The sequence below is a fragment of the Mus caroli genome, unplaced genomic scaffold, assembly GCF_978045245.1.
Source record: "Mus caroli unplaced genomic scaffold, Mus_caroli_1 scaffold_8, whole genome shotgun sequence".
NCBI classification, from domain to species: domain Eukaryota; kingdom Metazoa; phylum Chordata; class Mammalia; order Rodentia; family Muridae; genus Mus; species Mus caroli.
In genome coordinates this window covers 126,198,659-126,270,747 of record NW_028227263.1, presented here as the reverse complement: position 1 = coordinate 126,270,747, position 72,089 = coordinate 126,198,659, and the positions used below count along the sequence as shown (strand labels likewise).

Sequence of the window (72,089 nt, the reverse complement as noted above, 5' to 3'; positions counted from 1 at the left end):
GAAGCATTTGACAAGATCCAACACCCATTCATGATAAAAGTCTTGGAAAGATCAGGAATTCAAGGCCCATACCTAAACATGATAAAAGCAATCTACAGCAAACCAGTAGCCAACATCAAAGTAAATGGTGAGAAGCTTGAAGCAATCCCTCTAAAATCAGGGACTAGACAAGGCTGTCCACTTTCTCCATACCTATTCAACATTGTACTTGAAGTCCTAGCCAGAGCAATTCGACAACAAAAGGAGATCAAAGGGATACAAATTGGAAAAGATGAAGTCAAAATATCACTTTTTGCAGATGATATGATAGTATATATAAGTGACCCTAAAAATTCCACCAGAGAACTCCTAAGCCTGATAAACAGCTTCGGTGAAGTAGCTGGATATAAAATTAACTCAAACAAATCAATGGCCTTTCTCTACACAAAGAATAAACAGGCTGAGAAAGAAATTAGGGAAACAACACCCTTCTCAATAGTCACAAATAATATAAAATATCTTGGCGTGACTCTAACTAAGGAAGTGAAAGATCTGTATAATAAAAACTTAAAGTCTCTGAAGAAAGAAATTATAGAAGATCTCAGAAGATGGAAAGATCTCCCATGCTCATGGATTGGCAGGATCAACATTGTAAAAATGGCTATCTTGCCAAAAGCAATCTACAGATTCAATGCAATCCCCATCAAAATTCCAAATCAATTCTTCAACGAATTAGAAAGTGCAATCTGCAAATTCATCTGGAATAACAAAAAACCTAGGATAGCAAAAACTCTTCTCAAGGATAAAAGAACCTCTGGTGGAATCACCATGCCGGACCTAAAGCTTTACTATAGAGCAATTGTGATAAAAACTGCATGGTACTGGTATAGTGACAGACAAATAGACCAATGGAATAGAATTGAAGACCCAGAAATGAACCCACACACCTATGGTCACTTGATCTTCGATAAGGGAGCTAAAAACATCCAGTGGAAGAAAGACAGCATTTTCAACAAATGGTGCTGGCACAACTGGTTGTTAACATGTAGAAGAATGCGAATCGATCCATTCCTATCTCCTTGTACTAAGGTCAAGTCTAAGTGGATCAAGGAACTACACATAAAACCAGAGACACTGAAACTTATAGAGGAGAAAGTGGGGAAAAGCCTTGAAGATATGGGCACAGGGGAAAAATTCCTGAATAGAACAGTAATGGCTTGTGCTGTAAGATCGAGAATTGACAAGTGGGACCTCATGAAACTGCAAAGCTTCTGCAAGGCTAAAGACACCATCAATAAGACAAAAAAACCACCAACAGATTGGGAAAGGATCTTCACCTATCCTAAATCAGATAAGGGACTAATATCCAATATATATAAAGAACTCAAGAAGGTGGACTCCAGAAAGTCAAATAACCCCATTAAAAAATGGGGCTCAGAACTGAACAAAGAATTTTCACCTGAGGAATACCGAATGGCAGAGAAGCACCTGAAAAAATGTTCAACATCCTTAATCATCAGGGAAATGCAACTCAAAACAACCCTGAGATTCCACCTCACACCAGTCAGAATGGCTAAGATCAAAAATTCAGGTGACAGCAGATGCTGGCGGGGATGTGGAGAAAGAGGAACACTCCTCCATTGTTGGTGGGATTGCAAGCTTGTACAACCACTCTGGAAATCATTTTGGCGGTTCCTCAGAAAATTGGACATAGTACTACTGGAGGACCAGCAATATCTCTCCTGGGCATATATCCAGAAGATGTCCCAACCGGTAAAAAGGACACATGCTCCACTATGTTCATAGCAGCCCTATTTATAATAGCCAGAAGCTGGAAAGAACCCAGATGTCCCTCAACAGAGGAATGGATACAGAAATTATGGTACATTTACACAATGGAGTACTACTCAGCTATTAAAAAGAATGAATTTATGAAATTCCTAGCCAAATGGATGGACCTGGAGGGCATCATCTTGAGTGAAGTAACACAATCACAAAAGAACTCACACAATATGTATTCACTGATAAGTGGATATTAGCCCAAAACTTAGGATACCCAAGATATGAGATACAATTTGCTAAACGCATGAAACTCAAGAAGAATGAAGACCAAAGTGTGGACACTATGCCCCTTCTTAGAATTGGGAACAAAACACCCAGGGAAGGAGTTATAAAGACAAAGTTCGTAGCTGTGATGAAAGGATGGGCCATCTAGAGACTGCCGTATTCAGGGATCCATCCCATAAGCAGCTTCTAAACGCTGACACCATTGCATACACTCGCAAGATTTTGCTGAAAGGACTCAAACATAGCTGTCTCTTGTGAGACGATGCCGGGGCCTAGCAAACACAGGAGTGGATGTTCACAGTCAGCTATTGGATGTATCACAGGGCTCCCAATGGAGAAGCTAGAGAAAGTACCCAAGGAGCTAAAGGGATCAGCAACCCTATTTTTGGAACAACATGATGTACTAACCAGAACCCCGGAGCTCTTGTCTCTACCTGCATATGTATCGAAAGATGGTCTTGTTGGCCATCAATGGAAAGAGAGGCCCATTGGACTTGCAAACTTTATATGCCCCAATATAGGGGAATGCCAGGGCCAAAAAAATGGGAATGGGTGGGTAGGGAAGTGGGGGGCGCTATGGGGGACTTTTGGGATAACATTGGAAATGTAATTGAGGAAAATATGTAATAAAAATATTAAAAATTAAAAAAAAAATAAAAGTCATTACTTAAAAAAAAAAAGAAATGTGACATATCAGACTCAGCATCAGTTAACACATTTAAATATAGTTGAGGCTTCTCCTATGTATAATGTTCTGGTGTTACAATCTGGGCTGTTGTGATCGGCACTAAAGTACCCTCCTACTTCATCCCCCCATGCATGTGTGTGTATTAGATATATAAAATATATATATATATATATATATATATATATATATATATATATATATATATATATATATATAATGGCTCTCAGAGCTACAGTCGTCTTTCAAAATCAGAAAATTCTCATTCCATTCATTCTGTTATGTCACATCTGAATTTGTCCTGTTTATTACTCTAGAAAACTATCCCCATCTCACCCAGGCATGTATTAGTTCTTTTTATATTGCTGCAATAAGACACCATGAGCAAGGCATTTTATAGAGAAGATAACTTATTCTTGTTTGTAGTCATTATAGCAAGGAATAGAAACAGAAATATATTGTGGCAGGAGTATGAAGGTTAACATCTTGAACTACAAGCACAAAGCAGAGAGGTTGAACTGGAAATGTTGCAGGGCTTTTTAGTCTCAGAGCTTGCCAAAATGACAATCTTCCTGCAGTGGTCATGCCCTAATCCTCAGCAAACAGTAGTACCAACTGGAACCATGTGTTTATACATCTCAGGCTACAGGAGCATTTCTCACTGAAACCACCACAATGTAGAAATTTCAGCCTCTTCCTATGCAGCATCTAGCTGATCTGCCCAATTATCTTGCCTTATCAAAGGAGAGCCTCAGCATTTAGACTGCCAAAACTCTTTATCCTCAATATCTTGTATAACAATACAATATCTTGTATAACAATACATACTCATCTCAGAAGGACCGTTGCCAAAAACAAAAACAAAAACAAAAAACAAAACACAGTCCTTTGTAGCACCAATTGTCAGTGCCAATCTATGGAGTGAAATATTCTGACATTCTGAAAAGATACGGAAGTTAGTTCCTAGCCATTTTCCCTGGGCACCAGCAAATGATAATCTTCCAAACTTGAAGTTTATATATATATATATACACACACACACACATGCACACGTGTGTGTATGTATACACACACACACACAGACATATATATGTATATACATATATATGTATATACATATATATGTACACATATACATACATATATAAACACACACACACACACACACACACATATATATATATATATATATATATATATATATGCTTTTTTTATTAGATAGTTTCTTTATTTACATTTCAAATGTTATCCACATTCCTGGTTTCCACTCTGAAAATGCCCTATCCCATCCCCCCTCTTCTGTTTCTATGATGGTGTTCCCACACCCACCGACTCATTTCTACTTCCTTGTTCTGGCATTCCCCTACACTGGGTCATCCAGCCTTCACAGAACCAAGGCCCTTTCCTACCACTAATGTCTAACAAGGTCATTGTCTGCTACATAAGCAGCTAGAGCCATGGGTCACTCCATGTGTACTCTTTGGTTGGTGGTTTAGTCCCTGGGATGCAGGGGCATCTGCTTGGTTGATATTGTTGCTCCTCCTATGGGGTTGTAAACCCCTTCAGCTCCTTCAGTCCTTTCTCTAATTGCTCCACTGGAGACCTCGTCCTCAGTCCAATGGTTGCCTACAAGCTTCTGCCTCTGAATTTGTCAGGCTCTGGCAGGATCCTGTCAGCAAGCACTTCTTGGCATCCACAGTAGTGTCTGGGTTTTGTGTTGTATGCCAGCCCATGGACCGGCTTATAAGGACCCTGCCACCTGGGAGGCAGGCTGGGGCTGAAAGAGATGAGAAAAATAATGGAGCCAAGACAAAGGTCTTGATCAAGGCCGGTGAGTTTATTAAGAGACCGTACTTATAAGGGGGAAGGCCCATTTCCCCCCTCCCCTGCCATGCCAGGCTTCTTGATGCATTGTTGCCAAGTTGTTAGCACTAGTCTGCCAGTTCCACACTTGTTGCCTGGAGCCATTTCATCAGCACTCGGTCACCAGGCTGGCCCCTTATTCAGGAATCTGTTAGGAAAACAGGTTCAGCCTCTCGGCAGGTGGCAAAATCTCAGGGTAGTTGTCACTTCAAAAGAAGCCAGTCAGAAGAAGCCAGCCAAGTCGGAAATGCACTGAAGGTGGCCTCACCTCAGTGGTGACATGGTCTGTACCAGCCCACTTCAGGCTGGAGAAGGCTACAATTCCTCCCTGATTAAATAATAAAAATAGCTGGACCAAGGCCTAAAATTTACTTATGCTCCATAGTCCTGCCTGGGAGTTATGGTGGCTGGTGGCTGTGCCTGTCTTAGGAAATCTCAGATTTTCCCAAGCCATTCTTATCAGTCAAGGAGATTATATGCAGCTTGTTTGTGTTTATTTTGCACAAACATGGCTTTGTGGTGTATAATTAATAAACCATGGCCTCTTGGCATATACCTCTGTCTTAGATTGATATGGCTCTGAAATCTGGTTGCCCATCATTGACTAACCAGCCCTCATAGCACACCTTATTCCCAAATCAGACCAAAGCCACAATATATATTGAATATGCTTCTTCATATTGATTAATTTCTGCCACCTGTGCTTTCTCTTTCTGGAGGCGAGGCTGCACGCTTGCTGAAATCAGACTGTGAGGCGTTGACTGACCTGCTTGAAAAACAAAGCCAGTGAAAAGCAACAGGAAGCCGGTCGGTCGTGGTGGCTCACGCCTTTAATCCCAGCACTCGGGAGGCAGAGGCAGGCGGATTTCTGAGTTCAAGGCCAGCCTGGTCTACAGAGTGAGTTCCAGGACAGCCAGGGCTACACAGAGAAACCCTGTCTCGAAAAACCGAAAAAAAAAAAAAAAAAAAAAAAAGAAAAGCAACAGGATAAAAGCTTCTTTGTGGAAGCCCAGGTACTTTATTCAGTTGCAAATCAGCAATGTTCAAGCTCAGACTCTGACCTCCTGTTGTGGGGGAGCTGGCTTTGAGAATTAGCAAAACGGCCAGAGATTCTCTGAAAGTGGAGGCTGTGCTCCAAATTAACTTTTTCAGCTAAAAAGAAATTTTAGACATCAAGGAGGTTAAAATCATACTTACTAGAAGATTCAGGATCTGTGTCCACTTGACCAACCATTCTTTCAGGCAGCCATCGTGCTCCATCTTCTTTTTGTGAAAAAACACAGACAGAACCTCTTCCCCAAATTAAAATGGGGTCTGAATCATTCCACGTATTAGTTAATGGGTCTTGCCATTTAACCATTGCATAAAAAGAGGAAGTAACTGAAAGCCAGTGGTGAACTGCTGCAGACTGACATTTAACATCAGTTTGCAAGAAATATAAAATGTACAAGATAAAAGCAAGATGTGCTTTTGGTGACTTTGGGGGGGGGTGTAAAGCTGCCCCTGTTTCATTTTAAAAAGCTAGTTTTTTAGAGTGAGATGAGCACATTCGATAATTCCTTGTCCCATGGGGTTATAAGGAATTCCAGTTTTATGTTTGATACCAAATTTCTTACAAAATGAAGTAAAATTGTTGCCTCTATAGGATGGCCCATTATCTGTCTTAATGAGTTTAGGCAATCCCATAGCATTAAAGGCTTAATGAGTTTAGGCAATTCCATAGCATTAAAGAATTACAATTCTAGAGCCCTCTCCTGTATGTAGAGAAGCAAAAAGAAATCCTGAACAAGTGTCAATACAAACATGTATGTATTTTAATTTTCCAAATTCCACATAATGAGTTACATCTATTTCCCAAATATGATTAGGCATAAGACCTTGTGGATTAACTCCTAAATGTGGCACTGGAGAAAATGTAATACATTTAGAACATTGTTTTACAATTGTTAGATCTAGTGGGGAAACCCCCACCCAATTCCCAATTCGGCGTGCACCCAAAAAATCATGAAGGACCATCTCTTGATGTAATTACATGAGGACGTTTAATTACAGAGCTCCGGACCGACATGCATCCCACACAGGAGATAAGGGATGTTGGCCACGAGGCTTGAAAGCTAGGGGTTTTTATGGGGTAAGGGGCTTAGGAGTATGGAATTCAGCATAGCGACACACTATTGGCTTATTCAAACATTAACAGAAAGATTACAAAGATCAGGACTTTGTTCCTGTGGGCTAGGATCTTATCTTTGTTCACATAGCAACCAGTTGATGTATGACTTTACCCTGCATCAAGGGGCAGTAGACAGAGAGGAGGTTCCGGCCAGGCGGTGTTGACTCAGATAATATAGCCCTGCTGGTCCTTGCATACCTTTTCATCTTTACAGTCAAGATGTTCTTAGGAATTCCTTAACAACAGCCCTGCCCTGGCATGCCTGGGGGCTGTTCTGCTTTGTTCTCAGTCCCAGGCCGGGGCAGTGGGCTCCTAAAAAACTCACAAGTTACAATATTTCATCTTCCTTCACAATCATTCTTGCCTGTTCTTTAGTGATCTTGTGTCTGAGCCTTAAGGTATGGCTAGAGAGATGAAATTTATCATGATCACGACTAGCCAAAGCGACAGGATCTGAAATTAAGGCCTCTGCTACCAGAGCCCTGTCGATGTAATCATTGCCTGCAGCTAAAGGTCCAGGAAGACCAGAATGAGCTCGTTTATGACGAAAATATAGTCGATGTTTTGCAATTGTGCAGAGATCCTGCTGGCGTATTAAAGTTAAATGTACCACAAGTCTCCAATAAGGGAATTGATTGTGCAACATATAAACTCTCAGTAAAAATATTAAAAGTGAAAGACCCACAACGTGAGGTCCCCATGTTCTGACTCAGGAGAGGTGACACCCCAAAAACACCCACAAGAAACGGTCTTGCTGCAAACTGCAAGAGGATTTTTATTCAAGAGCGCTCTCGGGCCCACGGTCATACACCACACAGGGGTAGAGGACAGTGGCGCCCCGAGTAGCTGAGTAAGGGGTTATTTAAAGGAAGAAACCACAACTCAAGGAAGTGGGGAGGGCGTTGTTGGAAAATACCAAAGGTACCAGTTAAGAGTCACAAGGAAGTGCAAACTCACAAGTGTCACAAGGAATACCTGGTAATTGTTCAGGTTATCTCTCAAGACAGTTTCTAAGAGCCCCTAACAATAGCACATTCTTTGAATGAACACTCTTTGAACCCAGGAAGTGGGTGGGTGGAGGAATGTCGCTATCTGTTTTATGATTAGCATACCTTGGAGCATTGAGTCACAAAGGCCACATTCCCAAGCCTGGGCCTAAAGGCCTAGAATTTTGTTTTTACATTTTACTTTTTCAAAAGCATCACTTACAGACTCAAAGACATTTCAGTACTGCCGTCAATTCTGCTAACTGAGCTGAGAGGCCAGGAGTCTGTATGACTATTTGTTGATTATTCATAAGATATCCAGCTTACCCTTTAGAGGAGCCCTCAGTAAAAATCAATAGAGCATTATATAAAGGTTGTAAGGAAGTCATTTTAGGAAATATCACCTCATGTACATTTAAAAATTTTATCAACCTATCTTGAGGATAATGATTATCTATAGTTCCTATAAACCCTATTTGAGCAAGCAACCAATCCGTACTGTTCTGCTTCAGCCAAGTATCTTGTTCTGCACTGTAAGGCTGAATAATGATATCTGGCTCTTTGCCAAAATAAGTTAGTGCCTGCTTCCTTCCAAGTATGATCATCTGAGCTACTGCTTCATAATATGGCAGGATATTACGTTTAGGAGAAATCCTCAAATGTATCCACATTAGAGGAGCCTTTTGCCACAATAATTCTGTAGGCATATGGATCGTATTAAAAATTAACAGATGTAAAGTCAAAGAGTAATCTATATAAGTGACAAATTATTTTTCAATGGCTCTTTCCACTAGTTGTAAGGCTAGCAATCCTTCTGAGGTTAAAGATCTAGGGGAGGTAGGATCAGAACTCCTTTTAAGAATACCAAATAAAGGTTTTAATTCCCCTGTAGTAAGCTTTAAATAGGGGCGAAGCCAATTAATATCACCTAACAATTTTTGAAAATCATTTAAAGTTTTTAAGTTGTCCCTGCAAATAACTATCTTCTGGGGAAAAACAGCTTGATTTTTAAGTCTAAAACCCAAATAATTATAAGGATCCTGAGTTTGTATTTTCTCAGGAGCTATCTGTAGTCCTTTATCAGCTAAGGTCTTTTGTAAGTCTGTATAACAGAAAAGTATATCCTGGGGATCTTTTTATGCCACCAAAACATCATCTGTGCAATGTATGATGTAAATCATAGGCCATTGTTGTCTCACAGGCTGAATGGCTTGTGCCACAATCTTTTGACATAAGGTAGGACTATTAGCCATGCCCAGTGGGAGAACTGTCCATTGATATCTCTTCAAAGGTTCCTTAAAATTTATAGAAGGAACACCAAAAGCAAATCTTTCACAATCCTCAGATGCAAAGGAATATAAAGAAACAATCCTTCAGATCTACCACAATTTTATAATATCCTTTAGGGATGGCTACCGGAGATGGAAGTCCAGGTTGTAAAGTTCCCATAGATTTCATGGTCGCATTAACCTTTCTTAGATCTTGTAACAATCTCCATTTACCAGATTTCTTCTTAATAACAAAACTAGGGGTATTCCAAGGAGACTGAGATTCTACTAAATTTCCTGTTTCTAATTGCTCCTGCACTAGTGAAGAGGTGGCTTCTATTTTCTCTTTATGTAAAGACCACTGATCAACCCACACTGGAATTTCATTAAACCATTGAATTTTATCTGCATGGGATGCAGGCAAGATAGTGGCCATTACTGAAAATACCCCAAACCTCTTGTGTTAGAGTGAGGTCTAGGACCTTCAAACATCTTAATATCTCATCCTTTCTTTCCTAGCCCAAGTCCAGGCAAAAATTCTTGTCTGAGCATCTGCTTGGTCACCACCTCATTAGGACTGCACATTATAAAGGCCATCTGTGGCAAGACCTCTTCCCCATAGGGTAACAGGCAAGTTTGACATAACATATGGATGAATTTGTCCTGAATTGCCTTCCTCATCTTTCCAGGTTAGCAATTTGGAGCTTTGTTTTGGGTTATTGGCATAACCATTTCCTTGAAGGTGAGTAAGCTTATCAGTCAAAGGCCAAGCTGAAGGCCAATCTTGTCCTCTAATAATTGTTACATCAGCTCCAATATCTATTAATCCTTCAAAGCTTTTCCCATCAAATATCAATTTAAGGTTAGGTCTCTGATTAGTAATAGATTGAACCCAATGCACACCAGAGGAGTCAAAGCCACCCTGTCCTCTCTCATTCTTAACAAATCTGGACAGTAGCAGATGTAAAGGAGTTAAAACAAGTTGAGCAATTCTCTGGTGGGCAGGTACAATTGTAACACCATGAGGGGAAGCAGCCATGATTTTAATTTCTCCCTCATAGATATTATCTATAACACCTGGATAAATCTGCAGACCTTTTACAATAGAACCACTTTGTCCTAAAAGAAATCCACAAGTTTCTGCAGGTAGAGGACCAAAAACTACTGTAGACAGAGTTTGAATTCCCATTTCTGGGTTTAATACTGTTTGGGTGATGGAACAGAGGTCCAATCCTGCACTTTCTGGGGTTCCCCTGACAAGTTTAAAAACAGATTTCTTTGTCTGGGCAACTGTTTCATGACCCCATAAACTGTTTGCCGTGGGTATTTCGGGGACTGGGGCTGGCCCCTCCTCTTGTTTCCCGCAATGGACGGCCAATAAGGTCGGACTTGGACTTACACACTCTAGCCCAATGGTTGCCATTTCTGCACTGAGGACAAACTCCTGGAACACGGCCGGCTTGCCCACTCTCAGCACCTTTATTCTTAGGACAATCTTTTTAAAAATGACCCAAACTTCCACACTTAAAACATTAATTATTCCTGCGTTTCTGTGAAAGCATTGGTTGTATGGTGGTTCCTTGCAAAGTGGGGGCGAAAGCCAAACCCTGATTGCCTGAAGGCCCAATCTCTGCACAAAGATGGACATACCCCACTAGATCCATCTATCCTTTGTGTGGTCGGATAATGGTGTTAGCGTTCTCATAAGCCAATTGCAAAATGAAAGGACTTCTCGTGTCAGAATTTCCAAGAATCCTACTAGCCGCTATTAATAACCTATCCCCAAAGTTCTGATAAATCTCATCAGGACCCTGCCAAACGCTGGCTAAACTTCCATCAGGATTCCCTTGAGCTGGCAACTGTTTCCAAGTGCTTCAGGCAGCCATGGTCACCTGTGCGAACACTCCACCAGAAAAACCAATCTGATTAGCATTGCTTTCATATTGACCTTCTCCCAAAAGCATGTTAGCATCCTAGTCAGGATTACCTGTCTGAGCATTTAAAGCGGCAGTTTTCTTACTGGTTTCTCGCCATTCAGATTCCCAGAGTAAGAAATCTCCTCCTGATAGTGTGGCCTTACATAGAGTCTTCCAATCTTGGGGGGTTAAGTGGGACTCCATGAAAGTATCCAATAATGCTTGTGTAAAGGGAGCCGTAGGGCCCTATTGTGCAACAGCTGTTTTTAACTCCTCTATCACCTTGAAATCCAAAGTCTGGTATTGTCTGATTCTATTATTTTGCTGGTCCATTATCTCAACTACAGGAAAGGCTAGCACATCAGATGTATCCTGTCCCCTCCCATGAGCCTGACTCACAGCTCTTTCTAGCAGTGCTTGGTACATTTCAGAAGAGTTGTTCTTCCCTGTATCTGACATCCTTTTTAGCTCCTGAAGCTCATTAGTCAATTTCTGCAACTTAATTTCAAACTCTAATTCACTTAGTTGCATGTCCATTTGAGTAGCATCTCCTATAGCGGAGGCCATAGATGGAGTGGGAGACTTGCTAGGAGGCCAATCCTCATCAAAATATTGTTGGCTCCTCTTTCTGAGTGATCTTCCTTATCTGAAGTTAGCTTATCATCAGAGTCTCTATATCTTTCTAATTTAGGGTTGAGAGGGCCCTTTTCTGAGAAAGTCCTCTCTGACAGGCGCTCTTCCTGAGATTCTTCAATCTCTGTCTGGATACTATCTAACCCCTTTAAGATCTCCTTTTCAATAGCATCTTTTATGAGCACCCAGAGGCAAAAGATGAAATTATCTGTCTGGGTGTTTTTCAAAGCTTCTCCAACTCTCTCCAAGGTTCTGTTATTTAAAGTTCTTTCTTCCCTGAACCATGGGCAACAAAAACTATCTTATCTAAAAATGTTTCTAACAATTGTTCTTGAAATCCTACCCCTCTCGCCTAAAACAGCTCTTGGAAGCTGCGGACAACCACCTGTCTGGAATTTTCTAGTCTTATATTTCACTGCTAAACCTAAGTAGACCCAGTGCTGGGTTAGCACTGTTCCAAACTTAGCCCATATCCTACTGCAGCTCCAACAAAACTTTTTAAAAATGAAGTTTAAAGCCAGCACTAGCATAAATACCTGTTGCTCACCATGACCTATACGATCCTCTGATTCTCGTGGAGCTCCACACAAGACAGCGATTCCCTCAGTGTTTTCCCACCATTCCTAAGGTCCCTGGTTCGCGGCTCCAATCTGTTGTATGCTGGCCTGTGGCTTACAAGGACCGGGTACACCTGGGAGGCAGGCTGGGGCTGAAAGAGACTTAGACGGCGAGAAAGCTAATGGAGCCCAGACGATTGATTCCTTGTTCAAGGCTCAATGTTTATTAGCAGTTTCGGCTTATGGGGGGGGGGGAAGCCCATCCCCTGCCATGCCAGGCTTCTTGATGTATTGTTGTCAAGTTGTTAGCACTAGTCTGCTAACACTTGGTGCCTGGAGCCATTTCATCAGCACTCGGTCACTAGGCTGGCCCCTTATTCAGGAATCTCTCAGGAAAACAGGTTCAGCCTCTTGGCAGGTGGCAGAATCTCAGGGCAGTTGTCACTTCAAAAGAAGGCAGTCAGAAGAAGCCATCCGCAGGTGGCCCCACCTCAGTGGTGGCATGGTCTGTACCAGCCTGCTTCAGGCTGGGGGAGGCTGCAGTTTTGTAACTGTATATGAGAGGGATCACTAGTCTCTGGATGGCCTTTAACTATCTGCTTCACAATGTGTCTCTATCTCTTCCCACGGCTATTTGATTACCCCTTCTAGAAGTACCGAAGCACCCACACTTTGGTCTTCCTTCTTCTTGAGCTTCATGTGGTCTGAGAATTGTATCTTGGGTATTCTGAGTTTTGGGGCTAATATCCACTTATCAGTGAGTGCATACAATGTGCATTCTTTCGTGACTGGATTACTTCACTCAGGATGATATCCTCCAGATGCATCCATTTGCCTAAGAATTTCATAAATTCATTGTTTTTAATAGCTGAGTAGTACTCCATTGTGTTAATGTACCACATTTTCTGTATCCATTCCTCTGTTGAGGGACATCTTGGTTCTTTCCAGCTTCTGCCTATTATAAATAAGGCTGTGATGAAAATAGTGGAGCATGTGTTGTTATTACATGTTGGAGCATCTTTTGGGTATATGACAAGGAGTGGTAGAGTTGGGTCCTCAGGTAATACTATGTCCAATTTTCTGAGGAACCACAAGACTGATTTCCAGAGTGGTTGTACAAGCTTGCAATCCCATAAATAATGGAGGAGTGTTCCTCTTTCTTCACATCCTTGCCAGCATCTGCTGTCACCTGAATTTTTGATATAAGCCATTCTGACTGGTGTGAGGTAGAATCTCAGGTTGTTTTGATTTGCATCAATTTCCCTGATGACTAAGGATGTTGAACATTTCTTTAGGTGCTTCTCAGCCATTTGGTATTCCTCAGTTGAGAATTCTTTGTTTAGCTCTGCACCCCATTTTTAATATGGTTATTTGGTTCTGTGGAGTCTAACTTCTTGAGAACGCTGTATATATTGGATATTAGCTCTCTATCAGATGTAGGATTGGTAAAGATTTTTTTTCCCAATCTGTTGGTTGCCTTTATGTCTTATTAACAGTGTCCTTTTCCTGAGAGAAGCTTTGCAATTTTATGAGGTGGCATTTATCTATTCTTGGTCTGACAGCACAAGCCATTGGTGTTCTGTTCAGGAATTCCCCCACCCCCCCGTGCCCATATGTTTGAGGCTCTACCCCACTTTCTCCTCTGTAAGTTTCAGTGTATCTGGTTTTATGTGGAAGTATTTGATCTATTTCGACTTGAGTTTTGTACAAGGAGATAACAATGGATTGATTTGCACTATTCTACATGCTAACCTGCACTTGAGCCAGCACCATTTGTTGAAAATGCTGTCTCTTTTCCATTGGATGGTTTTAGCTTCTTTGTCAAAGATCAAGTGACCATAAGTGTGTGGGTTCATTTCTTGGTCTTTGCTTCTGTTCTATTGAGCTGCATGCCTGTCATTGTACCAATACAATAGTGGAATTTTGATGGAGATTGCACTGAATCTTGTAGATTATTTTCAGCAAGATGGCCATTTTAAGTACATTAGTCCTACACATCCATGAGGAGAGGAGATCTTTTTGTCTTCTGAGATCTTCCATTTCTTTCTTCAGAGACTTGAAGTTCTTATCATACAGATCTTTCTCAGAGCAGGGCTCAGGGAGTGTCTGGCTGAGGGAACTATGGAATCTTGTTAGAGTGGGAGCCACAATGATGCATTGGCTCCAGATCAGGAAACTTTCCAGACTCCTGACTCAGGAAACCTGGGAGAATGTGGGCAGGGTTGAAATCTGACATGTTAGATATAACAGAGCAGAATGATTTATTAGCTGTCTGAATGTCCTAGTTCATGGAACCAGATGGTTCACTGACTCTCAGCATGGAAAGTGCAACTGCACTCAGGCCATCATTCAACTGTTCTGATAGACTTAAGAGACTTCATAAAAAATGTCAGGGTTCCCATGGAAAGTAATAGAGGGCATAGGTCTTCTGGATGATTCCATGTCCTCAGGGATTAAGACCAGCAAATACTGTCCTACAAATAATAACAGATGATAGTGATCTGGACAGCTGTCCTGACCCAGCATCAGGTCCTTGTTTATATTTAAGGCTGCCTTACAGATATTACAACAATTTATTCTCTATGTGTAATATTATGAGGAAACTGAGACAGAAAACAGTGTGGCCTCATCAGGCTCACACACATAGGTTGTTGTTAAGTGTAAGTTATTGGTCTGCAGTCAAGTATCCAGTGTTTCTACCATGGATGCCTCCTCAGGTGTCTGGGGAGTATAGAGGAGATTATTTTCTGGGAAGTTAATCTTGGTTATCAGCAACTTGAATATATGTCTGGTCCAGTAAGGGCAAACAAATAGACAGATTTAACTCTAGAACTAAACAAGCTACCTCTGTAGAATTTTGCAGAATTCCAGGTTTCCCAGCTCTCGTATTAGACAGGAAATTATGTGTTCTCTCATTTGCTGCTGTCATTCCTACTGGAAGGTAAAGGACAGGGCTTTGCTTTATCCCCAACCCCTCAGTAGCTTCTACATCTAACACAGAGCTTTTTATTCTAGTTCCGGGGGGCCTAATGTATTCTTCTGGGTTTTGTGGGCATCAGGCTTCCTTTTGGTTATACATGCAACCAATATTTTATAAAAGTAGAAAGAAAACAGCAGAAAGAAACTAGTAACTTGCATTTCAGGAAACATCTCTGCATGGTCTTGATCTATGTATGGCAAGGTATTAGAGGTCAGGGACAAAGCAATGGTTCTGTTTCAAACCTGCCTGTCTCATATACTGTAAGTGCCCCTGCTTACTTACTGGCTCAATGTTACCTGTTATGCTGGTCAAGTATTTAATCAGGCTCAGTTTGGAGGGTCCATGTTAAGAATGAGGCTCTACCAATTTTATTGAGAGCCACTAGACTTTTAATAGCCTTATCTGAAACAGGGCATAATGTTGATTGCCAGGATTGATACAGTTGTAGTTGACAGGACAGACTGACATCTACAGTCTATACAGGGTATACAAGATTAATATCTAATAACAAGTGCCTTGTCAAACTATATGCTTTGTTGACTTCTAAGATAATATAGAGGAACACAAGGTGGTCTGGATGCTTCACTGCCTGAGGGAATGCCTCGGTTTCTCAGGAACTGAATGGTCCATAGTGTCCCCCGAGATGTGGACTCTAATCTGAAAAGCAACTGATGCATGCCTCTCAAGAGAGCTAGACCAGTCCAGTTCCATAGCATAAAGAATTTTGCTTGAAGTTTGTCCTCTTATCTTATATTCTTAATTTCAGGGTATGCAAGTCAGTCTTTAAAGTAGACACCAAGTAGCAAATCAATCTCAAGTCTATTATGCTTTCCAGTATAGCTAGCAACATTTTAAAGAGACATTCTTATACGCCACAATTTAGAAGTCCTGTTAGAGACAGAGAAACAATGACCAAAAACTTTGCCAGGTTTGTGCAGCAATGGAGAAGGGTAATTTATCTATATTTGAACTTTGAATTGTTAATATTTTATCAAGCAAGCCTCGATAATCAATACTTAAATTATTATGTAACCATATTCCTGTAAGGTTATTATGCATTTGACTCAAGTTAAATTGAGTATCATTGTAAAGTGTATTTCCTTTTTTTCCGTTTTCTTCTTTCTTTTCTTTCTTTCTTTCTTTCTTTCTTTCTTTCTTTCTTTCTTTCTTTCTTTCTTTCTTTCTTTCTTTCTTTCTTTCTTTCTTTCTTTCTTTCTATTAGATATTTTCTTTATATACATTTTAAATGCTATCCTGAAAGTTTCCTATACCCTCCCTCCTCCTTGCTCCCCTACCCACCCACTCCAGCTTCTTGGCCCTGGCATTCCCCTGTACTGGGGCATAGAAAGTTTGCAATACCAAGGGGCCTCTCTTCCCACTGATGGCCAACTAAGCCATCTTCTGCTACATATGCAGCTAGAGATACAAGGTCTGGGGGTACTGGCTAGTTCATATTGTTATTCCACCTATAGGGTTGCAGACCCCTTCAGCTCCTTGGATGCTTTCTCTAGCTTCTCCATTGGGGGCCCTGTGTTCCATCTTATTGATGACTGTGAGCATCCATTTCTGTATTTGCCAGGCACTGGCATAGCCTTATACAAGACAGCTATATCAGGGTACCTTCAGCAAAATCTTTCTGGCATATACAATAGTGTCTGGGTTTGGTGGCTGATTATGGGACAGATCCCTGGGTGGGGTAGTCTCTGGATAGTCCATCCTTTTGTCTTAGCTCCAAACTTTGTCTCTGCAACTCCTTTCGTGTGTATTTTGTTCCCTATTCTAAGGAGGAATGAAGTGTCCATTGATTTTCCTTCCCTCTTCTTGATTTTCTTGTGTTTTGCAAATTGTATCTTGGGTGTTCTATGTTTTTGGGCTAATATCCACTTATCAGTAAGTGCATACCTAATGAGTTCTTTTGGGGTTGGGTTACTTCATTAAGAATGATATCCTCCAGATACAACCATTTGTTCAAGAATTTCATAAATCCATTGTTTTTAATAGCTGAGTAGTACTCCATTGTGTAAATGTATTACATTTTCTGTATCCATTTTTCTGTTAAGGGACATCTGGGTTCTTTCCAGCTTCTGGATATTATAAATAAGGCTGCTATGAACATAGTGGGGCATGTGTTCTTATTACCAGTTGGAACTTATTCTGGGTATATGCCCAGGAGAGATAATGCTGGATCTTCCAGTAGTATTATGTACAATTTTCTGAGGAGCCTCCAGACTGACTTCTAGAGTGGTTGTACCAGCTTTCAATCCCACCAGCAGTGGAGGAGTGTTCCTCTTTCTCCACATCCTCGCCAGCATCTGCTGTCACCTGAATTTTTGATCTTAGCCATTCTGACTGGTGTGAGGTGGAATCTCAGGGTTGTTTTGAGTTGCATTTCCCTGATGATTAAGGATGTTGAACATTTCTTTCAGGTGCTTCTCAGCCATTCGATATTCCTCAGTTGAGAATTTTTGTTTAGCTCTGAACCCCATTTTTTTGGTGGGGTGTTGAGTTTATTTAGGGTTTCTAAGGTACATTTGAAGTATATCTTAAAGTACAGTGAGCAACTGAATTTGGTATAAAAACAGAAAGTCTCAATGGCTTTTTGTTTTGTTTAACTAGGTTACTATTAGTAATCAGCAGCCCAGATAGGTAACGCGTCAGTGATCTCTCATTAGCACCATGAAATTCTTTATGCTAGGCTGTATTAAAAAGGTTAGTAAATATAAAAGTGAGGTTTTCCTAAATGAGACTAGATTATTTTCATTTTTTATTTGTATTCCAGACAAGTTTTTATGTCATGGATCCATGGCTGGAATAGTCATCACAGGATGATCATTGCTCCACGAGTCTAGGCCTTTTCTCTGCATGTGACAGTTGGTAACTGTCTATAGTTGAAAGCAGGGGAAGCTTGGGACTTGTATAAAGTAACTCTATGGAGTCCTGTCTTTTTCAGCGTAAGGCAGAGAAGTAAGCCTTCTTGCTGACGTAAAGCTCATGAAGGGAGGTCATTTGCATTAACTTTTAAAGTGCTTTGAGTTGACAGAGAACCTTTTCCTGCTCCATGTCCAAGCAGCCTTGGTATATCTAGTTCCTAACCTTTAGGTCATTTCTTTCTCCACATGTTTAGTTCTTTATTGCTTTAAGGCAGTAGTTCTCAACCTTCCTAATGCTGCAGCCCTTTAATACAATTCCTGATGTGGTAATCCCCAACCATAAAATTATTTCCATGCTATTTCATAACTGTCATTTTGCTGTTATGAGTGTAAATATCTATTATACAGGATGTCTGCTATGCGACTCCTGTGAAAGGGTTGTTTGACCCCAAAGAGGTTGAGAGCTACTGCTCCATGACCTGCAGCTCCCCTACGGACCCTTCATACCTACTGAATAGCATGGATGCTCTGTGCTGCATGGATGCTCTGTGCTGCAGTGCCACCCACTCAGCATGCAGGGCTTTCTGTAATGTACATAACAGCTCATCCAGTGTCCTCCTACTTTTGTAGAAAAAAGAAAGCACTTTATGGCTTCTCTTTTTTTTAAAAAAAATTATTTTCTTGGTTGTTCCCCACTAGATGTGACTGTACTGGGGGCAGGTAGGTTCACTTCAGTATAAAAGATGGCAGAACAGGCCTTTCCCTCCGGTTGTCTTTAAAGAACACTACTCTTTAACTGTTGGAAACTGCTCTAATAGTATCCTCCATTTTTTTAAAAATATATTTTTCTATATTCTATATAATATATTTATATATTTATTTATATATATTTATATATAAAATATATTTATATTTCTATATAAAAATATAAATATATTTTTATATATTCTCCCCCATTTCCCTACCCACCCATTCCCATTTTTTTTTTTTTTTGGCCCTGGCGTTCCCCTGTACTGGGGCATATAAAGTTTGTGTGTCCAATGGGCCTCTCTTTCCAGTGATGGCCGACTAGGCCATCTTTTGATACATATGCAGCTAGAGTCAAGAGCTCCGGGGTACTGGTTAGTTCAGAATGTTGTACCACCTATAGGGTTGCAGGTCCCTTTAGCTCCTTGGGTACTTTCTCCAGCTCCTCCATTGGGAGCCCTCTGATCCATTCACTAGCTGACTGTGAGCATCCACTTCTGTGTTTGCTAGGCTCCCGCATAGTCTCACAAGAGACAGCTATATCAGGGTCCTTTCAGCAAAATCTTGCTAGTCATTGCAATGGTGTCAGCGTTTGGAAGCTGATTATGGGATGGATCCCTGGATATGGCAGTCTCTAAATGGTCCATCCTTTTGTCACAGCTCCAATCTTTGTTTCTGTAACTCCTTCCATGGATGTCTTGTTCCCAATTCTAAGAAGGGGTACAGTGACCCCACTTTGGTCTTCATTCTTCTTGAGTTTCATGTGCTTAGCAGATTGTATTATATATCTTGGGTATCCTAAGTTTTGGGCTAATAACCACTTATCAGTGAATACATATTGTGTGAGTTCCTTTGTGATTGTTTTACCTCACTCAGGATGATGCCCTCCAGGTCCATCCATTTGCCTAGGAATTTCATAAATTCATTCTTTTTAATAGCCGAGTAGTACTCCATTGTGTAAATGTACCACATTTTCTGTATCCATTCCTCTGTTGAGGGACATCTGGGTTCTTTCCAGCTTCTGGCTATTATAAATAAGGCTGCTATGAACATAGTGGAGCATGTGTTCTTCTTACCGGTTGGGACATCTTCTGGATATATGCCCAGGAGAGGTATTGCTGGATCCTTTGGTAGTACTATGTCCAATTTTCTGAGGAACCACCAGACTGATTTCCAGAGTGGTTGTACAAGCTTGCAATCCCACCAACAATGGAGGAGTGTTCCTCTTTCTCCACATCCTCGCCAGCATCTGCTGTCACCTGAATTTTTGGTCTTAGCCATTCTGACTGGTGTGAGGTGGAATCTCAGGGTTGTTTTGAGTTGCATTTCCCTGATGATTAAGGATGTTGAACATTTCTTTCAGGTGCTTCTCTGCCATTCGGTATTCCTCAGGTGAGAATTCTTTGTTCAGTTCTGAGCCCCATTTTTTAATATGAACCCCATTTTTTAATGGGGTTATTTGAATTTCTGGAGTCTAGCTTCTTGAGCTCTTTGTATATATTGGATATTAGTCCCCTATCAGATTTAGGATTGGTAAAAATCCTTTCGCAATCTGTTGGTGGACTTTTTGTCTTATTGACAGTGTCTTTTGTCTTACAGAAGCTTTGCAGTTTTATGAGGTCCCATTTGTCAATTCTTGATCTTACAGCACAAGCCATTGCTATTCTGTTTAAGAATTTTTCCCCTGTGCCCATATCTTCGAGGCTTTTCCCTACTTTCTCCTCTATTAATTTTATATGGTTTCCAGGGGTGGAATAAATCATCAGCAACTAGGTACAATATGATTGGCGGAACAGTGCACCCTTTAAATTGATTGGTCTTTAGGGAATGAGGTAGTAGGGGATTACTCATCTTCTCCCTTCTGGCCTAAATGCTCTCTGATCTGCCTCCTTTAGGAGGGGAGGGGTCCAGTGGAATTTTTCAATGGCTCTGAGCTGACTTCTTCATTCCCCTCTTTTCTTTGGGCAAACTTCAATCCTGAAGCTATCGCTGGTATTCTGATAGCTCATACTCCCGGTCTTATGTATCTAGTTTTTTTTTTTTTTAATCTTCTGCTTTAAGATTATTACCTGTACTTAACAAAAGCAACCAAGCAGTGCAAAATGTGGGGGGCAAAAGCCAACAATAGCAGGAGAACAATTAGGAGTCCTAACAAGATGGATATGAGGGTGGTTAACTAAGAGGAGGAGTTAAACCAAGACTGGAAGTGACTCTGGTTCCACTTGGCTAACCCTTCTCTCACCTTGGCCATTGACTCTTTAACTACTCCCAGAATGGTCTCAAGTACATGGTTCCTGATGTTTCACACCCCCAGGTAGCACAGAAGAAAAGGTTGGCTCCCTAACACTGATAGACCTGCTGCTGGCTTCTCCCACATACATGGGGGTTTCTCACAGGACACTTTTCAACTTTGGGTGTCCACAACCTAAGCCCCTCCCTCCAAGGCCACTTCTGGGACACAGTTTATATTTACAAGTCCCTTATTCCCCACAATCCCTACCACTGTGTCTCCAGGGTAGTGATACCCTAGAAGTCAAGGCCTACTGCTAAATCACAAAGATTAAAACAGGGTACAATACACCAAATACAATGCAGGTAGTGGACCAAGCCACATCACCAGTGGCTGAGAGCACTTGCCAAGTCACCCTGGTAGGGTTGTAGGGGATGCCCAGGTCCAGTGCTGGAAGATAAACCATAGTTGTCTCGTGGTTTCTCTGGCCTTGCAGAAGGGCTCTTGCTAGGGTGTCTGGCTGCTATCTAGTCATCAGGCGCGGGTACTGATCTGATTTGAACCCAGGCAGTTACTCCATCCACTTTAATGGAGGTTAGGGTGGTCAACAACACCAGGAATGGCCCTTTCCAGTTTTCTTCCAAGTGTTCAGCACAATGTCTCTTGACATATATTCAATCTCCAACTTGGTACTTGTGTGGAACCTCTGGGGTACCTGTGTTATACACTACACTAAGTTTAGGCCACAATTCCAGGTGGCTGTTCTGGAAAGCTTGGAATCGAGCCATAAGCCTGAAAAGTCACTCTCAGTGGATCAAGAGCCAGGGTCAAGCGAGTGGGTGTCCCATGCTGGTTCTTGAAAGGGGTCAGGTTAAAATGGTAGAGGTTGTTCAGGGCCAAGGGGAAGGGCACCAGCCAGTGCAAGCCAGTATCCAAGGTCAATTTAGTTAAGGTCTTTTGTAGGGTTCTGTTTATTTTCTCTACCTGCCCTGAGCTCTGGGGATGGTACACACAATGGGGCTTCCAATTAGTCCCCAATATCTCTGCCAATCCCTGATTTACCTTAGAGACAAAAGCAGGACCATTGTCCAGTCTAATAACCTTTGGCACTCTGAACCTCTGGAAAATTTCTTCTAATATCTTCTTAGCTACCAAAAGCCTCAACTCATCTAGAGAAAATACCTACAAACACTAGAAGGTATTTGCAATTATATCTCTCTCTCTCTCTTAATGTCCTAGGCTGTGAATAATACTCACAGTTGCCAGCTTCATTAGGGTATTCAAGAGGTCCAAGATTTCTGTTTGTTTCCTCTAATGTGAGAAGTCCTCTGCTTTGGCATAAAGTCCTGTGGATGTGGGCTGTTGCAAAGGCATGCCTGCTATCTGTGTGGATGTTAATTTTCTTGCTGGCTCCAAATTCCAGGGCTTTGGTGAGGGCAGTTAGCTCCATTTTCTTCATCAACATGCCAGGGGATAGAGGTGTCAGGGGTAGAAATTCTGCCTAGATGACATTTGTGCTGTCCACCACAGCAGCACCTGCTTGTCTCTGACCTTCATGGAGAAAACTGCTCCCATCTGTAAACCAGATAGCTTCGACTTTCAACAGGTTAGCTGTGGCCTGTCAGGCATGAAGTGTGTCTGGTCCCCCATTTTGGAGAGTATGCCTCACCCAAACAGAGGGTAGAAACAGTCTGGGGCGACCCTAAATGAATGAGATACCCAGATCACCCCTAGGTCCACTGTTTTTTGGGTAGTCAATGAATACATTTTGGTGCCAGAGGCTTCTTGGATCCAAGATCTTTTCTTGGAAATGGGGCCACCGCCTTGGAGGGCCAAGTGTTGAGCCTCTGTGTCCACTAAGAATTGTGTGTGTTTCTCCTCCACTCTCAGAGTTACCCTGGGTTCAGAGAGGGGGTCTGAACCATGTCTCCTCTAGTCATTATCTTCACCCAGGACTAAGACCTTGCCTTTGGGGGTGCTTTTCCCAAGGCCTGGGACTTCCTGTTTCCCGCTTCCATTTGTCAGGGCACTCTTGGGTCCAGTGACTTCTTTCCTTGTAGTATGTGCACTGGTCCTTTTAAAGGGGTTTTCTGTCTTTAGTTGGAATCTCTCTTCTCTGCTTTCTCTAACTACTGTATCCCAGACTCTTTGTAGGTTCCTTCCCTGTTGCTTTTCTTTTTTTCTCTTTCTCTGCTCCCCTTCTTTCTCTGTCTCCCTGTAATGGTAGACTTTCTCAGCAATCTGCACTAAATCCCTCAATACCTTATCCTGTTTTTCCAGTCTCTGAAGCTTTTTTCTGATATCTCTAATAGCCTGGTCTATAAGAGCCTTTGTCACAGTAGTTTTATGCTTTTTGCTGCTGGGGTCATAGGGTGTATATTGGTGGAATGCCTCCACGAGCCACTCTAGAAAGGCTGCAGACAATTCATCTGGTTTCTGCTTAATCTCACATACCTTGGTCAAATTTGTGGATCATCATGAAGCCCCCTAGAGACCTGCCAGTGGAGTCTGGTGGCAGACCTTTAGGTGCACCTTAGCTTTTGCCATATTAAAGTACCAGTCAGGTCCAGTTAGGGAAAGCCCACTGTCCATGACAGCCTGGTCAATCAATGGTGCACACATGTCTGAGGGGGTATTATTTCTGGCTTCTGGCTCCTTACATTATAAATAAAACAGTCTCAAAGAGAATAACCAGCCCTTTGGAAAAAGATGGATGGGGGACAGTGGAGGCAGCATGCAAAGAATTGTAATTTTCCAGGCTCAACCTTTTCCTGAGATTTTACCAAGCCTTTTCCCTCAGCTACTTCATCTGACTCATGGTAGGTAGATTTCTATCACCCCATTCTCTATGGTTCTTTATGGCCATCTCTCTATCACACCATTCTCTTCCCTTTCTTCAGATAAAGCCCTTACAAATGACTCAGAGTCTTTTCTTTCATCTTCCAAAGATTGGGACATTCCTTTACGTATCCATACTGACTTTTCAGTTCCTTGAGGAAAAACATAAGCACACCCTTGGCTCCAGTGAATTACTGAACCTGAGACATTCCACTGCCTTGACATAACCTCTTTAATGGACCTTGAACATGAATTCATTCAGAGAGGTCCTAAAACACTCTGCAGCAGTAAGACCATCCTTGCTCAAATTTAAAAATTTAAAATATGTAAAATAGAAGAAAAATATTATTAGGAGTAGCCATAGAATCTTACCCTTCCTCCCTCCCTCCCTCCCTCCCTCCCTCCCTCCCTCCCTCCCTCCCTCCCTCCCTCCCTCCCTCCCGCTCTCTTGCTACATTCCAAATGTTTGTCCCCCCTCCCAGTCCCCACTCCCAGAGTTCTTCACCTAGTATCCCTTTCCCTTGCCTCTGAGGTGTTCCCCTTCACCTTACCTCACACCCACCCACTCCTGGCCATCTACCTTTCCTGGGTTATTAAAGTTCTACAGGTTTAGGTTCATCCTCTCTTACTTAAGCAAGACAAGGCAGTCCTCTGCTACATATATGCTCTTTGGTTGGTGGCCTACTCTCTGAGAGCACCTACGTGTCTGGGTTAGATGACACTGTGGGTCTTCCTATGGGGTTTATATCCCCATCAGCTCCTTCAATCCTTCCCCTAATTCTTCCATAGGAGTCTCTGACTTCAGTATAATGGTTGGCTGTAAGTATCTGCATCTATCTGCATCTATCTCAATCAACTGCTGGTAGAGCCTCTTAGAAGACAGCCATGCTGGGCTCCTGTCTGCAAGCACATGTTTAAGTTGCTTATTAGTTCTTTCCACAAAAGATTGACACAAAATATAGAATGCTTTTGATTGGTGCTAAACCTAAACATTGCAAGAAAAAGACCAGTTTTATAATTTTTGAGCTAAATTTCAAATAACTGGCCAGGAGGATGGACTCTGGTCCTGTTAATTCCTTGAGATCCCAGAAAATGGCAATGAGTCACATTTTGCAATGGCTTAACAAGGCAAAATCACAAGGCCACTGCATTTCTCATCAGGTCCAATTAGGGGCAAGCATATATCCTGAAATACTTCCTACATACATGTGTTCAAACAATATCTGGTGAAGTTATCTCCCAGAAACAACAACCTCCAGGATACAGGAAGTTATTTGTTCTTGGGCAAGTGGGGCTTATGGGTTAACTTTGATCATTACAGTGGGTTATAGTTGGCAACATTTCTGGGAAGGCTTTGTAGTGTATGCAGGATCATTGTTAGTGTTAAGTATTTACAAAGGCCTAAAGCAGCAAAATCTCTGAGTAAAAGGATGATAATGTTCTTAACTGCTACTCATGATAGAGGAAAACAAAATGAGCAAAGAATAAGTGTCCAGAATGACATGAATATATTTTAATTTCCCAAATCTGCGGATATAAGTAACATCCATGTGACAGATATGACTTGGCAATAGTCCTTGGGGAATCACGGCATAAGAGGGTAGAGGTGGGTATTAGCTTTTACACATGAAGGGCATCCATTAACTGTCAGGAGAGACTGCTCTTTAGTTAGTTTGAAGACTGGTTTTAATGCTGAAGTGTTTTGATGAAAGTGTGCATGGAATTTTCATGTATCCTTTAGGTTTTTAATACCTAGGAAAAGAGTCAGTATTAAAAGGGAATTCATCTTTGCATTGCCCTGATAAAACGGTCCTGGAAGATTGGAATGTCACCTAATATAGCAAAAAATAAACTTGATTCTCTCATATCTGTAATCTTTCTTGAATTAATGTAGTAAAACATGAACAGAAGTGTATGATGAAGTGATCTGTGCTGTTTCTAGATGCTCCGCTGTCAAGACTGTATATTCTGCCAGTAGAATAGAAATTTAGTGGTTTACAGTTACATTGTGAGGCTATGTAAATCATTCATAATTCTCTAAATTGTACAGAAGCACCCAGGAGGATGCTTGAATCTCACTCAGAAGTCCCCATTAGCTAAGCATCTTTCTTACTACATTAGTGGTACCACTGGCCCTCCTTTTCCTCCTTGTCTGTATTCTCAATTCTTTATTTACAGAAAGAATTAACTCAGTCATGCTCATGGTCCTAAGAAGGGGAAATAAAATAGAATTTTGAATAATTGGAATAGGGTTATAGAATCCAGTCATTGAAGAGTTGTTATAGGGTCCAATAATTTAAGAAGTATTATAGAGTCCAATCACTGAAGAAGTGTTACAGGGTCCACACAAATCCACACAACTTAAAAAGAGGTGAATGCAGATGACAAAAATTTATTGCAATCAAGCTGCTATTGATTGATCAAGGCTGTGGAACAGAAATAAGAATTTAGTGATAGAAACTGCCTTATATTCTTGATCTCTGTCAACTGATGCAGTACTTAGGTTTTTCAGTACAACCAATCAAATCCATTTGCTCTTTTTTATTTATTTTACAATTTTTTATTAGATATTTTCTTCATTTACATTTCAAATGCTATCCTGAAAGTCCTCTATACCCTCCCAATGCCCTACTCTCCAACTCACCCACTTTGCTTCTTGGCTCTGGCATTCCCCTGTACTGGGGCATATAAAGTTTGCAAGACCAAGGGGTCTCTCTTCCAAATGATGGCCAACTAGGTCATCTTCTGCTATATATGCAGCTACGGACACAAGCTCCAAGGGTACTGGTTAGTTCATATTGTTGTTCTACCTATAGGGTTGCAGAATACTTCAGCTCCTTGGGTACTTTCTCTAGCTTCTCCATTGGGGAGCCTGTGTTCCATCCAATAGGTGACTGTGAGCATCCACTTCTGTATTTGTCTGGCACTGGCATAGCCTCACAAGAGACAGCTATATCAGGGTCCTGTCAGCAAAATCCTGCTTGCATATGCAATGGTGTCTACGTTTGGTGGTTGATTAGGGGATGGATCCTCAGGTGGGGCAGTCTCTGGATGGTCCATCCTTCAATCTAAGCTCCAAACTTTGTCTTTGTAACTCCTTCCATGGGTATTTTGTTCCCGATTCTAAGAAGGAATGAAGTATCCACTCTTTGGTCTTCCTTCTTCTTGATTTTCTTGTGTTTTGCAAATTGTATCTTGGATATTCTATGTTTCAGGGCTAATATCCATTTATCAGTGAGTGCATATCATGTGAGTTCTTTTATGATTGAATTACCTCACTCAGGATGATGCCCCCCGGGTCCATCCATTTGCCTAGGAATTTCATAAATTCATGGTTTTTAATAGCTGAGTAGTCCTCGATTGTGTAAATGTACCACATTTTCTGTATCCATTCCTCTGTTGAGGGACATCTGGGTTCTTTCCAGCTTCTGGCTATTATAAATAAGGCTGCTATGAACATAGTGGAGCATAGGTCCTTCTCACCAGTTGGATCATCTTCTGGATATATGCCCAGGAGAGGTATTGCTGGATCCTTTGGTAGTACTATGTCCAATTTTCTGAGGAACCGTCAGACTGATTTCCAGAGTGGTTGTACAAGCTTGCAATCCCATCAACAATGGAGGAGTGTTCCTCTTTCTCCACATCCTCGCCAGTATCTGCTGTCACCTGAGTTTTTGATCTTAGCCATTCTGACTGGTGTGAGGTGGAATCTCAGGGATGCTTTGATTTGAATTTCCCTGTTGATTAAGGATGATGAACATTTTTTCAGGTGCTTCTCAGCCATTCGGTATTCCTCAGGTGAGAATTCTTTGTTTAGCTCTGAGTCCCATTTTTAAATGTGGTTAATTGATTTTCTGGGGTCCAGTTTCTTGAGGTCTTCGTACATATTGGATATTAGTCCCCTATCTGATTTAGGATAGGTAAAGATGCTTTCCCAATCTGTTGGTGGCCTTTTTTTTTTTCTCATTGACGGTGTCTTTTGCCTTGCAGAAGGTCTGCAATTTTATGAGGTCCCATTCGTCGATTCTCGATCTTACAGCATAAGCCATACCTGTTTTATTCAGTAATTTTTCCGTGTGCCCATATCTTCGAGGCTTTTCCCCACTTTCTCCTCTATAAGTTTCACTGTCTGTGGTTTTATGTGGAGTTCCTTGAACCACTTAGATTTGACCTTAGTACAAGGAGATAGGAATGGATCAATTTGCATTCTTCCACATGATACCCATCTGTTGTGCCAGCACCATTCTTGAAAATGCTGTCTTTTTTCTTCTGGATGGTTTTAGCTCCCTCGTCAAAGATCACGTGACCATAGGTGTGTGGGTTCATTTCTGGGTCTTCAATTCTATTCCATTGGTCTATTTGTGTGTCCCTATACTAGTACCATGCAGTTTTTTTTTTTTAATCACAATTGCTCTGTAGTACAGCTTGAGGTCAGTGATGGTGATTCCCTCAGAGGTTCTTTATCATTGAGTAGAGTTTTTGCTATTCTAGTTTTTTTTGTCATTCCAGATGAATTTGCAGATTGCCCTTTCTAATTCGTTGAAGAATTGAGTTGGAATTTTGATGGGGATTGCATTGAATGTGTAGATTGGTTTTGGCAAAATAGCCAGTTTTACTATATTGACCCTGCTAATCCATGAGCATGGGAGATCTTTCCATCTTCAGAGATCTTTAATTTCTTTCTTCAAAGAGTTAAAGTTCTTATCATACAGATCTTTCACTTCCTTAATTAGAATCATGCCAATGTATTATATATTATTTGTGACTATTTTGAAGGGTGGTGTTTCCCAAATTTCTTTCTCAGCCTGTTGATCCTTTGTGTAGAGAAAGGCCATTGACTTGTTTGAGTTAATTTTATATCCAGCTACTTCACCGAAGCTGTTTATCAGGTTTAGGAGTTCTCTGGTGGAATTTTTAGGGTCACTCATATATACTATCATATCATCTGCAAAACGTGATATTTTGACTTCTTCCTTTCCAATTTGTACCCTCTTGATCTCCTTTTGTCATCGAATTGCTCTGGCTAGGATTTCAAGTACTATGTTGAATAAGTAGGGAGAAAGTGGACAGCCTTGTCTAGTCCCTGGTTTTAGTGGGATTGCTTCCAGCTTCTCACCATTTACTTTGACGTTGGCTACCGTTTTGCTATAGATTGCTTTTATCATGTTTAGGTATGGGCCTTGAATTCCTGATCTTTCCAAGACTTTTATTATGAATGTGTGTTGGATTTTGTCAAATGCTTTCTCAGCATCTAATGATATGATCATGTGTTTTTTGTCTTTGAGTTTGTTTATATACTGGATTACCTTGATGGATTTCCATATTTTAAACCATCCCTGCATCCCTGGAATGAAAACTACTTGGTTAGGATGGATGATTGTTTTGATGTTTTCTTGGATTTGGTTAGCAAGAATGTTATTGAGGATTTTTGCATCAATATTCATAAGGGACATTGATCTGAAGTTCTCTCTCTTTGTTGGGTCTTTCTGTGGTTTAGGTATCAGAGTAATTGTGGCTTCATAGAATTAATTGGGTAGAGTACCTTTTGTTTTTATTTTGTGGAATTGTTTGTGAAGAACTGGAATTAGATCTTCTTTGAAGGTCTGATAGAACTCTGCACTAACCCCATCTGGTCCTGGGCCTGTTTTGGTTGAGAGACTATTACTGACTGCTTCAATTTCTTTAGGGGATATAGGACTGTTTAGATCATCAACCTGATCCTGATTTAACTTTGTTACCTGGTATCTGTCTAGGAATTTGTCCAGTTCATCCAGGTCCTCCAGTTTTGTTGAGTATAGACACTTGTAGATGGATCTGATGGTGTTTTGGATTTCTTCAGGATCTGTTGTTATGTCTCCCTTTTCATTTCTGATTTTGTTAATTAGGATGCCCTCCCTGTGCCCTCTAGTGAGTCTGTCTAAGGTTTTATCTATCTTGTTTATTTTCTCAAAGAACCAGCTCCTTGTTTGGTTGATTCTTTGAATAGTTCTTCTTGTTTCAACTTGGTTGATTTCGCCCCTGAGTTTGATTATTTACTGCCATCCACTCCTCTTTGGTGAATTTGCTTCCTTTTGTTCTAGAGCTTTTAGGTGTTTTGTCAAACTGCTAGTGTATGCTCTCTCTAGATTCTTTTTGGAGGCACTGAGAGCTATGATTGTTCCTCTTAGAAATGCTTTCATTGTGTCCCATAAGTTTGGGTATGTTGTGGCTTCATTTTCATTGAACTCTAAAAAGTCTTTAATTTCTTTCTTTATTCCTTCCTTGACCAAGGTATCATTGAGAAGAGTGTTGTTCAGTTTCTACGTGAATGTTGGCTTTCTATTATTTATGTTGTTATTGAAGATCAGCCTTAGTCCATGGTGATCTGATAGGATGTATGGGACAATTTCAATATTTTTGTATCTGTTGAGGTCTGTTTTGTGACCAATTATATGGTCATTTTTGAGAAGGTACCATGAGGTGCTTCGAAGAAGGTATATTCTTTTGTTTTAGGATAAAATGTTATGTAGATATCTCTTAAATCCATTTCTTTCATAACTTCTGTTAGTTTCAATATGTCCTGTGTAGTTTCTGTTTCCATGATTTGTCCATTGATGAAAGTGATGTATTGAAGTCTCCCACTACTATTGTGTGAGGTGCAATGTGTGCTTTGAGGTTTAATAATGTTTCTTTAATGAATGTTGCTGCCCTTGCACTTGGAGCATAGATATTCAGTATTTAGAGTTCATCTTGGAAGATTTTACCTTTGATGAGTCTGAAGTGTCCATCCTTGTCTTTTTTGACCACTTTGGGTTGGAAGTCGATTTTATTAGATATTAGAATGGCCACTCCTGCTTGTTTCTTCGGTCCATTTGCTTAGAAAATTGTTTTCCAGCCTTTCATTCTGAGACAGAATCTGTCTTTTTCCCTGAGGTTGGTTTCCTGTAAGCTGCAAAATGTTGGGTCTTGTTTGTGTAGCCAGTCTATTAGTCTATGTCTTTTTATTGGGGAATTGAGTCCATTGATATTAAGCGATATTAAGGAAAAGTAATTGTTGCTTCCTATTACTTTTGTTATTAGAGTTGGCATTCTGTTCTCTTGGCTGTCTTCTTTTAGGTTTGTTGAAGGATTACTTTCTTGCTTTTTCTAGGGCATTGTTTCCGCCCTTGCATTGGTTTTTTTCTGTTATTATCCTTTGAAGGGCTGGATTCGTGGAAAGAGAATGCGTGAATTTGGTTTTTAGTGGAATACTTTGGTTTCTCTATATATGGTAATTGAAAGTTTGGATGGGTATAGTAGCCTGGGCTGGCATTTGTGTTCTCTTAGTGTCTGTATACCATTTGTCCAGGATCTTCTGGCTTTCATAGTCTCTGGTGAAAAGTCTGATGTAATTCTGATAGGCCTGCCTTTATATGTTACTTGACTTTTTTCCCTTACTGCTTTTAATATTCTATCTTTATTTAGTGCATTTGTTGTTCTGATTATTATGTGTCGGGAGGAATTTCTTTTCTGGTCCAGTCTATTTGGAGTTCTGTAGGTTTCTTGTATGTTCATGGGCATCTCTTTCTTTGTGTTTGGGAAGTTTTCTTACATAATTTTGTTGAAGGTATTTGCTGGCCCTTTATGTTGAAAATCTTCATTCTCATCTACTCCTATTATCTGTAGGTTTGGTCTTCTCATTGTGTCCTGGATTTCCTGGATGCTTTGAGTTAGGATTTTTTTTGCATTTTGCATTTTCTTTGATTGTTGTGCCGATGTTGTCTATGAAATCTTCTGCACCCGAGATTCTCTCTTCCATCTCTTGAATTCTGTTGCTGATGCTCGCATCTATGGTTCCAGGTTTCTTTCCTAGGGTTTCTATCTCCAGTATTGCCTCACTTTGGGTTTTCTTTATTGTGTCTACTTCTCTTTTTAGGTTTTGTTCATTTCCATCAGCTTTTTGATGTGTTTTCCTGTTTTTCTTTTTTTCTTTCTTTTTTTTTTTTTTTAGATGTCAACTTTTTATTAAAAGAGAACTATATAGAGATAAAAGTATGACATAATTTGTATTGGTTACTTTTCTTTTTTTTTTAAACAATTGATATTTATTAGATAATAATAATGCATAGAAAGTACAAGAAAACAGTTTAAACATTTTCCCAAAGATAAATGAGAAGATAAATCTTCTTCACACACACTATACATATAATCATACACATTAAAAAATGGAACTGGTTACAAAAATGAATTTTGTGATACTCTTTGAATTTTCTTCTTCTTTTTTTTTTGATTTTTAATATTTTTATTACATATTTTCCTCAATTACATTTCCAATGCTATCCCAAAAGTCCCCCATAGTGCCCCCCACTTCCCTACCCACCCATTCCCATTCTTTTGGCCCTGGCATTCCCCTATATTGGGGCATATAAAGTTTGCAAGTCCAATGGGCCTCTCTTTCCATTGTTGGCCGACTAGGCCATCTTTCGATACATATGCAGCTAGAGACAAGAGCTCCGGGGTTCTGGTTAGTACATCATGTTGTTCCAACAATAGGGTTGCAGATCCCTTTAGCTCCTTGGGTACTTTCTCTAGCTTCTCCATTGGGAGCCCTGTGATACATCCAATAGCTGACTGTGAACATCCACTCCTGTGTTTGCTAGGCCCCGGCATCGTCTCACAAGAGACAGCTATATTTGGGTCCTTTCAGCAAAATCTTGCTAGTGTATGCAATGGTGTCAGCGTTTAGAAGCTGATTATGGGATGGATCCCTGGATACGGCAGTCTCTAAATGGTCCATCCTTTCATCACAGCTACGAACTTTATCTCTGTAACTCCTTCCCTGGGTGTTTTGTTCCCAATTCTAAGAAGGTGCACAGTGTCCACACTTTGGTCTCCATTCTTCTTGAGTTTCATGCGTTTAGCAAATTGTATCTTATATCTTGGGTATCCTAAGTTTTGGGCTAATAACCACTTATCAGTGAATACATATTGTGTGAGTTCTTTTGTGATTGTGTTATTTCACTCAAGATGATGCCCTCCAGGTCCATCCATTTGGCTAGGAATTTCATAAATTCATTCTTTTTAATAGCTGAGTAGTACTCCATTGTGTAAATGTACCATAATTTCTATATCCATTCCTCTGTTGAGGGACATCTGGGTTCTTTCCAGCTTCTGGCTATTATAAATAGGGCTGCTATGAACATAGTGGAGCATGTGTCCTTTTTACCGGTTGGGACATCTTCTGGATATATGCCCAGGAGAGGTATTGCTGGATCCTCCAGTAGTACTATGTCCAGGCTGAGAAAGAAATTAGGGAAACAACACCCTTCTCAATAGTCACAAATAATATAAAATATCTTGGCGTGACTCTAACTAAGGAAGTGAAAGATCTGTATAATAAAAACTTCAAGTCTCTGAAGAAAGAAATTATAGAAGATCTCAGAAGATGGAAAGATCTCCCATGCTCATGGATTGGCAGGATCAACATTGTAAAAATGGCTATCTTGCCAAAAGCAATCTACAGATTCAATGCAATCCCCATCAAAATTCCAACTCAATTCTTCAACGAATTAGAAAGTGCAATCTGCAAATTCATCTGGAATAACAAAAAACCTAGGATAGCAAAAACTCTTCTCAAGGATAAAAGAACCTCTGGTGGAATCACCATGCCGGACCTAAAGCTCTACTACAGAGCAATTGTGATAAAAACTGCATGGTACTGGTATAGTGACAGACAAATAGACCAATGGAATAGAATTGAAGACCCAGAAATGAACCCACACACCTATGGTCACTTGATCTTCGACAAGGGAGCTAAAAACATCCAGTGGAAGAAAGACAGCATTTTCAACAAATGGTGCTGGCACAACTGGTTGTTAACATGTAGAAGAATGCGAATCGATCCATTCCTATCTCCTTGTACTAAGGTCAAGTCTAAGTGGATCAAGGAACTTCACATAAAACCAGAGACACTGAAACTTATAGAGGAGAAAGTGGGGAAAAGCCTTGAAGATATGGGCACAGGGGAAAAATTCCTGAATAGAACAGTAATGGCTTGTGCTGTAAGATCGAGAATTGACAAGTGGGACCTCATGAAACTACAAAGCTTCTGCAAGGCTAAAGACACCATCAATAAGACAAAAAAAACACCAACAGATTGGGAAAGGATCTTCACCTATCCTAAATCAGATAAGGGACTAATATCCAATATATATAAAGAACTCAAGAAGGTGGACTCCAGAAAGTCAAATAACCCCATTAAAAAATGGGGCTCAGAACTGAACAAAGAATTCTCACCTGAGGAATACCGAATGGCAGAGAAGCACCTGAAAAAATGTTCAACATCCTTAATCATCAGGGAAATGCAAATCAAAACAACCCTGAGATTCCACCTCACACCAGTCAGAATGGCTAAGATCAAAAATTCAGGTGACAGCAGATGCTGGCGAGGATGTGGAGAAAGTGGAACACTCCTCCATTGTTGGTGGGATTGCAAGCTTGTACAACCACTCTGGAAATCAGTCTGGCGGTTCCTCAGAAAATTGGACATAGTAGTACCGGAGGATCCAGCAATACCTCTTCTGGGCATATATCCAGAAGATGTCCCAACCGGTAAAAAGGACACATGCTCCACTATGTTCATAGCAGCCCTATTTATAATAGCCAGAAGCTGGAAAGAACCCAGATGTCCCTCAACAGAGGAATGGATACAGAAATTATGGTACATTTACACAATGGAGTACTACTCAGCTATTAAAAAGAATGAATTTATGAAATTCCTAGCCAAATGGATGGACCTGGAGGGCATCATCTTGAGTGAAGTAACACAATCACAAAAGATCTCACACAATATGTATTCATTGATAAGTGGATATTAGCCCAAAACTTAGGATACCCAAGATATAAGATACAATTTGATAAACGCATGAAACTCAAGAAGAATGAAGACCAAAGTGTGGACATTGTGCACCTTCTTAGAATTGGGAACAAAACACCCAGGGAAGGAGTTACAGAGACAAAGTTCGTAGCTGTGATGAAAGGATGGACCATTTAGAGACTGCTGTATCCAGGGATCCGTCCCATAATCAGCTTCTAAACGCTGACACCATTGCATACACTAGCAAGATTTTGCTGAAAGGACCCAGATATAGCTGTCTCTTGTGAGACGATGCCGGGGCCTAGCAAACACAGGAGTGGATGTTCACAGTCAGCTATTGGATGTATCACAGGGCTCCCAATGGAGAAGCTAGAGAAAGTACCCAAGGAGCTAAAGGGATCTGCAACCCTATTGTTGGAACAACATGATGTACTAACCAGAACCCTGGAGCTCTTGTCTCTAGCTGCATATGTATCGAAAGATGGCCTAGTCGGCCATCAATGGAAAGAGAGGCCCATTGGACTTGCAAACTTTATATGCCCCAATATAGGGGAATGCCAGGGCCAAAAGAATGGGAATGGGTGGGTAGGGAAGTGGGGGGCGCTATGGGGGACTTTTGGGATAGTATTGGAAATGTAATTGAGGAAAATATGTAATAAAAATAATAAAAAAAAAAAAGAAACTACAAAGCTTCTGCAAGGCTAAAGACACCATCAATAAGACAAAAAAACCACCAACAGATTGGGAAAGGACCTTCACCTATCCTAAATCAGATAAGGGACTAATATCCAATATATATAAAGAACTCAAGAAGGTGGACTCCAGAAAGTCAAATAACCCCATTAAAAAATGGGGCTCAGAACTGAACAAAGAATTCTCACCTGAGGAATACCGAATGGCAGAGAAACACCTGAAAAAATGTTCAACATCCTTAATCATCAGGGAAATGCAAATCAAAACAACCCTGAGATTCCACCTCACACCAGTCAGAATGGCTAAGATCAAAAATTCAGGTGACAGCAGATGCTGGCGAGGATGTGGAGAAAGAGGAGCACTCCTCCATTGTTGGTGGGATTGCAAGCTTGTACAACCACTCTGGAAATCAGTCTGGCGATTCCTCAGAAAATTGGACATAGTACTACCGGAGGATCCAGCAATACCTCTCCTGGGCATATATCCAGAAGATGTCCCAACCGGTAAAAAGGACACATGCTCCCGTTTTTCTTTAAGGACTTCTACCTGTTTGTGTTTTCCTGTTTTTCTTTAAGGATTTTTAACTCTTTAGCAGTGTTTCCCTGTATTTCTTTAAGTGCGTTACTAAAGTCCTTTTTGATGTCCTCTACCATCATCATGAGATATGCTTTTAAATCTGGGTCTAGATTTTTGGGTGTGTTGGTTGCCCAGGACTGGGCATGTTGGGAGTCCTGCATTCTGATGATGGTGAGTTGTCTTTGTTTCTGTTTGTAAGATTCTTACATTTGCCTTTTGCCATCTGGTAATCTGGAGTCAATTGTTATAGTTGTCTCTGGTTAGAGACTGTTCCTCTTGTGATTCTGTTAGCCTCTATCTGCAGACCTTGGAGACCAGCTCTCTCCTCTGAGTTTCAGTGGTCAGAGCACTCTCTGCAGGCAAGCTCTCCTCTTACAGGTAAGGTGCACAGATATCTGGCATTCGGACCTTCCTCCTGGCACAGGATGAAGGCCCGAAACAGGACCTGTCCCAGAAGCTGTGTTGCTTCAGCCTGTCACAGAAGTTGTTAGCTTCTGTAGTCCACACTCTCACCTGCACAGATTAGTCTTGGAGTGACCCGAGAACCAAGATGGCTCCCCCAGGTGCTCCTGCAAAGCCTTTCTGGGCAGTGTGGACACCTCTCCTCTGGCAGGGAAGGTGTCAGGATGTCCAGAGCCCGAAACAGTGTCTGTCTCAGAAGCTGTCCTCTAGGGACCTTGGGGGTGTCCGCCAACTCTGTGCCCAGGTGACCCAGTGCTGGCGCCGACTGGAAGGGACTTGTGACCCTGATCAGGCCGGGTTTCCTGGTTCTCTAATGCTGTCTCAGGTCCCATGCAATTGGATTGGAACAGAAGTTGTGTTCCACTCACCGGTCATCTGAAGATCGAGTGGAGAGTCCTCTAGGTGACCTTTGGGGTGTCCGCTGACTCCCCACCCAAGGTGACTCAGTGCTGGTGCAGACCGTAAGGGACTTGTGACTGTGGTCAGGCTGGGTTTCCAGCTTTCCTAATTCTATCTCAGGTCCCGTGCGATTGGATTGGACCAGCATCAGTACTGATTAATAAGGAAATACTAACATTTCACAACTCATGGGCAAATTATTTTGTTGATATCTAATATCTTCATGTTGACATCTTTTTGAGTAAATAGTCTTCCAGAGTAAATATTCACCCCAGTAAGACAAACCCTTGCTAAGATCCTTCAGCCAGAATGAATGAAACCATCTGAAGAAATAGATAAAGGAGAGACAAGGGAAAAGGGACAATTGGCCCATATTGAACACAAGCCTGTTTGTGATCAGTAGAAGTCTTTTTTTTTCTTTTAAAAATTTCACTTAACATCCCAATTACAGTCCTCTGCTCCTCCCAGTGCTACCCTTACAAACTGTCCCCCAATTGCCCCACCCTTCTCCTGAGAGAAGGGGAGCATCCCCCCTTGGTACTACTCCATCCTGGGGGATCTATTCCCAATAGGATTAGGCATATTCTCTCCCACTGAGGCCCAATCAGGAAGTCAAGGTAGCATATAAAGGATGCATGTATCTCTATTCAAGCACTCTATGATTTTCAAAGCAGATACAAAGTACCCAAAAGTTCAGGTGCTCCTGAAATTTGTTTCCATGGATTCTGAGGATTGGCTATATATTTGATACACAGCCTGTGCTGTTGATGTCTTTGTGTTTCTGTTTACTATATTGATGTCTTTGTTTTCCTTTGGAGACAGTCTAACTTTAAATCCTGCCTCATTCTTATACACACGTGTATCCCTGTATCTCACCATACAGGCTGTACCCGAATATTAACTGGTCATTTTCACCACATAAGTTTCTTCCATGTTTTATCACATCAATAAAGAAATGCTGCCATTTTGTTGTAGGATGAGAGGAGGGGGTGCTCATTCATCAAGGCCACCTGACTGGATGACTGCCCACTCCTATACCAGCTCGGTTCATGACCAAACACTCGTACTCTCCAGCATCCTCAATTCTGACATCATCTATTCTGACTCCACACTTTGATGGAGACAGCTTTATCCTATCTGTAGGCTGCAGATTGTGGTTATTAAAGAACCAACGGAAGGAGAGTCCAATGTCAGGTGAAACACAGGAGAATGTCACAGATCTGCGTGCATTGACTGTGGTGTTGGTTATTCGAATGAAGGGCTCTGTCACCATCTCTGTGAAAAAACAGAAGGGTATCAAATGACAATAATCAGTCAGAGAGCTCCACCAGCACCACTTTACTGAATACTTTAAAAAGTTTCCAAGGGGGAGAGTTAGAGCTGTGACCATAGACCATATCTTGTGCTTTTTATCAGACGCCCATGGCTTGTGTGCCCCTAATTCACCCATTGTGTTTTCTATGTCTCAGTTTCCATATAACATAGCACATGATAAATGATCAATACTGTGCCTGGAGCTAAGATTACTTACGAGTAATGGGCTGATCTTGGGATAGAGGAGCTGCTCAAATTGGCAGTATATATTACTATTTAATGGAGGACGAAAATTCTTCATGCTAGACCCATGAGGACAAGGAGCTCCCTGAAGAACTGTAACCTATCTCCCTCCATTGGGGGACCTGAAATTCCTGTAAGTCTCTTAAGTCCATCAGAACAGTTGACTTATGTCCTGGCACCTGTCCACCGAGACTCAGGAGAAGGAATATACAGGTGATCTACAAAACTGCAACTGTCATAGGAGTCACAACTGGTCCCACACCCTATGGAACTTGGACAGTCAGTAAAATCTTATTTCCTGTCAAAACCAATCATTGACAAAAAAGCTCCCCAGTGTTACCTAGAGTCCAGCCAGAGGCAAAATTTTGGAGCAGGGGGCCTCCTAGTGCTCTCTGTGAAGACCCCAAAGCTCCCTCATCCAGTGCCTGGCTGACTCCTCCAAGGTCTGTATTGGGCCCATGTGCATGGTGAGAGCCCCAAGAGTCTGCACTGAGGCTGATTCCCTCATGATGAGTTATCCCACACATGTTCTTCTCTGTGGATGTAGAGACTGGTAAGGGATTCTGATTGACTGAAGTTAGTCTACCCAGCATGTGTCCTGCTCTAAGTGCCTAAACCCCAGTATGGAGACAATGCAGCAGGAGGGAGAACAGGCATAATCCAACCCTGACAGTCCAGCATATGAAGTAGGATAATTCATACCCAGAAGGCAGAGGGCATTTAGAGTCACTTACTGTTTACATAAAACTGCACGTGTCCTCTTTCAACCTTGTTATTTATATTTAAAATTTCTAGTGTGTACATCCTTGCATCTTCCTCAGTGACATCCTGGAGCAGTAGAGATCCACTGGCATACACCATCCCTCTTCCTCTGTATGCATCACTCCAGGTGGTGATATTCCTGATTACATGGTAGTCTACAATTTTAAAGGCTGGGACCGTATATATTGAGTAGTACCAGGAGAAGGATCTCAGCCCTTCTGGCAGATTATGAACGACAAGAAGAATACTTCCCCCTTCAACAGCATACCTCGGCACAGACTCAACAATGAATTTGGCAGGAGTCAGAGAGTTACAGCACTTCAAAACCAGACCTGGAAGGGAGAAAAAAGCCATCACATAAATCTAGTGAACTCCATCCTGAGCAGATGGATCATTAACTTAGCTTAAAGAGGCAGGTGAAGGTGTATCTATCCCACTTAAACAAGGTGAGCAACACAATTTCCTACATTCCCTCAGAGCCCCTGAAAATTGTTCCCTCTTCATGGAGGTGATCCTTGGATGTGTACATGGATTCTTCCTTGCTGCTCAGTCAGGCACTACAAAGACTTATACATGCTAGGGTTTGGCGTGATGCCTCTTCTGATGGCTACAGGTCCTGGATTTTCCCTTTCCATTTGTTTGTTTCATTTTCTTAGTTTCTCTTGTGTCTCTAGTTAATTCCTGATTTCACTTTTTAGGTGTTCTTGCTGCTCTTCCTGGCAGCCCACAGGAGTGGAGTTGTGCAAGGGACAGGAGCAATCTGATATTCAGGGTATCCTAAGATCTTGGAAGAGGATGTAGTATTACGTTGAATGGTTTATATCAAGTTGACACCCTATGTAGAGTCCTTTTGAAAGACAAGGCTTCAGTTGAAAACACTACCAATGCATTGGCCCATGGGAAAGTCAGTAATATAATTTTTAAATTGTAGAATGATATGGGAGGGTCTGTATCACTACAAACAGTTCCATCCATGGGGTAGGGACCCTAGGTGATATAAGGGAGCAGGTTGAACAAGCCATGATCAGCAAGCAGATAAACAGTACTCTTCCATGGTCTCTGCACCAGTTACTGGATTGTATTTATGATAATCTTAATTTGGAGGTAATCAATATCTCGATATGAAATGGACAGCAACAATCAATCAAACAAACAATAAAAAAACGAACCAAACCAACCAACCAACCAACCAACCCACCAACCAACCAACCAATCAAAAACCATTGTTCTCTATCATCTTTGAGAAGAAGAATGGAGGACTGGAAATATGTTCCCTTGGGTTGCTTTAATCCAACCTTTGAAAGATGACAGTGTTTGCATTCCCTGGTTTAGAGCTCCAGGAGATTGGGCAGAACCTAACATCTTAGGCTGAGTTAGCATCAAGTTGTCTCTTGATGCAGGTGGAGTCAGAAGATGGAGTGTGATCTCTGGCCATTTGTCTCTCCATGTTTTTCTGGCACTAAGTACTCAAACCTTCACATGGGGACATGATATAGAGAGGAGTGAGGTGTAGGCTAAGCATGACAGTCCTGTAATCTAAGCCCCACCTAATACTGAATTATTACAGGAAATCATTATAGGAAATCACTTACTCTCCACCTGGATTTCTACATGTCCTTCTTCACTCTTCATATCTGTACCCAGAATCCCGAGGGTGTACAATCCAGCATCCTTCTGAGTGACATTTTTGATCAGCAGGGATCCATCAGTATACAGTCTCTCTCTACCGCTGTATGCAGGCCCAAATGAAAAACTTGCTTTTTCATCTATTATGTATCGGGCAATCAGCTGTTTCCTGACTTGGGTCATTCCTCTGAACCACGCAAAGCCTAGAATATTCTCTGGGAGATTGCGAACCTGTACAAAAACATCTTTCCCATCAGGAACAATAGGTGGCAATGTTTCAATACTGGGTTGAGCAGAGGCAACAAGGCGCCCACAGTTCCAAAGGAAGACTAGAAGTGAAGAGACAGATTTGATTAATTGCTACCTTTGTATTTTGGTATAATGAGACACTGTCCTGAGCAGGTGTGTCCATTACTCATCCTAGGTGTCTCTCTTCCTATCCAACTTTGTGTGCCTGCACTTTTATCTTTCATTGTTTGTTGCTCTCTCTTCAGGTGTCAACATGGCCCTGGCTCACCATTCAAAGCTGTTTGGTTTTTGGGTTATGCCTCCTAGTCTCTTCCCCTACAGACCATGAATCTTGACTTTCTGGCTTGTTGTTGCTGGTTGTTGTTGTTGTGTTTGTCTTGTAGTTGCAGTCAACACCTGATGTCACCTTTACATTCTTTACTGATCTGTCTTTCTGTCTACTGGGACTGGGCATAATATGCACCATGATTTTTTTATACTGAAAAAATGCTATTTAGAAGAACACTCAGACATATGTGGAGAATGAATAAATGAATGATGTTCCAAGACTTGGTATGCCAATGGATTTTCCTAAGGAAATCCTAGGTTTGGGGACACAGTAATGGATCATTCCACTTGCTTTGAGTTTTTTACACTTACCTACACATTATATTTTTGTGTTAACTTTGAACATATATAAGGACTAGTTCAGTGTCAGTAGGTGGGTGCAGAATATACTACTTATGTGGAGTTCAGAGACTTATGTTCATCGATCTCAGCTTATCGAATATGAAGATAATGCATATATTTATTCAATCATGTCACTGATCAACATCACCTTGGTTTTTTATTTGGGATGTCAGAGCTGAGAACATCAGTCTTCAGAATACTGTGGTCATGCTGATTAACTTTGGGTGAAAACAATCTTTCCATCAACTTACTTCTTCTCATTCATCAAGACCGTCCTGCAGCTTCTGAGCCTCTACCCTCTGTGTCTTCTTCTTCCCTCTAAACCCTGAGACTCCACTAAGGTCCACAGGTCTCTTAGGAGACTCCAGAGAGTAGATGAGTGTTCTCCTCTCATACTATATAAAGTGTGGTTTTTTCACCTGTGAGCATGAGCCCCTGACAGTTGTTCACCCTTTGCACAGCATAAAAGGGTGCCCCCTCCACCGACTCTGTGGCTTGTTCTGTCCTTCTGTGGCATGTCTGCTCCAGCACCACTCCCCAGTTCTCTTGTGCTTCCACTCTTTGAGCTGAGCCTCTTCTGTGGTAGGATCATCTCTGAGAGTCACATGATCTGAGGGTGTTGCTCTATAAAAACACTGATCTGTCGATCTCCCCTCCTTTTTTTTTTTTTTTCAGTTATCTAGAACACAGAGTGAGCACCAAGACTGACGACCTTCCCTGTGACTTGAGGTAATTGATGACCCTAAGGTTTATCTCTGCTATGTCCTGGCCCTAGTCAGTTAGCACCAATAAGGGGAATTCTGTACAACTCTGTAACACAGCAACTCAGCTATGCACTCAGTCTGTTTTGTGTTCTCAATGTGTTTGAAAGATGGAAGTTGACAGGGATGTCCGTAAGCCAAAAGGACCACCTGAATAAGTGTGGGTAAGAGGACACATCTATTCTCACTGGAGTCACTAGTCAGGGTTATGTCCCAGGACAAAGGCTTTGGATGTTCTTCAGGTGGAGGTCACCTGACTCTTGGAAAAAGGTTGAGGTTTTTTTTTTATCCTGTGCAAGATATCAAGAGAATGCCTCCAATCCCTCTACTTGCTGAACTGTGTAGTAGAACTGCCCATGAGATCCCTGTTCTTTCTGAGATGCGTTGGACCTCTGTTCAATGGATTCTCCTTGGTTATCATATATTTTAATTGGGAAACACATCAAAGGGCAATGCTGTATCCTCCTCACACCCACCCTACCCAATTTGAGTTTGATCCTTTGTTAGTATAGCAGATAAATTAAACAGACAGTAGGCCTGAGAACTCCATGTTGATAGAAATATGGATGGAACTCAGCTACTAGGTAAATTTCTGGTTCACGAAAAATACTTTTTTGAGTGTTGACTGTGTGTCATTATGCTGTCCTCTGGTGATAACTGAGGAAACTGCACCTCATTTTTGGGGAACCGTCCCCATAAACAGAAGTTTGTTCCATTAGCCTGAAGGAGAGAATTCTCTGAGTTGGATCCCTGAGGACAAACACTTCTCAGAAGTACCTGTGTATTCTGTCCCTCTTTTTAGAGACCCGGACTTTCCTTCAAGTCCCATAAGCCTATCAGGACAGTTAGTTAATGATACCTATCCAGCTCTGCTCTCCCTGTTGAGTCACAAGAGATGTCCAGTTGTACTAGCCTAATGGTGGCTCTCATGGCAGTGCACAAGCCTTGTGAAAGTCAAATCAGAAGACACTGACTACTTAAAACAACGGTTCTCTACTCACAGGAAATCACAACTCAACCTTTGTGAAATGCTTCTCAGAGCCATTAGAAGTTGCGTCTGTGACAGTAGTCTTGAGATCGGTCTTACTGGTCCTCAACTCACTGTGAGGATCCCACTTTTCCTCAATCATGCCCAACTCTGATTCCCTCAAGGTCTTTCTCAAGGACATAGTCTTCTTAAGAACACAACAGTCTAGACAGCAACTGATATTTTTGGCTGAGTTATCCAGCATGTATCCGTTTTTCTTCAAGCTCAAGTCAAATGAAAGATTCTGATCTATTGCTGTTGTGTCCTGAACTAAATGCTCAAACACTAATATGGGGTACAATGTAGAGTAGAGGTAGGCATAGGCCAGGCTGGACACTTCTGTGTATGTTTAGTGGAACGACGACCACCCAATATTCAGAATTCACAGAGAATCACTTACGGTTTACGTGGAGGAATGTGGATGTTGACACAGTATCTCCATGGCTATTTAAGGCTCGTAGGGTGTAGAATCCTATGTCTTTCTGGGAGACATTGTGGATCAACAGGGACCCATTTCCGTACAAGGTCTCTCTAGAACTGTACATGGGCCCCATCACACTTACTCTTGTGTTTTTTGCATACATTAAAATTCCACAATTTATAAATGTCCTCCCTTTGAACCAGCATAAGGACATAATATTTTCTGGCAGTTTGTGGACAAGGAATAGGACATCTTCTCCTTCAACCACTTGAGGTGGCACTAATTCAATGCTGACTTGGGAAGAGGTAGACAGGTGCCAGTAGGTTAAAAGGAAGGCTAAATGGGAAAGAAAGAGAAACCATTAGTATTGAGCAGGTGTGATCATCACCTAGCTTAGATGTTGCGGATGGGTGTAACAACCTTTCTTAGTGGAGGTGAGTAACATGAGTTCCAATATGTCACAGTCTTACACTGTGTTTTCAACTCTATGGAATTCTCTGCTCATTTCTCTCCCCACTTAGTATTAACATATTTTGTGGGAGGATGCTTCTCTGACTTTCTCTCCTAGGGGATCCTTACTTTCTGAATTTTGCTCTCTGTTCCTTTTCTGCAAAAGTCAAACCCTTACATCATCTTCCAGATATTCTAACATTTGTTCTACAAAAACCAGGGTTTTTTAAGGACAAGGATTCTTCTACCCTTTTTGGATACCTCAGTTTATGGAAGAGACTCAAATACCAGTGGATAAAGTAAAAAAAGGGGAAGGCAGGATGGAAGCAAGAACGGAACTATGTGTGTCTCCCTGGGTTTTCTACATAGTTCCCAGATTTGGAGCTAATGACAGTAATTATACTCAAGTGAAATTTAAATACTTTTTCATTTTCTCATGTAGTATATATGTTTATTTTTGAAGGGAGGTGTCTTAGTGTGCCTGTGTGAAGGTGTTTATTGGAAATTTGTGTGGAGGTACATGTCTCCAGTGTCAGCACGTGCCTCTGCATGCCACAATATCTGTGATGAGGGTAAAGAGCCAGCAGAAGTTTGATCTTTCCATCTCCCATGTGGGAGCTGAAGATTGAATTTTCTTTGCATGTCTCCACACACTGAGCCTTCTCGCTGACCCACCCCTGTTTGATGTCTATTTGGAGAGTAACCCTGTCATGATTGGGAACAGTAGTCTTCAGAAAGCCAATGTAATTGACTCTGAATATGAAACATTTGAGGCTTTTCTTCTATTTTCAGCACCTCCTGTCAGCTGAGAGCTTCTCCCTGCTGAGCCTCTGTCTCTCACTGTACCTTTTGTGTCATGAAGGCAAACAACATCCTTGAGTCTCATTTTGGGCTTCTGTCCTTCTTAGGAGACTCCAGCATACATCTGAGTTCCTCTCCACCCCCACAGCAAGAATGGGCACCCTTACCTGTGAGCAGAAACCTCTGCCTTGGGGCACATCTCTGGCAGTGAAGCACAGAGGATACCTTCATCTCTATTTTCACTGTGATGTCTTGCCTCTGAGGACAAGAGCTACACAGCACTTGGCTCTGTTGTCCTTTCTCCTTGTATGCTGAGTGTCCTCTCAGGCAGGAGCACTTCCAGAATATAAAAGGTTGTGTGTTGTGGGTTCTGGGTCCAAGGCACTGCTCTATCTCTTTCAGTCTGAGTCCTGCCCCACATCCTTCTCAACTTCCTTTTATGTTTCTCGTTCAAGAAACACATTGAGTAACAGGGTTGAGTAACATACCCATGACTTCACAGAACAACAGCTCATTCCAGGGTAGATATCTGCTCTGTCCTGGCCTTGGGTTGCTCAGCACCAAAGACAGAGAGCTACAGGGACACAAAGACCCAGCTGAGCATACAGTCTGCTCTTCGTTCTCTGTGCTTTGGCAAGGTGGGATTTATTTACTCCCAGCAGAAACGTGACATAAATTTCTCAGATGACAGTACTAGGACATATATCTTTATACCCAAAGGATAAGACACTAATGTAGGGGCATGCACATTTACTTTCTGGTCTATCTCTGGTGTCTAAATTCTTTCTTCTTTTTTGCCAGCAATGTTCTGCATAGATCTCCTCTTGAGTACAGATACTATTCATTCAAATAGATGTGTCCTCTGCTTTTCCCTATACACTGTTGTATACTTCTTTGTTTTGTTGTGATTAAAAAAAAATGAGCAAAAGCCACTTAGGAGAGAGTTCAGGGTTCATTTCTCTTCTGTATCTGAATAATGTTTTAGCATTAGAGGAAATCAAGGTAGCAAACATGTTGCTTGCTCGCTCATTCACTGTCTATCTCCCTAGCTGGCTTGTATTTAACTAGCTCTTTATACAATCAAGGGCCATCAACCTAGGAATGGTGCTGACCACAATGGCTTAGGCCCCATGATCAGGTTGAATGGGTTACATCAGATAGGACTCAGGTTTCTTTCTCAGAGGGTCCTTTCTAGGTCAAAACATTGAGTAAACTGATATTCCAGTTGCCTTCTCATGGCTTCAGTCTGTCATCTTTTGAGATGTTTTGACTATTTATCCTTCATAAGTAGGCTGTATTCTCAGTCTCAGTTTCATGCTTTACAGATACTGTGCTCATCCTCCTGGGGATAGAATTGTCACCTGTGATGTTAGTCTTGTTAGCAGTGTTTTGCACATAATAGAGAGAAAATGGCTCCCTGTGGGACCTCTGAATCATGATATGGGGCCAATCCATGCAAGTATTATTTCTTTATAAAGTATAACATGGTAAGATGAGAGACAGATGCTAGAGTTGTTTGAATTCAGTGACTCCCTGAGCAGAGAGAGCAAGCCCTCTGGTAGATGTAAAATAAACTGAGGGGATGGTGAAGATAAAAAGCCATGTCCATTGTGTTCCATGAGGAGTGACAGCAGCACACCAGAAAACACATGACTTCCTGTCCAGTATATGGATTATGGAGTTCAGGAGTTGTACAGAAATTCCCCAGAGGCAGATGGCTTAGTTTTAGAGTCAAATCTCATTGTCTTTTTTTTTTTCACTTCCTGCAGAAGTTATTCCCTCAAGCTGCTGATGACCAAGATAAACATCAGCTCCTCCCTGCCTCACAGACACCTGAGAAGGCCTCAGGAGACAATGAGTATCTGTCTGGAGACAAATAGCTAGTGCTTCACAACTGTCACATGTGCCCTGTGTGAGCCTGATGTGGCCACTATGTTTCCTATGTCTCAGTTTCCAAGTTATAGCACACTAGGGGAATGAATGTTGCAGTGTCTAAGATAGTTTTAAGTATGATCAAGGATATGACACTGGGACAGGACAGCTGTCCAGATCAGCAATATATGTTACTGTTTGCCTGCAGGTGAGAATTAACTGGACTTAATCCCTGAGGAAATGAGTCATCAGGAGGACATAGGCCCTCTGTCCTTCCCTTCGGGACCTTGACAATAATATGAATTCTCATAAGTCTACTAGTAACGTTGGTTGATGGCCTGGGCACTTATACATCTGTGCTTTCCATGCTGAGACTCAGACAGAAATGCCCATGTGACTGTGCAGTGCACTGAGCAATTTTATTAGCTAAGAGATTAATACATCTAATAAACTGTTCTGCTCTGTTAGCTCTAACAGGTCAGATTCCAACAGTGCCCACACTCTCTCCGGTCACCACGAGTCTGGGACAATGGTTTGGATCCAGGAGTGCCTGTTGGTTGTCTCTCATTAGATTCCACAGTTCCCTCAGTCAGATCATGCCTGCATCCCAGTATCTTTGACTATATTTATGGTGTGATCTACATAATCTTGGCTTATTCTGATCTGTTGACTGGGTTACCTGAACACATCCACTTGTCAACCAGTTAAATCAGACAAAAGATTCTGATGTTGCTGTTTCTTTATACTGGATGTGTCCTGCAATAACTATTCAAACCACAAAGTACTGACAGTAAGTAGAAATATTGTAGCCCAGTGTGGGTACTTAGCCTAGTACCCAGAGGTCACAAAGGACAACATCTCATCACTTCAGATTAGTAGGATGGAAAAAGCTTTTGTCCATGTGGAAAGTCTTCCAAAACAGCAGAGTTTTCACCTAAGCACCAGGCAAGATTTTCTTCCTATGGAGCATGCCTTATTGTTCAACGAGACTAGCAGTTTTCAATCTGTGGGTCAAAGTCACTTGGGGTCAAACAACATTTTTTTTCTTTTTTGAGACAAATTTTCTCTGTATAGCTCTGGCTGTCCTGGAATTCACTCTGTAGATAAGGGTGGCCTCAAACTCAGAAATCCACCTGCCTCTGCCTCTGCCAAGTTCTGGGATTAAAGGCACATGCCACCACTGCCCAGCTCAAACAACCCTTTCACAGGGGTCTACTAAGCCTATCCTAAATATCAAATATTTACATCCTGATTCTTAACAGTAGGAAACAATAAAATTATCAAATAGTAAAAAGTTAGTTTTTAGATGGGGTCCCCACAGCATGAGGAACTGTATTAAAGGTTCACATTAGTAAAGTTGAGATCTGCTAAATTAAACAGCTGTTGGTTACCTCCAATGATTAAATGCCATTCTTTCACTTGTTGGGATGTCTTGCCATACTGGTCTTTACTGTGGTTTGTTGGCATCAGAACTGGGTAGGACTATTTATTGTTTTCCTCTGTTGTCAACTTGCATAGAACCTCCAAATGATATATGGTCTAGTTCTCACTGAGGAGGTTTCTAAGTCATATCTAGCCAGATTCTTCCAAGGATTGAGTCCTATAATTGTATGGTGTCTTCAGAAATAAAGACATATCTATAAATCCTATTGATGCTACTGTCTTAGTTAGGGTTTTATTGTTGTGAAGAAACACCATGGCCAGGACAACTCTTATAAAGGAAAACAGTTAATTGGTGCTGGTTTGTATCTTCAGAATTTGGATCAATTTTTATCATGGCAGGAAGCATGGCAACATCCATCTAGACAAGATGGTGCAGGAGCTAAGAGTTCTACATATTGATCCGCAGGCAGCAGGAGACTGTGTGCCACACTGGGCATAGCTTGAGCATAGAAGACCTCAAGCCATGCCTTGATAGTGACACACTTCTTCCAACAAGGTCACACCTACTCCACTTAAGTCCATACCTTCTAATAGTGCTAGTACCTATGGACTAAGCATTCAAACACAAGATTCTCTGGGATCCATACCTATTTAAACCACCACATTCCACTCCCTAGACTCCATAGGCTTATAGCCATAACATAATACTAAATGCATCTAGTGGAACTTTAAAGTCTCCATAGTCTATCACAGATTGAAGACTGTTTAGAAGTCCAAAGTTCAAAGTGTCTTCTGATAGTTATGCAGTCTTTATGCTGTCATTCACTATAATATCAAAATCAAAAAATAGGTCACATACTTCCAAAATATAATGGCACAGGATATATACATACTATTACAAACCATGTGCAAGGGTGTGGGGCCACGGGTGTAGGGGAAGAGGGGGGAGGGAGAGAGTGCCCGTGACCAGCCAGAGTTCTGGGGCTCTGGGCAGGCAGACACGGGAGGACTGCTGGACCTTTTCCAAGTGGCCCTGGGTGGGCATCTGGTTGTGTGAAGCCACTGACCCCACACGGCATCGGGTAGACAAGGGACAGCACCCGGTACTAGGTTCTCAGTTTCTGGCATCCCACACTGGATATGGCAGAGGAGCTGAGAATGGAATAGGGGCCCTGGGGTGACACTAGGTCCTGGAGACATGGGAAGAGTGGTCAGGGGGAAAGAGGAGGGGGGCACTGGGTAGTTCCCACGCAGGTGAGTGTCTTTAGTCTGGGCTTTGATGAACAGAGACAGTCTATGGTTTTAGAGCTTTATTGTAGAAAGGCAGGGGGAAAGAGAGAAGATGAGATAGATAGATAGATAGATAGATAGATAGATAGAGAGTCTGACCATGGCCAAGATGAGAGAATGGGGAAGGGGAAGAGAGAAAAGGAGCTAGGGAGTAAGAAAAATGAAGGCTTGGAGAAAGAGAGGCAAAAGCTTAGAGAGAAAGAGAGAGCTTAGAGAGCAAAGAGGGGCCAAACAGCTCCTCTTATAGTGGGCTTGTTATCTTGCTGTTGCTAGGTAAGCATGGGAAGGAGTCTAGCTTGGAGGCCAGAAGCTTGGGACATTGTCAACGAGACTGCTAGCCACATGCTTCTCTTATGGGGGCTGTCGGGGTGGTAACTTTGAGAGGAGCCAGGGGTCCAAGAGACATGAGGGAACGCCTTCTGTTCCATGTAGGTGAAAATTACCACCACTGGGTCCTATAGGGGTTCAAGACCTCAGCTCGACTGGAGTCCAGGATGTCTGTACATAGCCCATTGCCCCATAGAAGGGAGCATAGTGAGAAAATACTGGACAAAAGCAAGACCAAAAACCACTTGGACAAACTCCAAATTCTGAATTTCTTCAGATCTCCAACTCCTTTCAGCATTGTTGACTATAACAACTTTTATCTGTTGGACTGGTATCATTCCCTGTTAGCTTTCCTTGGCAAGTATCCCACATCTCTAGCATCTCTAACCTCTTGGAGTCTCCAAGGAAATCCAGGTTTCACTTTCACAGCTCTACACAATGGTCTTTCATAGATTCACAAAAAGGCTCCACTGTGCTTCCATTCACAGACATCCCTGCCATATGCCTGCCCTTTCTGGTTTTCCCTAGTAAGAAAGGTAGATTTCATAGCCCTTGTATTCTTGACTTTAAAGCCAGAACCACATGACCCATCTGCCAAATTCTGCTGTTTGCTGGTACTGGAACATGACTCCCCTTTTCAAACACTTCTTTACTAGCTATGCTTGGCTGTCTTAGAACTTTCTGTTTAGAGTGATCTTGAACTCTGAGATCTGCATGGCTATGCAGATGAGTGCTGGGATTAAAGGTATGAGCTGTGTACTGGTTAATTTTGTGTCAACTTGACACAGCTGGAGTTATCACAGAGAAAGTAGCTTCATTTGAGGAAATGCCTCCATGAGCTCCAACTGTAAGGCATTTTCTCAATTAGTGATCAAGGGGGAAAGGCCCCTTGTGGGTGGGACCATCTCTGGGCTGGTAGTCTTGGGTTCTATAAGAGAGCAGGCTGAGCAAGCCAGGAGAGGCAAGCCAGTAAAGAACATCCCTCCATGGCCTCTGCATCAGCTCCTGCTTCCTGACCTGCTTGAGTTCCAGTCCTGACTTCCTTTGGTGATGGACAGCAGTATGGAAGTGTAAGCTGAATAAACCCTTTCCTCCCCAACTTGCTTCTTGGTCATGATGTTTGTGCAGGAATAGAAACCCTGACTAAGACAAGCTGCCATACCTGGATCTAAGTTTTTCCTTAATTCCTTCTTACAAGAATGAAAATTAGCTAGATGGCATCTTGCCCCAAGGTTACCACTCCCTTAATGCTATTTAATATCATTAATATATTTCATTGAACACAGGATTTAGTTCCATTCCACTTCCTGGAGCATGTTTTATCCTTGAACCAAACTTTTTGTATGTTTCCTTCCTAAGCTTACTAATTTCAGCAAAACATTTTTCATAAGAGTAAAGCACAGGACAGAGTGGTGTATAGTAGGCTGTTTCCATAAAACGATTCATTGGATTAAATGATGTTATCTATAAGGCTTTCCATAGCATCCATTACTGTCATATCTTGTAATTTTTTTGTGTGTGAAAGTTTCTTTAAGTTCTTGCTGTAAATCATAAATCATTTGAGAAGAATAGGGTTACCTTCTCCTCATCATATATGATATCATTAAACCTTAAAGATTTAATAGAAAAAGATGTTATATTCTAATCACATTTTAATTTTGTTTCTTCAATACTTTTAGATGATCTTCCATTATTATTATTATACCTTGTTTCAAATCAGCTATTTCCTTAACTATCTCACTATCTGTTTTATTCGGCTGAGCCCAGAATTCTGTTGAATGCGTAATAAAATCAGCAGTTTGAATTTATTTATAAAGCACCTGTCCATCTGTAACTGCAGTGGCACTAACTATGGCAATAATCAGTCAAATCATCCAACAAGTTCTTTTTAAAACTCTTTTAGCAAACTTCTGCACCAGAACCATCGCTGGCGAGTCTTGTCATAGCCTCAACAGCTTCAGTGGTATTCAAATTGCTTGGCCTTCACCTAAGGATGTACAAACTTTCAGAAGTGACATTTAAAGGCATCCTTATATTAACACAGGTATGAAGAGGACAATGTCTGTAAGTAATACAAGAGTTATTAGGCTGCCATTGTACAGGCCCTTTCAGTAACAAATAAAGTAATGTACACATGCTACATGGAGGTGACTCTGATTTAAGCTAAAGGGAAAAGTGTACTTACCTTCATTAACATTGTATCTTGCTTCCCATGCTTTAAGAGTGTGAAAGACACTTGCTAATTTCCACAAATTAGTCTGAACAGAAATGTCAAATTGGAAGAAAGGACTTGTCATTCCAACCCTATGACATTCAAAAGGTTCGTTAACAGTAGAACCAATTTCCATAGTTCCAATCAATGACATATCCCTTAGAGATATTCACAAGCACCCAAGTGCCACAGACCCTCTGGGTCCCTTTGTCTGTGTTGAACGGGTCTCTGGGTGCAGATGGGCAAGGAGTTGGCGAGTGACAGACAGACCAACATGCGAGATTGTGTAGAATCTGAATGTAATTTGTCAAATTGAGCATCAAACTTTTTATACAGAGGAATCAATTCAGCCTGTGTACTACAAGGATAATTTAACATCAGAATGGAAGCCAGGAAAAGTGTTGGGGTGGAGCTGCAGTTATGTTTATGTTTCTACAGGAGATCAAGCATTGTGAATAGTGTTGAAAGTGTTGCAACTTTGTTGCTTGCTATGCTCTATGTGGTAGTTATACAAGTAACAGAGATCAATTATACATATTGGACCTATATTTCTAATCCTCCAATTATCATAGGAGTAAGTTGGAGGAGATGAGAATATTTGTATGGTAATGAATTTTCTTGGCTACCTGGTCCTTCTCACCTTGGAGGACCTGCTAAACCCTTGGAGAAATGTAAGGAAATCAAAATTTTACTGTGAGAGTGCAAGAAATTCGTATTTGTATAAGTAATGGAACTTAGTGTCTAAATATAACTTTTCAAGTGGTTATCTGTAGTTAATACTACCCAGAATTTTCATAAGTTTTATATGCTTTGTGCATCTGGCTTTAAGACACAGGGGATTAACGGCACCTTATCCTAGTTCCATATATCGGCTGTTTTGTGAAATGTGGGTTATCAACAAGGAATCTGACTGGATACACTGGCAAGGATGAAAACGTAAAAACCCTCGGGTGCCACGCACTCCAGTCAAGTCTGCTTGACAGGCTGAAAAGCCTGGAAGCACCCACTAGGAAGAGTTTCACGGAAACTCACCTCTTGGAGTTTTGGCGTTCTCATCTACCCATATACTCATACCCTATTCCCTCGTTAGTCTTGTGTGTGGATTCACATGCTCTCTTTTAGTATTATCTTATTATAAGTGCCTTTTAAGATTGAATTCTGACATAGCTAAGCCTTCGCCAGTGTTCCAACGTCCTAGAAAGTCCTTGAGCTGACCATGGGCTTGGAATACAATGTTGCCTATTCAGTGACATTCAGAATTGCCTCTGGTATTACACTATCACTTAGAATAAAAGCCAAGTCGCTCCATATACAGGAATTTACAATGGCTTAGGAAGTAGATCGGGTTGTGGTTTTAGGGTAATGCATTATTCATGAGATGGTTAGCTAGAGCAGAGCTCCCTAATTAGAACCATGACTTGGGTGTGAAAACCCTTGCCATAGGAGAGTAAAGACCTCACACCTGGCTTCTAAGACTATAGCTGACCTTAGATAGGGCTGACTTTGTCTCAGTTGTTTTATTGCCCAGTTCCTGCCAGTCTTTGTGTTTACATTCCTCTGTTTAGTGTAAGAGTCATTAAGCATCCGGTAACCTCATTTGTACCTTGCTGATGTGTCACCTACCTTCCCTATTTTCTTCTGTATAAAAAGTTTGATGCTCAATTTGACAAATTACATTCAGATTCTACACAATCTCGCATGTTGGTCTGTCTGTCACTCACCAACTCCTTGCCCATCTGCACCCAGAGACCCGTTCCACGCAGACAAAGGGACCCAGAGGGTCTGCAGCAAGGTGTCCTCTTCCTGCTTTTATGAAGGTGTTCTTCCCCACCCACTTCCAACTCCATGCCCTGGCATTCCACTACATTGGGGCATTGAGCCTTCATGGGAACAAGAGCCTCTCCTCCCATTAATGCCTGACAGACCATCCTCTGCTATATATGGGGCTGGAGCCATGGGTCACACTCAATGTGTACTCTTTGGATGGTGGTTTAATCCCGGGGAACTCTGGGGGGTCTGGTTGGTTGATAATGTTGTTCTTCCTATGGGGTTGCAAATCCCTTCAGTTCCTTCAGTCCGTTCTCTAATTCTTCCATTGGGGACCCTGGATCAGTCCAATGGTTGGCAGCAAGCATTCGCATCTGTCTTGCTCAGACTCTGTTCTGGCAGAGCCTCTCAGGAGACAGATATATCAGGCTCCTGTCAGCAAGCACTTGTGGGAATCCTTAATAGTGTCTTGAGTTTGGTGTCTGCATAGGGGATGAATCCTCAGGTGGGGCAATCTCTGGGTGGCCCCATGATCAGTCCAATGGCTGGCTATAAGCATCTGCCTCTGTATTTGTCAGGGTCTGGCAGAGCCTCTCAGGAGACAGCTATATCAGGTGCCCTTTAGCAAGTACTTGTTGGAATCAATAATAGTGTCTGGGTTTGTTAACTCTACATAGGACAGATCACCAGGTGGGGCAGTCTCTGGATGGCCTTTCCTTCAGTCTCTGTTCTACACTTTGTCTTTATATTTTCTCCCATGATTATTTTGTTCTCTCTTCTAAGAAGGACTCCAGTAAACCAAATAACTCTATTTAAAATGGGTACAGAACTAAACAAAGAATTCTCAACTGAGGAATATCGAGTGGCTGAAAAGCACCAAAAGAAATGTCCAACGTTCTTAGTCATTAGGGAAACACCAATCAAAATAACCTTGAGATTCCACCTCATACCAATTAGAATGGATAAGATAAAAAACTCAGGTGACAACAGATGCTGGCAAGAATGTGGAGAGAGAAGAATACTCCTCTTTGTTGGTAGGATTGCAAGCTGGTACAACCAGTCTGGAAATCATTCTGATGGTTTCTCAGAAAATTGGACATAGCACTACCTGAGGACCCAGCAAAAGCACTCCTGGTCATATACCCAAAAGATGCTCCAATATATAACAAGGGCAAATGCTCTACCATGTTCATAGCAGTCTTATTTATAATAGCCAGAAGCTGGAAAGAACCCAGATGTCCTTCAACAGAGGAATAGATACGGAAAATGTGGTACATTTAGACAATGGAGTACTACTCAGCTATTTAAAACAATGACTTCATGAAATTCTTAGGCAAAATATCATCCTGAGTGAGTTAACCCAATCACAAAAGAACATACATGGTATGTACTAACTGATAAATGGATATTAGCTCAAAAGCTCAGAATACCCAAGATACAATTTGCAGACCACATAAATCTCAAGAAGAAGGAAGACAAAAGTGTGAATGTTTAAGTACTTCTTAGGAGTGCGAACAAAATACTCAGGGGAGTAAATAGAGCCAAAGTGTGGAGCAGAGAGTGAAGTAAAGGCCATCCAGAGACTGCCTCATCTGGGGATTCATTTCAGATACAGTCATCAAACCCAGACACTATTGAGGATGCTAACAAGTGTTTGCTGAAAGGATCCTAATACAGCTGTCTCCTGAAGGCTCTGCCAGTGCCTGATGAATACTGAGATGGATGCTCAAAGCCAACCATTGGACTGAGATCAGGGTCCCCACTGGAAGAGTTAGAGAAAGGATTGAAGGACCTGAAGGGATTTTCTTTCTCTTTTTTTTTTCTTTTTTTCTTTTCTTTTCTTTTTTTTCTTCTTTTTTCTTTTTTTAGTTTTTCGAGACAGGGTTTCTCTGTGTAACCCTGGCTGTCCTTGAACTCACTCTGTAGACCAGGCTGGTCTTGGACTTAGAAATCTGCCTGTCTCTGCCTCCCAAGTGCTGGGATTAAAGGCATGCCCCACCACTGCCCAGCTACTGAAGGGATTTTCAACCCCATAGGAAGGACAAAAATATCAACCCCCCCAGAGCTCCCAGGGACTAAACTACCAACAAAAGAGTACACATGGAGTGTGACCCATGGCTCTATCCCTACATGTGGCAGAGGATGGCCTTGTCAGGAATCAATGGGAGGAGAAGCCCTTGGTCCAATCAAAGCTCAACGCCCCAGTGTAGGGGGATGCCAAGGATTTGGGGTTGGAATGGGTGTGTGGGGGAGCACTCTCATACAAGCAAGGGAGGGCAGATGGGATAAGGGCTTTCCAGGGGGCAAAAGGGGATAATATTTGAAATGTAAATAAAGAAAATATTCAGTAAAAAAGAAGATAAACCAGTCATGGTTTGAAATTCACAATATGAGGCAGAATAGGGCACATTTGGTGACATGTAGAATAGTTTGGTCTTTGTTTCACTGTGTAATCTGTTGATGAAATAAATTAACATATTATTTTTATAAATACAAATTAATAAAATATTTAAATAGGTAAACATGGCTACTCCATGGTTTAGTTGGTTTGTTTCTTGACACCATTTTCATGGAATTTTTTTCCAGCTGTTTATTCAGGCTGATGTAATGTCTGTCTATGTTACGGAGGTGTGTTTCCTAATACCTCTATTGTATGGGATTTTAGGTCAGAATCTTGTTTTTTAGGTGAGTTAGGGTATCCAGGGCTTGCTGTGGTAGGAGTCCTGGGTTTTGGTCTTGCCAGGTGGCATTAGTTTCTGTTGCTTATGTTCTTGCACTTGCCTCTAACTATCTGGTTATCTCTTATGTTAACTGGCCTTGCTGTCTATGACTGAATTCTGTACCTCCATGTAGAAAGGTAGATCTCTGTGAGGTGGGTTAGAGCAGGCCTCTTCAAAGCAAACAGTGCTGTCTCTGGTTTGGGGGGTGGTTCCTATGATCCTGGTTACAGCAGACCTCCTGGGAGTCAGGCTCTTTCTGGGTGTGAGCAGGGGCATTGGAGAGCCTGATCTGCCCTGGGTAGAGTTGCAGACCAGAAGGTTTTTTTTTTTTTTCAATCATAGAAAAAGAAAGGTTGGTTGTTGTTGACTGTTATGGTAAACAAATAGGGCTGTTGGACTAATTCAGTGTTTATATTAAAAAAAATTTCAGTTTAAACTTTGATGATGACAGACCCAAAGCCAAATCACAGCAGAAGTCAGGCAGTGATGAGTTCTCTGACAGCTAAGTGATGCTTATCAGCATTGTTGCTCAATATGTTGCCTGGAGGAGAAACATAAAGAGAAAAAAGTTGAGAGTGTTGCAGAACATCACTGAGAGTGGAAGGGACATAGCAGTACTGTGGATATAGAGTCCACCACCCACAGGCCATGGGATTCTGGGAAGTGCTCCTGCCTGAGAGAGCGCTCAGATCAGAAGAAGGAAGGACAGCAAATGCTGGTGCTGTGTTGTATGGGAAGTTCTCCGTCTCAAAGAGAGGACAGTACAGTGAGAAGAGAGATGGAGGTGTCCTTGGTGCTTCTCTACCAGGGTGTACACCCTGGCAGGGTCTTCTGCTCTCAGGTAAGGGTATCAACTCTCTGATGGTGATGGAAAACTCTGATCGGTTGAGGGGAACTCAGAGGTAGGCAGGGAACTCCTAAAAAGGATAGGAGTCTTAGATGAGACTTGAGGTTTTTGCTGGTAGTCATGGGACAGAAGGTATTTTGAGGAACAGAGGCTCAGCAGCTTAATAGATATCTTTTGTCAGAATGTGAGGAGTAAAACAGAAAACACTCAAGTCAATCATATTGGCTGTTAGGTTTTGAGGACTGACATTTCCAACCATGACAACATGACTCTTCTAATTGAAACCAAACACAGGTAGGCCAGTGACAATGTGTGGAGATATGACCTGAATTCACTCTTCAGGTCCCACATGGTAAATAGAGAAAACAGACTCCTGTTGGACTTTATCTGACTTCTAAACAGGATTGGACAATGAAACTGCAATAGACATACTAGACTCCTGCGTTCACAAAATACACACATACAAATACACAAGGAAATGTAAAAACATTTAAATCACACTTGAGTATAATTATTGCCATTAGTACCAAACCTGGAAACCATGGATAAACCCATGGAAACATATTTTCCCCTCCTTTCTCCCCTCCCTTCCTCTCTTTCCCTCCCTTTTCCCCTTCCTCCTTCCTTCTCTCCCCTCCCTCCCTTCCTTTCTTCATTTCCTTCCTCCATCCCTCCTTCCCTCCCTCCTTCCCTCCTTCCCTCCTTCCCTCCTTCCTTATTTTCTTCCCTATGTCATTATTTTTCTCTTTTCTTTCATTATTGGACTGGTATCTGAGTCTTTTCCTGAAACTTAGACAGTTAATGGTACAGTGAGAGACTCTGAGGGAATAGAGGTCATGTTCCTACCTCCATCAAAGAGAGTGGGCATACCCCTACCCATACCCCTAAGCTGAGTTATTATCACATCTGCACAATATTGATGGTTTCTCTCTCTTCCCTTTTAGCTTTTCTTTTAACCTTTTGGTTCCTGCCCACCACTGTCCAAGTCACCATTGAATTAGTGCCACCACAAGTGGCTGAAGGAGAAAATGTCCTTATTATTGTTTACAGTCTGCCAGAGGATCTTACAGCCATAGCCTGGTTCAAAGGAGTGACAAATATGAACCTCAGAATTGCATTGTATGCACTGGCCTCTAACACCAGCGTGAAAGGGCCCGAACACAGTGGTAGAGAGACAGTGTTCAGCAATGGATCACTGCTGCTTCACAATGTCACCCAGAAGGACACAGGATTCTATACTATACGAACCTTAAATAGACATGGAAAAATTGTATCCACAACATCCATATACCTCCACGTGTACAGTAAGTCATCTTTGTGAACTCTGAGTGCTGGATGGGGTTCATTCTATGACACACACAAAGAATTATCAGGCCAGGCATGTGCTCATCTATCTCTGCATTGTGACCCCATGTTGGGGTTTGAGCATTTAGTTGCAGACACAAGTGATGTAGAAATAGTGGAAATAGATCAAAATCATTTATTTGACTTCACATTGGAGACAAGTGGAGGCATATTGGTTAACTCAGTCAGGAATGTCTACTTGAGAAATACCTTTAGACACTGAACATAAGGCCTGGTTGAGAAATACATAGCATACTTACAGAGATGAGAGAACCAGGAATATTTGGCTCCAGACCTCTATCTCAGACTCAACTCCTGATAGTCCTGAAAAGCATTTTACAGAGGTTGGATTTTGATTTTTTGTTTTCAGAGAACAGTCATACCAAGTAGTCAATGTCTTGTAGTATGTGGGACCAAGCAGTAAAGTGCCAGCAAAGTCATGGTTAGGCTAGATCCCCTGGATATCTCCAGTGACTCAGCAGAAAAGCTTATCTGGACAGGTGCCCAGGTCATTAATGACCTATTTTGATGGATTTATGTGACTTCACATGAAGGTCATGTCATCAACATAAGAGACAGATGACACTGGTCTTCTGACAAGTGTTTGTTTTCTGGGTTCCAGCTCAGGGAATTCTCTCCTGTATGCAAATAGAAACAGGTTCTGTGGCTCTGAATAGCTCCCAAGATGTTAACTACAGTTCCACCAGTTATTAACAGTGGGCAGCATCAATATAAAAAAAAAAAAAAAACAACATTCAGGAAACTATTTTCCTGAACCAGGAACTTACCTAGTATCTTGATTCCACCAACATTTCTATTGACCTGGAAATCATGGACACAGAATTCTTATACCTCTTGCCTGCTTAGTGTGTCTGATACACTGCCAAGAGATGGTAATAAGTTTTTGTTTTATGTATTTCATTGGTAAATATAGAATAGATAAGGGGAATCAACTAGAGAGAAGTCCAAGGTATCTCAGAAATACCAGTGAGCACATGGGCGGAGCCATTACACAGCTTAGTAAGCAGGCAAAGTGGGAGTATCGTCATGAAATCTTATGTTGGGAAGAAGGATTCCACAGCCTCTTTCCAGGAATCAGGTTGCCTCCTCCCACACACCCATGGCTCCTTATACATATGCTCCTAGGTCTTTGTCTTGGGTTAGAACCCTGACTGGTGACTCCAATGAGGATATATCTGTCCCCTTCACCATGATCACTCAGATGTTATCTTAGAAGCTTCGTGGACATCTTGGTCAGTATGTTGAGAGCAAATTTCATCTTTCTAGATCATTGAGGACACAGGGCAGACTGGATGCACTGCTGAGTTTTTGTGTTTCACAGTTGTGTAGGGTTTTCTTTTTGGTGTTGACAGACCAAGACCATGAGGGAAGCCCCAGGGCCATCCACTATTCTTCTAGGTCATGGGAATGCTCATCAGCTTTGATGCTCACTCCATGTTCTGAGGAACTGAAACAAAAGGACAAGAGAGGGGCAAGACAATGTTTTTTTTTTTTTTTTTAATAAAAAAATCACCTATAGTCTATGGGAATATGAGTGGTGTTCTTTCCTGGGAAGTTCAGTTCAGAAAGGGGAAGGACAAAAACTTGTGAGCTATGCAGTAGACAAAAGCTTGTGAGCTATGCAGTAGTAGATGTGCCACAGAAGGAGGGCATATCAGGCTACTGAGAATAGGGAGGCACACTTGTATCCCTCTGCAAATGGTGCGCCACCTATCACAGGTTCCTGCTCATAGGATAGGAAAATGCAAGTTGACAATGGGTAAGAAGAGAGGACTCACTTACTGTCTTCAGTATCCTGAGTGGCACAAGACATAAGAATAGTCTCAGGGTTTGTAGAAGAAGAGACAGAATGGTACAGAGGCTCAGCATCAGGAAGTTGTGATTGAACAAGATACAGTAAGGCTCAGGGACACATTGTTCTTACACAAAGTTAATCACCAAGACCACAATATTTTGAAGACTAATTTTCTCAGTTTGACAATTGAAATAAAAAAAATCAAGCTGGTGTTGTGACATGGTTGAAAGGGTACAGGCATTTCCTTCATTGTCTGACAAGTTGAGGCCAATGAACAGAAGTCCTCTGGCATCTACCTAAGTACTGTGCTTTGTACCCACCCATCCACACTGATACTTGCTGTTGTGGCCCTGCTCACATGTAAATACAATATGTAAAGTATAAAAACTTAAAGCAAATGGAATGATTCAATACTATGTCCCCAAACCTATGGATTTCTTAAATAAATCTATGGGCATACAGGGTCCTGCAACATTATTCATTCATTCATTCATTCATTTTTCATAGGTATCTGAGTTTTTTTTTTTTTTAGAATTAAAAAAAATAAGACAAAGCACAGTTATTAAGGTATCCTGGTCCTAGAGGACTGGAAGACCTATAAATAAAGCTAGAAGGTAAAGTCAGGTATTAACTGGAACCAAAAGAGGAACATAAAGGTAACAACAAAAAGATTCAGAGAATTAAGAAGCAAGGATAATGGGGAAGAGTTTGTGCAGGCATCACACCAATAGCAACATATTCTAAATGTGAACAGGAATTGGATGCTAGAGAACCAGAGATATGTTGACAACTGAGGAGAGGGCACCATCCAGGGAAAATGAAAACTGTATGGGGACACAGTGTAGGACACAGAGATACCACCTACTTTGGCTGCGCAACAGACACACATGCTCAGGACACAGGGCCTCATCTTAGCTGCCAAGTCTGACATGGCCATGGCAGGGATGGCATGACAGTATTCCTACCCCTGGAACAGAGCCAGCAGGTCATGAGCCTCTCTGAGTGTTGATGTGGGTATAAGAATTGTTTGTGTGTGTATATTATATACATATATATTACTTCATGTGCTTCCTTCAGGAACTATTCTCTCTACCAAGGTATTGGAAAATATTCTCCTTGCTAAGGTTAATGACTCCATGATAATTAGAAGCAGCATTAAGTTTGGGAGGTGAGGGTATGTCTATGTCTCAGTAAAATGGTAAATGCTGAAACCTTCAGAACAGCCTTTAAGGATGTGGGAAAGAACTCTGAAAACATGAGCTCAAAAATATATAATTTCTCAACTATGCAAAATATAAGGATACAATTGTATAAGGAGCTTCACAAATCTAAAAGAACAGAGCCAGCTGCACTATAAGTCAGCTTGTCAGAATGATACTATGGAAGGGAAAAAAGATATTTAGGGAATGTCATTTGCAGAGCAAGATCCCACACAGGTAAGTATTTGTTTGTGCTTACAAAGGCAGGCAAATTTCTGAGTTCAAGGCCAGCCTGGGGTAGAGGGAGTTTAGGTCCATGCCCAGGGGTGGTAAGAGTGGTAATTTCAGGGTGGGGTCCCACCAAGCTTGCTTATTGTTTGTGCTTCAAATCTGGCAGGCTGATTTCTGAATTAATTTGCAACATAAAAAATTGCTTGCTGTCTCTTTCTAAGAATCAATGGGCTAGGGTCAAAGAATGCTGATTTGTGGGCTAATCAAAATGGAACCTGGAGTGAATGATTGGATTGATAGTGAATAATCTTTGATCTTAAAGTGATGAGCTATCCTGGGAGTTTTTAGAAAAGTAACAAAAAGCTGTCTTGAGCAGAACATAGAGAAGACAGTTTGAAAAGCTGTCTCAAGATAGCTTTTGTAACCCACAGTTTGACTTTGAGTCATTTGTTTTGCTGCTCTCAGACACTCTTTCCTTAGAATCCCTCTGCAAGCTGAGGTTGGTCCTTGGCACTTAGCCAAATGGATGGTCCTAATATTGATGGATCTTTTTCTTCTCTTCTAGCCTTCTTTTGGACTTGTGGACCTCTTTCCCCCTCTGCCCAGCTCACTATTGAATCAGTGCCACCCAAAGTTGCTGAAGGGGGAAGTGTTCTTCTAGTTGTTCACAATCTCCAGGGGAATCTTCGATCCCTTTTCTGGTACAAAGGGATGATTGTGTCCAGGAATCTTGAGGTTGCAAGACACATAATAGACAGAAATTTAAGTGTGCATGGGCCTTTACACAGTGGTAGAGAGACAATATACAGCAATGGATCCCTCATGTTCTACAATGTCACATGGAAGGACAGTGGATTATACACCCTACGAACTCTAAGTACAGATATGAAAACAGAATTAGCACATGTACAACTCCAGGTAGACGGTAAGTAATTCTCTGTGATAGTTTAGTGCAGTGTGGGGCTTAAATAGACAGGGCTGCCATAGCCTGTGCCTCCCTCCTGTCTTCACTGTGTTCCCATGTTGATTTTTTAGCACTTGGTACAAGACACATATGTAAGAAATAAATGGCCATAGATCAGACTTTGTCCTCTGACTCCCAACCCCCATCAAGGAAGACCTTGATGGAAACTAACTCAACCTATGGTATAATACTCTTCCTAATCTCTTAGGACTCTAGCCAGGCATTTGAGGAAACCATGGCATCCTCAAGGAAAGGTGAGCACCACGGAACCCTGAACCCTGTCATCTTTCCATGGTTGGACTAAAGTGATCCTGGGGAGAATTGTTTTGGTATTAAACTTCTACTTTCTCTCAGAGGTGATAGGGAACAACGTTGTTTGTTTGTTTGTTTGTTTTGTTTTGTTTGTGCTATGTCAAATTTGGGTATTTATTAACTCCAAACATATGAGTTTCCTCAACAAAATCCAGGAGCTGATGTGGGCACCATAAAGGAGTCCTGTTTAGGGGCTTGGTCCTCATGTCATGTTCAATTTGCTGTTTTATATCACCCAGATTCCCTAGCCCATAGGCAAAACTGCCTGTAAGAGACTGATCCACCCATATCAATCCCCAGTTAAAAATAAATTATAGGCTTGCCTATAGGCCACTCTGGTGGTGGCATTTTCTTTGAAAAACAACTATTTACTGATTCTATGTGAACTTCACATCATGTGCCACAACTCCACTCATCTTGTCACTTCATATCTGCCTTCTGCACTTGTAATCCCCTCCAACAGAAAACAACAGCAGCAACAACAACAAAAACAAAAGTAAACAAAAAAAGGAAAAAAATCTCATCATGGAAACTGTAGTGTGTTGTAGTGTTCTATAGTATACCCTTTTGTCTACACATCTTTACTTGCAAATATTTGTTGCAGTGAGTCACTGTTCTGGTTTAAGGTCTGTACATTCTGCTATAGTATCAATACTAGCTCTTCACTGGTACTCCTTTCAGATATCCTGTTGTTGCCCTGTCTCTCATGTATCCTTTTGCCTTGGATCAGCAGCACTGGTTTCTTCATGTGCTCTAGCAGTTCATAGATGTTGTGGTGGGCCAACTCAAAGCCCTGGATCTGGGCCTGGGTAGTAGCTGAGTTGGTCATCCCACCAGCTCTCCCTCACCCACACCACCAGGTCAAGCTCTCATTACTGCCCTGGAAGGGTCAGCTCTTCTGCTCTTAATCCCTTGGGGGCTGGCTCACCCACATCCACTCCCACATTCACACCCACACCACTAGAACCAGCTCTTCTATGTAGTCCAGGCGAAGTGCAGTGCCTGTTCTCCCAAATGAATCTTTGAGGGGCAGGGACAGCTCTCCAGCTCTTTTGACCTTTGGGGTCAGCTCTCTGCCTGCTGCAGGCAGCAAAGGTTGTAGCTGGAATGCATCTTTCTCCCACACCTGGTGGTAGCATTTTCAATTGAAGCCTTGTCTTTCAAAAGGACTCTATATTATTATTAGCTCATATAAACCCAGCTAGCCCAATACCCTAGCCTTTTCCAAGGCCTGAGCCTAGTCTGAAGATCAGATTGCTACCATTCCTCATTCAGATCCAGCCTGTAGGACACAGAGCAGAGCAGAACATTAAAGGCATCTAGACAGTGATATCAGGGGTTGACTGGAGCTACAAAGCAAACTAAAAACAAAAAACAAAAAGTGGAAATCTTGGGCCCATATATTTCAGTAGAGGCATCATCTCAAACTACAGTGTGCATGAATATATACAGTGGCTGACAGTGCAGTGTGGGAGCAGCCATGTAGACACTTAAAGGGACACCTCCATGAAGAGGAAATGACATTTTCAAGGGCACTGAGGGAATGGACAAAGTCACATTGCTGACTTTGATAAAGACACATTTACATTTACAACTCTAGGCAGAATGTCACATTTATATTCTCAGGACAGAAATAGTCATCTTTCCATTAAGCACAAAGATCACTTGTGATGGAATTTTATTTTTTTCCTTTCCAGCTTCCCTTTCTCCATGCTGTAATCCCCTTACCTCTTCTCAACTCATGATTGAACCAGTGCCACGCTATGCTGTTGAAAGAGAAAGTGTTCTTTTCATGGTTCATAACCTGCCAAAAGATCTTCAAACTTTTTCTTGGTACAAATCAGTGTATGGGGCTGAGATATTGAAAATCACAGAGTACAGCAGAGCAATGAATTCCACCACACGTGGAAGTGAACTCAGAAGAAGAGAGCGTGTGTACACCAATGGATTCCTCCTGCTCCAGAATGCCACTGAGAAAGATGCAGGAATGTACATACTAGAAACTTTAAGCAGAGATTTCAAAATTGAAAAAGCACAGGTGCAATTATATGTAAACAGTAAGTGACTCCCTACAACTTTTGGCTACTGGGTCTGACTTATTCCTACATTGAACTCTCAGGACTGGGTTGTGCTTGTTCTCTGTCCCACTGGACTGTGTTTCCACAGTGGGGATTGAGTAGTTACTGTGTGACATACATGAGGTAGAAAAACTACAGTAGATCAGAATCCCTCACCAGTGTCCACTTCCACAGAAGAGAATGTGTGTGGGATAATTCACCTCAAAGACATCATACTCGATGCAGATTCTTGTGCCTCACACCATAAACATGGACCCATGAAAGACCCTGTGGGACTCAGACAGGCTCTGGCTGAGGAAGACATGGGGTCCCTACAGAGAGCACCAGGAAGCCCTGACTCCAAAACTCTTTCCCTAGTTTAACTCAAAGTGACACTGTGGAAAAATTTTGTGACTTCTTAGTTTTTATTTCCTGTTAGAGTTGACAGAGAACAAGTCTTTACTGAGTCTTAAAAACCCATAGAGTGTGGAACCAGCTGTGCATCGCTCTCACAGCTACATTTATATAGGTCACCTTTGCATCTCCTTCTCCCGAGTCTCAGTGGACATGTGTCTGGGACATAGCCAATTGTTCTGATGGGCTTAGGAGACTCACAGGAAGGTCAATGTTCCCATGGTAGAAACAAAGGAGCAGGAAACTACTTGAGACATTGATAAGGGTCCAGCCTAGGGAATTCTCATCCCTAGATACTTGCAAAAGATACTGCTTACTTGAACAGCTCTCTCACCCCAGGTGACTGCTAACAACTAAGCTTAACTCACAGAAACAGCAATGATTATTTACAATGTGTTCTGTTACAGGACAACTGAGACAGGAAATACTGGCTGAATGTGGGTCACACATCCTGGGTGGCAGATCAAAAGCACAAGATATGCCTACCAGTTACAGTTCTAGTTTCTCCCTTTAAAGTCTTTAAGTGTGAACTACAGAGGGGATGGCTGATCTCTCTGTAGGACTTCTGTCATTTGGTCCTCTCTATTTTTACAGAGCCTGTGTCACAGCCCTTCATTCGAGTCACCAACACCACGGTCACAATACAGAGCTCTGTGGTCCTCACCTGCCTCTCAGCTGACACTGGAATCTTCATCCATTGGATCTTCAATAACCAGAGTCTGCAGCTTACAGAGAGGATGACACTATCCCCAACAAAGTGCCAACTCAGCATAGATCCTGTCAGGAAGGAGGATGCTGGAGAGTACCAATGTGAGGTCTCTAACCCAGTCAGTTCACAGACCAGTCTCCCAGTCAGCCTGGCTGTGACGAATGAGTGACTCTTCCTTTCATCCTATAAAGGAGTGGGGGCATTTCTTTATTGATAAGGTACAAAATGGAGTAAAATTATGGTGAAAATTGTCAGTTACCACTCAGGTACAGCCACCATCGTGAGTAATGTCTGTAATGCTGGGATAATTGTGTGTATAAGGACAGACCAGGACTTAAAATGAGACTCTGTCTCCAAAGGAAAACAGACATCAATGTAATAAACAGAAATGCAAAGGCATCAAAGATTTAAGTTGTGGCTCAGATATATAGCCAGTCATCAGAATACATGGGAATCAATTTTGAGAGCCCCCAAACTTTGAGTCTGCTGTTTAAATGTTGCAGTGTTTGAATAGAAATAAATGCATCCTGTCATATACTCAAAAATATTCAATGTTTAACTATTTCATCTAACACGAGTGCCTCCTAGTTCTGCATGTGAAGTGAGGAAGAGTGACAGGGGGAAACACTGCCCATGTTTCACAGTGGTATTAAGTAGTCTCTGTGTGCATAATGTTTGGCTATGTGTCTCTGCATCTGTTCTATTTCCACCTTCTGCTAGAGGAAGTCTCTCTAGTGATGACTGGATAAGTCACTGATCTATGAGTATAGCAGAATATCATTAGGAATAATTTTATTGATTTTTTTGTTTGTGTACTGGATGGTTTTGTGGGTCAACTTGACACAGGCTGGAGTTATCACAGAGAAAGGAGCTTCAGTTGGTGAAGTGCCTCCATGAGATCCAACTGTAAGGCATTTTCTCAATTAGCAATCAAAGCAGGAGGACCCATTGTGGGTGGTGCAATCCTTGGGCTGGTAGTCTTGGTTTCTATAAGAAAGCAAGCTGAGCAAGCCAGAGGAAGCAAGACAGTAAGGAACATCCCTCCATGGCCTCTGCATCAGCTCCTGCTTCCTTTGGTGATGAACAGCAACATGGAAGTGTATGCTGAATAAACCCTTTCCTCCCCAACTTGCTTCTTGGTCATGATATTTGTGCAGGAATAGAAACCCTGACTAAGACAGTTTGTTTTTGAAGTCCTGTTTGGATTCATTCTATATATTTTGGCTATTTAGTCTCTGGTTCCTGGTTACACAATCAGCATTGGATATAGGTTTCTTTTTGTGAAGTGACTCTTAAGGAAATCAGACATTGGTTTGTTATTCTCAGAAGTTCTGGGCCACTACAGCCCTATTGTATTTTTCAGGCAGGACAAATAGTATGGGAATAGTTTTGTAGCTGAGTTAGTATCCACATTTTTTTTTTCTTTTCCTGCACCAAAAAGACAAATTAGGGATTAAGGCTTCATGTAGGCACCAGCTCAACTTCTCCATGTTACGTGGGTTATTTATTTGTGCTGTCCTTGGCAATGGGGCCCTCTTGTTAGTTTGCGGAGAGCAGCCTTTTGCTTTAGCTTCATCCTGGGTTTGGAGATTTCCATGGGACTTGCATGGCCTACAATTCAATTGAATGCAACCCATGCCAGCAACTGGAAGCCTTGTTTTATGACAAGAGATAATCATTTGAGACTCCATATTCTTTTTTTTTTTTTTTACAAATAAAAATACTTTATTATAGAAAAAGCATCCCATACACAGGATTCTGTAAACACTGGTAGGTGAACAAGTGCAACTTCAAAAGTAAATATAGTGTAAGAGGCAACATCCACACACATTTTGCCCTTAGGAGAAAACCTAATTCTCCAGAATGATTCCACCAGACACAGAGTGGCCCTGCCTCCTGGGAAGGCAGCAGTGTCACCCACCTCAGAAGCTGTTGATGGCCACCACAGAAACTTTCCACTTGAGTTGAAGCCTGTGCTCTGAACATTTATTTTCCCTAACACACATCCTCTGAGAAGATGGCCCTTCCCGGATTTCCTGCAGAGCACTCTCAGGCCTGTGATGAGACATTACACAGTATCTCCTGAGATGCTGGTTAAAATAACTTTGGCTGTTGTACCCAGTCCCCATCTTCCTCCAATTCTGCCTTCACCCCCATTTGTTATGTTCTGATACTGTGTCTGCAGGTGTTCCTAGTCAACTACACAAGCTGCAACAAGGGTACATAGAAGAGTCAAGCCTCAAGGTCAGCTTTATCTTGTAAGATAATTAGAGACTCTGAGGTGTAAAGTCACCTTTCTCATGAGACTTTCTATGCACATAGCCCAGATTACTTATTCAGGCACTTACAAAAGACACTGAGCCCCAAATTCATCTTTTTTATGAGAAAATCCTCTCTCTCACATAGCCAGTAATCAACTCCAAAGATGACTGCAATCCAGCCCTTGATTCTGCAAGGCCCCATCACTGAATAATTGGAACCAGGCAGTGGCAGGGAACACCGTTAATCCTAGCACTGGAGGCAAAGACAGGTGGATCTCTTGAGTTTGAGGGCAGCCTGGCCTACAAAGTGAGTTCCAGGACAGTCAGGGCTACCTAGAAAAACCTTGTCTTGTAACCCCATCTTATTCCTTCCCTACACCAAACCCAACCAACCAACCAACGAAAAAAAACCCCAAAAAACAAAAACAAAAGGAAAAAGTGTCCCAACCCTGAGAACAGTAGGCAAGACACCAAACTACAATGGCACTGAAATGTAGGTAAGGGTGGGGCTGAGGTACAAAAAAAGCTTCCCTCACCACAAGAAGCCTATGTCTGCACGCAGCCTTTCCTTTAGTTGCCACGACCCAGTGCACTGGACTGGCCTTTAGATTGCCTCCTAGTCAAACTCCATGGGCTGGAGTGTTGGGGTGAAGACCTAGTTCATAAAAGGCCAGAGCCAGTGAACCAACTCCAAAGGACAAAGAAAGGACTGTGCTTATACCTGACAGATGATATCTCACACCTGACAGATATCTCACACCTGACAGATATCTCACACCTGACAGATATCTCACACCTGACATATCTCACACCTGAAAGATATGTAATCATTCCTGTGGCCATGGAGAAACAGGAAGCACCACTGACCCTAGGCCTGGGCTGGGCAGCTGCAGGTAGGCAACCACGTAGCACCAACAAAATCAAAACCAGACCTGGCCTCAAACACAAGCCAAGCAACTTCACAGAAATAACTAACCTCTTGATACAGACAACCTCAGCCCATACTCTGGATGCTGCCTCACAGACACACCAATAGTCACCACGCAAGCTGGAGCTGCTCAGTTACCTTTTGGTTCTTTTCTGAGCAAGGAGGATCTTGCACCAATTCCCATTGTGATACCACAAGCACAGAAAACACTGTTTTAAAAACACACTTGTTCTTCAATACTGGAGAGAAGGCTTCCAAAACCTGATTTTATTGCCATCAAGTAGTTATGCTATACAGGGTCTTATGGGAGCAGCCTTCAAGAAACTCAACGTGTTCTCTAAAAAGCTTGAAGCAAACAGTTTACACACCGCCCAGGGTGGAGGATGGACTCAAAGGTCAACTTCTACCAGGAAGTAAAATAATTCCAGACATTGCTGTTGAAGGAGGAAAATTATTGGCCACCTGAACTCTTCACCCCAGAGTCCAACCCCTCCCAACTGAAGACCTGAACTCTTCGCCCCAGAGTCCTACCCCTCCTAACTGAGGACTGTTCCAAGAACATTTTTGAGATAAGGGCCTCCTGGAACAACCCCAGAATGTTCCAATAGATCGGGTACATTGCCAAAATATAGGACACGACCCCTTGGTTACGTAAAACCCTTGGCAAAACCCCTCAGTTAAGCAAACTTGTACTTTTCCCTGCCCCACTCCTCCACTTGGCTTTTTCCTATATAAGCCTGTGAAAAATTTGGGTCGTGGTCGATTCTCCTCTACACCATGCCTGGTGTATGAGTTTCGACCCCAGAGCTCTGGTTTATGTGCTTTTTATGTGCTTTCTTGTTGTTGCTTTATTAAATCTTACTCTCTACATCTTAAGTTCGGTCTCAGTGTCTTCTTGGGTACGCGGCTGTCCCGAGGCTTGAGTGAGGGTCTGCCCTCCAGGGGTCTTTCATTTAGTGCGTTGGCCGGGAAACAGCGCGACCACCCAGAGGTCCTGGACCCACTCAGAGGTAAGATTTTCTGTCCTGTTTTGGTCTGGTGTCTGTGTTCTGTTTCCGTATCTGGTGCGATCGCAGTTTCGGTTTTGCGGACACTCTGTGCTCAGTACGTGCACCTGAGACCGCGCTCCGGGAGGGAGCGCGGGGTGGATAAGGATAGACGTGTCCAGGTGTCCACCGTCCGCTCACCCTGGGAGACGTCCCAGGCGGAACAGGGGAGGACCGGGGACGCCTGGTGGACCCCTCTGAAGGCCAAGAGACCATCACTTTGGTGGAAGGTCTAAATCGGCCGGCCTTGGAGAGGCCATCTGATTCTGTAAGTTGCCTGTGGTCGCCGCGAAGTCGCTGCTGTTTTTGGTTTCTTTTTTGTCTCAGTCTTGTGTCCGCTCTTGTTGTGTCTACTATTATTCTAGAAATGGGACAATCTGCCAGAACGGGAGTGGATGTAGAATCCCACCCCCGTCAGGAAAAGGAGTCGATGTGGAATCTGACCCCGTCAGAAAATAGCGTTTGGCTGGTTGTATAAGTCCAGGCGTGGACGAGTGTGCTTGTTTGTGGTTTTTGCCACGTGACAGACTGTGTGTGTGTGTGTGTGTGTCAACCCTTTGTCGACTGTAGACTTGGACTGACGTCAGGACAGAATTTGTCAGCGATGGTTTAAAAAAAAAAAACTCAGTGCTGGTGAGCCCTGGGCTGCTCAAAAGAGCTCTGGGATGCAGAGCTGGGCTAAAAACTTCTGGCTTTGGTGGCACAGTTAGGGCTTTGATAGCAGCAGTGGCGCTGAGGTTCTGGGTTCTGCAGGCACAGCAGCAACAGAGGCTGTCTGTGCCCCGTGAGCGAGTTGTGAGATGCTAATGGCGAGTGCGGCGGCCTGTCGGTCCCACCTGGTGCCCTAGAGTGGCCATAAAGCCTGCCACAGCTGGGGAGGGGCCGACTACAGCCGCCGTCCCTCCTTTGGCTTCCCCCCAACAGAGTCTACCCGCACTCCCTTGTGCCTGCCTGGCTGCTTGCTCCCTCACCAAGGAGAGTGCAGGGAGCACGGGGGTGTCTCAAGTGGTTGAGTTGCCCCTCATTTGGCTCCTCCCAGAGTCTGCGCACAGGTGCATGCCCACACTCCCTTGTGTCCGCCTGGCCCGCCGCCGCCTCCAAGGGCTCAAGCCATGCGAGAAGACAGTGCAGAGAGCACCGGGTGTCTATCAAGTGGTTAAATTGCTGCCTCTGCCACCTTCCCCCCTCCCTGCCAGTGTTTGTTTGCCACTTCCAGGAGTTTGCGCCACAGGTTCCCTGGTTGCTTCTCATTCCCCTGTCCCCTGTATCCTGTCTCTTGTTAACAGAAAAAATTGCGTTCATTTTGAGATATCA

At 42.1% G+C, this 72,089-nt stretch overlaps 2 protein-coding genes across 3 annotated transcripts; one reads left to right on the top strand and one right to left on the bottom strand.

Annotated features, from left to right (window-relative positions):
• Window positions 1–37,753: 37,753 nt before the first annotated feature.
• Window positions 37,754–45,307, bottom strand: LOC110297193 (pregnancy-specific glycoprotein 22-like). Its single transcript, XM_021165934.1, has 5 exons — window positions 45,244–45,307; window positions 43,805–44,161; window positions 40,665–41,027; window positions 39,045–39,404; window positions 37,754–38,028 (listed from the first exon to the last, which is right to left on the bottom strand). The coding sequence occupies exons 1-5, from the start codon at window positions 45,305–45,307 to the stop codon at window positions 37,754–37,756; spliced, it is 1,419 nt and encodes a 472-aa protein (XP_021021593.1).
• Window positions 45,308–57,425: 12,118 nt separating this feature from the next.
• On the top strand, window positions 57,426–66,709 carry LOC110298777 (pregnancy-specific glycoprotein 22-like). 2 transcript variants are annotated; one of them, XM_021168221.2, is made up of 5 exons: window positions 57,426–57,488; window positions 58,439–58,798; window positions 62,650–63,009; window positions 65,058–65,417; window positions 66,426–66,709. In XM_021168221.2, exons 2-5 carry the CDS (start codon window positions 58,594–58,596, stop codon window positions 66,707–66,709), a joined length of 1,209 nt encoding a protein of 402 aa, XP_021023880.1. In that variant the 5' UTR covers window positions 57,426–57,488; window positions 58,439–58,593. The 2 variants fall into 2 exon arrangements, with proteins under 2 accessions (XP_021023880.1, XP_085698251.1); XM_085842125.1 differs by lacking the exon at window positions 65,058–65,417.
• The last annotated feature ends 5,380 nt before the right edge of the window (window positions 66,710–72,089 follow it).

Excerpts from the sequence above, each read along its gene's own strand:
- LOC110298777 (XM_021168221.2), top strand. The coding sequence starts at position 58,594 with ATGAACCTCAGAATTGCATTGTATGCACTGGCCTCTAACACCAGCGTG. Across the intron at positions 63,010-65,057 it reads TGTACAACTCCAGGTAGACG|CTTCCCTTTCTCCATGCTGT; the intron begins GTAAGTAATTCT and ends TTTCCTTTCCAG. Across the intron at positions 65,418-66,425 it reads GGTGCAATTATATGTAAACA|AGCCTGTGTCACAGCCCTTC; the intron begins GTAAGTGACTCC and ends CTATTTTTACAG.
- LOC110297193 (XM_021165934.1), bottom strand. The coding sequence starts at position 45,307 with ATGAAGGTATCCTCTGTGCTTCACTGCCAGAGATGTGCCCCAAGGCAG. Across the intron at positions 41,028-43,804 it reads CACATTCCTCCACGTAAACC|TCTTCCTTTGGAACTGTGGG; the intron begins GTAAGTGATTCT and ends CTTCACTTCTAG. Across the intron at positions 39,405-40,664 it reads TGTAGAAATCCAGGTGGAGA|GTCTGGTTTTGAAGTGCTGT; the intron begins GTAAGTGATTTC and ends TCTCCCTTCCAG.